Source organism: Cyprinodon tularosa, unplaced genomic scaffold (assembly GCF_016077235.1).
Source record: "Cyprinodon tularosa strain WSP-4 unplaced genomic scaffold, ASM1607723v1 ctg125, whole genome shotgun sequence".
Lineage (NCBI taxonomy): Eukaryota > Metazoa > Chordata > Actinopteri > Cyprinodontiformes > Cyprinodontidae > Cyprinodon > Cyprinodon tularosa.
Window position 1 is genome coordinate 235,557 of NW_024038059.1, and position 72,089 is coordinate 307,645.

The 72,089-nt window shown below is 37.4% G+C and overlaps 3 protein-coding genes across 3 annotated transcripts in view; 2 read left to right on the forward strand and 1 right to left on the reverse strand.

Moving 5' to 3' along the window:
• Positions 1–14,289: 14,289 nt before the first annotated feature.
• LOC119777580 (G-protein coupled receptor family C group 6 member A-like) lies at positions 14,290–22,636 on the reverse strand. The gene is made up of 7 exons (XM_038276512.1): positions 22,376–22,636; positions 22,131–22,297; positions 20,076–20,197; positions 18,776–19,549; positions 18,022–18,234; positions 17,004–17,127; positions 14,290–16,863 (listed from the first exon to the last, which is right to left on the reverse strand). Exons 1-7 carry the CDS (start codon positions 22,546–22,548, stop codon positions 15,755–15,757), a joined length of 2,682 nt encoding a protein of 893 aa, XP_038132440.1. The 5' UTR covers positions 22,549–22,636; the 3' UTR covers positions 14,290–15,754.
• Positions 22,637–26,588: 3,952 nt separating this feature from the next.
• tmem63a (transmembrane protein 63A) lies at positions 26,589–49,796 on the forward strand. Its single transcript, XM_038276513.1, has 23 exons — positions 26,589–26,791; positions 31,554–31,719; positions 31,912–31,991; positions 32,130–32,208; positions 32,356–32,393; positions 32,511–32,653; positions 34,906–34,957; positions 35,285–35,393; positions 35,481–35,551; positions 35,655–35,735; positions 36,416–36,533; positions 38,740–38,873; positions 39,934–40,077; positions 41,128–41,281; positions 41,370–41,476; positions 41,573–41,659; positions 43,635–43,700; positions 43,950–44,112; positions 44,312–44,417; positions 44,515–44,682; positions 46,645–46,760; positions 46,855–46,905; positions 48,712–49,796. The coding sequence occupies exons 1-23, from the start codon at positions 26,604–26,606 to the stop codon at positions 48,844–48,846; spliced, it is 2,556 nt and encodes an 851-aa protein (XP_038132441.1). The 5' UTR covers positions 26,589–26,603; the 3' UTR covers positions 48,847–49,796.
• An 18,583-nt stretch (positions 49,797–68,379) lies between these two features.
• rsph9 (radial spoke head component 9) overlaps positions 68,380–72,089 on the forward strand; it is a 4,575-nt gene continuing 865 nt past the window's right edge. The window contains exons 1-4 of the mRNA XM_038276514.1: positions 68,380–68,741; positions 68,822–68,984; positions 70,005–70,134; positions 70,351–70,497. Coding sequence (XP_038132442.1) covers positions 68,515–68,741; positions 68,822–68,984; positions 70,005–70,134; positions 70,351–70,497 — 667 coding nt within the window. The 5' untranslated portion in view covers positions 68,380–68,514. The remainder of the gene's footprint in view (positions 68,742–68,821; positions 68,985–70,004; positions 70,135–70,350; positions 70,498–72,089) is intronic.

Below are 72,089 nucleotides of genomic sequence, written 5' to 3' on the forward strand. Positions count from 1 at the left end.
GATAGTGCAAAAACTGAGTGTTGAAACGTTTAATACAGGTCGATTATTGATACTGTGTGGTTTGTACTTATAATGAGAATATTCAAACCACCGGCAGACCCAAAGCAGTTAAACAAGAGATTGCTTTCTAGGTCCATTAGCCTACATTAAAAATAACACAGAAAGGAAAACTAAAAAAAAATAAAAAAATAAATAGTAACCACAAATGTTTTCTCGTATTTTAATTGATAATTTGTAACCAGAGATACATTCACATTAAAAGCAGATTTTGCTTCCTGTTACTGTATTTTTGTGTTGGTTTTTTTTGTTCCAAAAAAATGTTGCATCTATATTTTTGAAATAAGAAAGAAATCTAACCATTTAAGATAGGGAGATCTTTGAAGTCTATTTTAGGCCCATAGTAGGCCTAAGAACAGAACCTCTATTGTGTGAAAAATGACTGGGTTCAGGAACAATTATTAGCAGATCAAGTATAAATACTTTTTAATTGTATTGTTCATTATTAGTTGTTATAGATGAGCCTGTTTCTTGCTCCAATTTTATTTAATTATCATTTTACTAAAAGAATTACATTGCAATGGAAATCTTTCTATAGATGAGGAATTGGCTTGTAGCATGAAGTATTAAATTGTACCAAATTATGACATGAAATACTGTTTTTGTTTCTGTTTGCGGCAGAAAATGAAAATTTGAAAATAAATATAAAATATGAAAAAAGTACTATAAATTGTGCTTTTCTTCTAGAAAATTGCATTACAGGAATAATATGGAAATAATGTATTTTTTTTTGTTTGTTTGTTTAGAACACTTTAACTTTTTCACACAGAATGGGTTTGGCAAGTATAAAAAATGAATAGCTTAAAAAGAGTCCTTAGATTTAAATAAAATAAAAAAAGAGAATTGTTCTGACAATAGCATAATTTTTACGTTGTTTGATATAGAAATACCTATCTTTGATTTGAAGAATCAAAATGCATCCGTCCAACTTATTAACTATTAATAAATGCACATTAAATAAAAATGCAAAGAACTGACCACTTTCAGGTCCTAGATCCTTTAAGATTAGGGATTTAACCTAAACATGTCATTACATAACTTAGTATGATTTACTGTAGATGTCAAAGGAAGCAGTGGCAGTTCAATTTTCACATAAAAAAAAAACATGAAGGAAAAACAAATCACAAGCTCTCATTTGATGAGTGTTTATTTAATGCAGGAAAAAAAAATCCTCCATAGATTTCACGCGCAAAAGTGTGATAAACTGTAAAATGCAGCCAAGTGAAATTTATCCAGATGCCAGAAAATGCTATTTATTATACCTAACCTGAACTGTATTGTATTATTATTACTTAGGGATGTAATAAACTATATATTGGTCAGTTTTTAACTCAATCATTTGAAATGGTCTAATATATACTAGATGCTGAGGAAAGAGTCGGGGGGTAAAAAAAAGGAAAACTGGTCTCCGAGCTTCTTGTTCTAACCGTCTTTCTCCCTCAATTCTCTCTGGTTGTCACTGTTTTCCTAGTTGCTCTTTTTCAAAGCGACTGTGATTGACAGCTTGGCTATATCCATGCAATATCACCCAGCGCACGTTCCTATTCCCTCCTGGAGCCTTCATCCGCCGGTCAAATTAACCTTCCGTGCCAATGGGAGGGGGGCCCCGGGTGGGCCAATCAGCAGGTGATTAGGCCGGGGGTGGGAGGGGTGAGGGGTCACAGCGATGGGGCCATCGCAAGCCTGATTGGTTTCAATCAGCGGCCAGCCGCAAGGACAGCTGGGAGCTGAGCCGCTGTGAGCACTAATCAACGCATCCCACAGTGAGGCATGAACAGTCACCACACAGTCACACACATACAAACAAATAAGAAGCCGATTGATGTTTGTATACACACACCCTGAAATCACTTACCGCTCTGCATGCGCACACTCTGAAACAAGTTGCACACAAACCCACACAGCGGGACACTGGAAATAGAAATGAAAAGCACAGCTGATAAACAGAAAATCCCATAATGAAGCGAAGAGAAGTCAGTAAACGATAGATGCAGTTTGAGGAAGCAGAATCTTGCGGGCTAATCGCATTGGATTTGTTAATTTGACCAATGATGGATCTGGCTGAGATTCATGACGCTGGTGTGAACAAAACATGTCATGTGATCAGCCAAGTAATATAAAAACAACTCTGATTTTCTATGCTTAATGTTCTGCCAATTATTGCTGAAATGCCACTGAAGTAGAGTACTGACCAAACTGTAAAAAAGTTAAAATGAGAGAAAGTTTATCATGTCTGTCGACTAAAGTGTGATAATATGGATTTCAGAGAACTATAGTGGACTTAAAATATGTGCCTCACATGCAATGCCCAGTGACTGAGTGGACAAGTAGAAAATGGAGAAGGACACAAACTGTAAAAAGTGGGATCAGAAATAAGGTCTGCTTATAGAGACATTATTCAATGCCCTTCATTTTCCAAAACTGCTATAAGAGGTGCAGAAATACAGAAATCATGTTCTGGATCATTAGGTAATCATGCTCTCAGATTTTACCACAGGTCCTCAGTTACTTTCCTCTTTACATAGACAAAGTTTAGTTCACAAAAAAATCAAAAAATAAATTTTATGAGTTTGTTATTTTTATTTTTTTTTTTCAAAGGGTTAGTTTATGACACTGAAAAAAAATAGTTGTGATAAAACAGATAGTGGGTACACAGGAGGTGTGGAGATGCTACATTAGTGTAGCTTTAAGGTCCTGAATGTGGGAGGCAGAGAGGCAGTGTCAGTGTCACAGGGGTCTCTGGGCCTTGCTGATAAGTCTGGTAGCGGATGGGTAGAAACTGTTCTTGTGGTGTGAGGTTTTGGTTCTGATGGACCGCAGCCTCTTGCCAGAGGGAAGCGTCAGAAATAGTATGTGGCTGGGATGCCAGGGATCAGCCACAAATTTACCAGCACGCCTGGCATAGGTACCTGAGGAATCCAGGTGCTGAAGAATGCAGTGAAGGGCCAAGTTGACAGCATCCCCTGCAGACCTGTTGGCTCGGTAGGCAAACTGTAGGGGGTCCAGGAGGGGGTCAGTGATCTCTTTCAGGTGTGAAAGCACAAGGCACTAAAAATAATCCATAACCACAGAGATCAGGGCAAAGGGTCTAAAGTTATTAATTCCTGTGGTCCTTGGATGTTGCCCTGTCCCTTGGGAACAGTTATATTAGTGGAGGATTTGCAGCTGGTTGGCATTTGACATGTTTCTGGTGAGGTGTTGAAATGACTGTGAACACTGGAGACAGCTGATCAGCACAGTGCTTCAAGGTGGATGGAGAGACAGAATCTGGTCCAGCAGCTTTTCAGGAGTTCTGTTTATTAACATCTGTCTAGTTTATGGAAAGAATTGTCACTGAGGTGGGTGGATGGGAGGAGGGGTGGGTCTTTAATGTGGGTATTGTAAGAGGTGCCCAGACCCCTGCTGAGGTGGGGGAGGTGTCATTGGGGGTGGTTGCAGGACTGTCCCTTTGTCTGTCTTTAAAGAAAGGCTAATAGTAAACAGGCGGCAGTTATGTTTGCTGCCATTTCATTCAGGTATGGCATGTTCCTGAGGTTTTCTTGGAGGTAAGACACTAAGAAAACTTGATATAATGTGTATAACTCAGCTGGTACTGTAAGGTGACCAGATTTTTGCAATCTAATCTGGGGACCTTTCCAGCTCGTAGATGAAAATAAATACATATCATGAAAATTAAAATAGGAAACGGGGACAGTGATGCTTTTAATCAATTTAACATATGTATTCATATTTAAACAACAAAAATCAAGTCTAAAAAGACTGCCAAACAAATTATAACTTTACCTAAAATAACTAACTACCTGATGATATAAACTAAACATCAAAGATCAGTTCTAAATACATATTTAGGCAAACCCATATTGATACTTGAAGAACCACAATACCAGATTAGCACCTTACTGTCAGGAATCCAGTCTTTGTGAGTTGTTTCTGTGTTTCCTTTTTTCCTCCACCAGATGGTGCCCCGTCCTCATTGGGCCTCCCTGCACACCTGCAGCTCGTCGCTGCTGACTGCCACTACCTCGTTGCCAGAGTGTTTGCCAGTTTGGGGTACTCTAGTCATGCTTAGTTTAGCAGTCTAACCTGAGTTTTTGTTTTGCCAGTTTTGGGTACTCTAGCCAAGCTGAGTTTTGCTGAGTCAAACTGAGTTCTTGTCAACCTGAGTCTTAATCTTGTTTTTTGTCTTTGCCTCTCGGCAGGAAGTCATCCTGCATCCTTCTCTCCCTGGAAGGATCATCTGAGCTTCAAACTGAGATGAGGATTTAAACTGGAGGTTTGAATCTACTTTTTCCCCCAAGAGATCGTTTGAGCTTCACACTGAGCAAGGGATTCATCTCCACTACGACCCGTTCAAGTACCGCAGGAAATCTGAGTGGCAGTCAACTTCTCCGTTCACCTACAAACAACCACATTCTGGGTAAACCCTGTCCGCCCTCCACCGAATCAGACCAACACTGAAACAACAGCACACAGACTGGAGTCAAAGAGTCAACAACTTCTCTGGAAACGTGAGTCGGCAACCAAATCCTCCTCTTCAAGTTCACGAATCAAATTTCCTACTGAGCCTGAACTAACCACTGTGTCTTCCCCTCACCTTCCAGTTCCGGTTTGACAGTGTTCAGAGCAGCACTGTACGCTTCTCATTATTCTAAATAAACCTGTTAAACTTTACCCTGGTCTCTCTGTTTGGTCTTCTGCATCTGAAAACTCCTTGTAAGGGTCAGATCTTTAGTTACACTAAAGATCTGACCCTTACAAGGAGTTTTCAGTCATTATGTTTAATCTTATCTGAGTCTATTTCCTCAGAGCAGCTGCAGCAATGTTCTGTCTTATTTTTTTGTTGATAAGCTTGGTTTATGTTATATTTCCGGTCCTCATCTGTAGTAAAACAAAACACACCAAAGCCTGTTTTTATTAACCTGGGCATGAACCAAATATTTATCACAAAGCCCTATTCAAATGTATGAACTCACTCACCATAACACAAGTCAGCTGTGACCAGTTGTGATAAAGAACTTCTGTGTCTTCCTCGTCTGTTTTAAAGGTGCTGCGCTCTGCTCCTCATCTATACGTTAACAGCTGCCAATCAGCTAGCAGCTGTTTCTGTGTGCACTATGCTCACACGCTCTTTCTATCGTAATAATAGTCTACGCACAACATTTTCCCCTTCATTCATAAAATTGTCAAATCTGGGACATTTCTGAGGACAGCTTTAGCCGGGGACAGGTGGTCCAAAATGGGGACTGTCCCCAGAAATCGGGGATGTCTGGTCACCGTATGGTATTGTAGCTAACTTTTGTAAAAATGCACTTTATTTTCTAAACGTACCATAATTATGTGAAATTCTTTGATCACGGGTACGGAAGCTATTATCCATAGCAGTTTATTTTGACTTTCTTACCTTTTTCTCTCTGTTTTTTTAATCACCAATCCAACTTCTTTGTATTTGGTATAACTGTTCAGTTAGAAAACCGTGTTTAAGTCTAAACCATATTGTCATCAATTTAAGATTAACTTTAGATAATAATTGTTTCAGTCGCTTGGTGTAATGCACCAGTAACACCCTCAGCATGATGCATCCACCACTCTGCATAAAAGGAAGCATAGTGCCTTTTGTTCTATTTAAAAGTAACTATACTTTTCTTTTTCCTATAGCTTCTAACCTTATTCACTACTAAGTTATTTTTTAACATTTTAAGTATTTTTTCCATTAGATTGTGGCAGCAATGCCATAAATATTGATAAGAAGAGAAAGCAGTTGCTTACGGGCCCACAACCTCGTAGGGGCCCCATCACTTACACCTGGTGGGTCCCCTGCGCAGTTGTACACTAGGACGTCTCTTTGCAGATGTAATGGTGTGAAAAATTCCTCTTAAACCCACCTGATACTGAAGTGACTGACCGGACTGTATTTAGATGGCACCAACCGTGTTTATACCGCAGCACATGCCAAATTGCAACATGATGGTGAGCCGTTTAAACACAACACCAATAGCAAAGCAGACAGTGGCACTTTTAATTACTATGTTAATAACTGTGTATAGTTCATTAAAGGGTTGGTAAAAAAATTATACTCATATAATATGTTCCAAACCGCAATAAAGATCTCAAAAGAACAATGTATTTGAGTAATTTATTTTTTAACACTACTACCTGGAATTCCATTCAAGGTGCGCAGTCACTATTTTTCCGTGTGTGAAGTGTGATCATATACTACTGAGAATTGCATAATCATATCTTCTTGGCCGATTTATGGAACTGTCGTGTTGTACTTCATATGGGGCCCACCCAGATAATATTTCTTACGTGCCTATTGTTGTGTCGTTATGCCATTGGGTGGCAGATTGGAAAAACTGGTACACTAACTTTGTTGAATTATGGCAGATCATATGCAGAGCCAGCAAAGTCAATTGTTTTCACACATACTCTACCTTTTCAGTACTGGAGAAGGTGCGTTTCCCAACCTTTCTTTTTTTTTCTGTGAAAGTTTGTTTCTACAGTACAGATCATCGTGCATCACAGGTCAAATTGAGCAATATGCAGGAGACAAATGTCAACTCAGCCCACCCTGTATAGCACTTCTAGTTGTTAGGGTTATCACCAAATAAAGCAACACCTCCAAGTATTGTAGTCAGGACCATACCAGCTGAGACCTTTAGATGCCATGACCAAGACCATATAAGGTCTTGGCCTTGTCTTGATAATCCTTGGTCTTGGTTTATGTGGTCTTTACTAGGAAACTAACACTTCTAAATATGCACTAAAGACAATAGAGGAGGAATATGGACGTGACACCAACAAGTTAGTAAACAACTGGTGTATTCTAGAAGTCTATAAAGAGGATGTCAAAACAAGAGTAAGAGTTATCTCTTTGAGTGGCAAACTTTACAACAGCAACATAGTGTGAGGTGGACACTTTGCAGGCCAGGATACCTTTAGGTTTTCTCCCTCAAAAGGTAGACTGCCTTCCTCCGTACTCACCGGTTTCAGTGCCGGTTTGTTAACTTTACAAGTTAGTGATCTCAGACATTTTTGTTTTATAACTTCCTCTTCCTCCTTAGACAAATTGCCATATAATTTGTTTCATTAAGAACTAAAATTAAAGACTTTGCTAATATTTTATTTTCTCTTACGCCTAGATTTGTTTCTGACTCCCATGTGTTATATCGAATGCAAAATCCTTGAATCTTTAGACTCCTATTTTGTTGGCTTGATCTTCATGTTTGTTAATTTTTTTTATATGTACTGATTTTTACTATCGCAAGTCTGAACACAAAAGAAAAGAAAATGTTTGATATGTGATCATATCTGCCATACCTACACATAGCAAAAAAAAATGATCAATAGTTTAATTTAAACTATGTGTATCATTGATTCAATTGTTTTTTGTTTTTTTTTTAAGTAAAAAACTTTAACAAATGCAGCATCTGGTTTTAATCTTTACCATACCTAACAAATGTCCTGCAGGTTAAGTTGCTACAGATATATGAAATAGTGACTGAATAGTGATCCGAAGTTGTATTTAATTATAAAAACATATGAATGCAGCTTATCACATTTAAACTTCCTAAGGATATAATTATTATGTTTTTTACTTCACCAATAATGCAGTGTCTGTATAAACTACAGAAGGTGATATAGTTTTATCCAAAAATCATGTGAAAGAAAGTGGTCTACTTTTCTAAGAGCATCATCATTAAGTGGGATTATGAAGCTTTTTCAAAATAAAACAAATCTATTTATGTTTCGTAACTAATATGTGCAATATTAACCTTTTAAAATTGGTCAAAATGTTAACCATTTGTTGTTGTACATTTAAAGTGGAAAATAAACTGTGCTCAGAGTTTATCTCATGAAATTTAAAGTGTTGTTCAAATATAATTAACATGAATTAATTCAAATGAAACTTGAGATAAATTGCAACTGATCCTTTTAAGAAATACTATTTTTTGTCCAAACCTGTCAAACCTCAAACTGTTACATAACCCTGAAAGGTTTCAGGTAAATATTACTGTTTGAATCAAAAAGTGTGGCAATAGATATATTTCAGCAAACATGGGAATCTATTCAAATAAAGTTTGAATTGTTGAATAAAAATCAACAAACAAATAAAGTTATAGCAAAGTCTCCAGTTTGAGTCTATAATTAGACCATTGATACGGTAACTTGTCTAATGAGGAAGAGGAAGTTAGGAAAAATGTCTGAGAGCACTAGAGTGGAGAGTTAACAAACTGGAACTTCAACCAGGGATTTTAAAAAGGAAGCCGTGGTGTAAATTTTACTGGAAAACACAGAGGGTAAAAAGGAGGGTAAAACCAATAAGATTAGTAAATGAGCATGCATATGTTAGATTCCAGTGGATTGGAGAGTTGAAACTTAAATTTCAAGTTCAGGAAGCTTGATGGCTTTAGTCACACCTGAGAGAAACGTAAAGATTTTAGAGCTCTCTATTTTGGAGATTCTTACTGTTTTACTATCTTACTCCTAGATTTATATTGAATCCTCATGTTTGATTTATAGTACCTAATGCCACACTCCTTGAATCTTTTGATTCAAAGAGTAATACCCCCTAAAACCTCTCCTGTTGTCATCATTGTGGCATACAAAAGCTGCTGCCCCCAAAAAGTTAAAACTGCAGACTAAAATAATATATATATTTATATATATATTTATATTTAATATATATATTTATATCTGCTGCTGTCAGACCAGAGAGAAACATAAAGCTGAGATTTTAGACCTCCCTAATCGCAAAAGCTTTTTAATGCACTTGGATTACATTATATATATATATATATATATATATATATATATATATATATATATATATATATATATATATATATATATATATATATATATATATATATATATATATATATATATATATATATATATCAAAAAATATCAAAAAATCCTACCAGTGGCTGGAAAAGGCTGGACTGAAGGACAGCACAGAGGCACTAATCATGGCAGCACAAGAACAGGCACTCAGTACAAGATCAATAGAGGCCAGGGTCTACCACACCAGGCAGGACCCCCGGTGAAGACTGTGCAAAGATGCCCCTGAAACAATACAGCACATAACAGCGGGGTGTAAAATGCAGGCAGGAAGTGCATACATGGAACGCCACAACCAGGTAGCTGTCATAGTGTACAGGAACATCTGCCATGAGTATGGGCTGGAAGTCCCAAGGTCAAAATGGAAGACACCTCCTAAGGTAGTTGAGAATGACCGAGCTAAGATCCTATGGGACTTCAAGATCCAGACTGACAAACAGGTGATGGCTAACCAACCAGACATCGTGTTGATCGACAAACAGCAGAAGAAGGCAGTAATGATAGATGTGGCAATCCCAAGCGACAGCAACATCAAGAAGAAAGAACACGAGAAGCTTGAGAAATACCAAGGACTGAAGGAGGAGCTAGAAAAGATGTGGAAAGTAAGAGCAGCAGTGGTGCCAGTGGTAATTGGAGCACTGGGGGCTGTGACCCCCAAACTGGGAGAGTGGCTACAGCAGATTCCAGGTAAAACATCAGAGGTCTCTGTCCAGAAGAGCGCAGTCCTAGGAACAGCTAAGATACTGCGCAGAACCCTCAAACTCCCAGGCCTCTGGTAGAGGACCCGAGCTTGAGGATGACACATACCACCCCACGAGGGGTGAGAAAACAGTTTTTTAAATTTTTTTTTATATATATATAAAATGTAATCCAAGTGCATTAAAAAGCTTTTGCGATTAGGGAGGTCTAAAATCTCAGCTTTATGTTTCTCTCTGGTCTGACAGCAGCAGAGTGAGCTGTCAAACTTCCTGAACTTGAAATACTGTATATGTTTCAACGCTCAAAGCAACTGGAATCTGAAATATGCAAGCAAATGCAAGAATCTTATGTGTTTATTTTTTCTTTTTTACATTCTATATGTTCTGTGTATGATGTTGGATAGAAATATACTGCAAAGCTAAACAAATGAGGAAGCTAACTCCTAGAGTCTGATCCGATTCCTGTTCACACAAAGGGCCGGATTTATCAAGATCCAATTTTGCGTGCAGTAATTTGCGCTCGCAAAGTGGAATTTTGCGCGAGGGGCTGAACCATGGTTTGCGGGTGATTTAACAAGAGCGATTGCGTAACTGGTGGCAGGTGCAAAACTGTTGGAGACGCCCTATTTAAATGATGGTTTTGCGCGTTTTGTGGTTTGCGGCAAAGTAGTTTGTAGTTTGTGCAAACTAGTGCATTAAGAAATTTTAATCTTACAGTGACACCACCCCCTCCAAAAAAAAAGAAATATATATATATATATATATATATATATATATATATATATATATATATATATATATATATATATATATAAACTTTGGCAACCTTTATTCCCTAAGGTGGTATGTGGCTGAATTTCTACTTCACCGCAGTAAGAAAAAAACAAACAAACAAAAAAAAAAACAGGTGTTTTGTATCGGCCTGTAGAAAAATGCACATAACAAATGGCTCACAAGAAGTGACTGTGGATAAGATGACTGCATTGGCATGTTGCTCCACAGGCGCAGGGTGTCGGGGTTCTCCGGTAGGGCGTCAGGGCGACATGGCATTTAGAACGTCGGACAGATTGGGAGATCCCAGCTCTCGCTGCAACCGTACGCTGGAATGACCCAGATGCAAAAAAGTGCAACGTTGCAAGGAGTTTCGTGATATCTGGTATTGCGTGGGTACTCCTTGTGGCTGGCTCCAAATCCATTCGGAGTTCCCCCAACAGCTCCAAAATGGCAATGCTGGATAAACGATATGTTTTGATGATCGTTTCCTCGTTCATTCCAAAAATATTCACACGGAGTGAAAAAATGCGTTCTCTGCGTCTCCTTGCTTCATTTCAATGTCTCCTTCTTGCGGCAATAACCGCTGCCATGTGTGCGCAATTACGCATACAGACCATTTGCACCTTCTTTTGAAACGTGTTAAATATAGAGTCAGATACCGTTAGCAAAATTGCTTTCAGGTTTGATAAATCACTTTGCGAGTGCTAAATTAATATATTTACATGTTCTCCTCCCACAAGACGCACTTTTGCGTGTAAACGCCCTATATTGAATATTCATTGCAGAAAAAGTACTAAATGGATAAGAGACGCTATTTAGCACGTTTTAAAGACCAAATCCTTTTAGCACGCTGTTGATAGATCAGTTTGTACATTTTTTAGCGTGCGCAGTGAAATAGCTCACGTTTTAATACACGCAAACCTTTGATAAATCCGGCCCAAAGAAAATAACTTTCAGGCTAGTGAAATTATTCTACTTGCATTCTTAACATACCTTAAACAATGGTAATCCCCAAAATGCATAACAATGCTTTCCTTAATGGTAAGGAAAGACGAAACACTCCCAGGTTTTACAGTATCTTTAGCGGAAGTGTAAGAACAACCAAAAACAAATGAGAAGTATTTGATCTTTAAATTCACACATTTCTCTCAATAATATATGGTATGTGTTAAACATAACACACCCAAATATAATATCTATACAACTTTGATATGTAAAACAAACAGCTCAGAATTTTAACCTATTTTGAGTAAACAATTTTTCCAGACTACAAATGGTCAGTATCTTATTTTTAATTGGAAATGCTTGATTAAGCTCCTTCTGAACAGGAGCTCTATTGGCTAGAAGAAGTCACCAATTAGAGTGAAGTCAACATAAAAAGCTGATTTCTGCAGGGATTTTAGCTTTAATATAGGGTGTACTTCACTCAAAACTTTTATAACAAAGTTATGCATTAGTCACTAATGGTCGAAGCTGATTATAAATAACAGAGCTGCCGTCAATAAAGTCTCAGTAATAAAAAAAATATTTTGAATTATTGTAAAAATTACAACTCCAAATAACGTATTTTACCTAATCTACACAGCAGCTACTTCATACACTGAAAATAAGAACTCATAAGGTTTACTTAAGAAATATATTGTATCTGCACACCTATTAATTAATTAAGTATCAAATATACTTTACTTTCCATAAACCATAACTGTTGAAAAAACATTATGTAACATTTACTTAATAAGATCAAAGTTATATTTATTAAAAACAATTAAGTAAAAAATTGTTTTCCATAGGCAAAAACATAAGTTTGCACAAAGTGTAAGTGAATTTTAAATCACTGTGGTATTTCCTCTTATAAGAATATTAAGTAGATATTTATTACTTTCTTGCACTTCAAATATTAAGTTACCATGTTGCAATATGTTACACTACTCACTAAAATTAGATAATAATTGCCAATAAATTGATAAATGTCACTAAATAAAGAAAAATATTATATGCGTATATTACATATTAAACTGTTTATTTTTCAAAAGTTCTTTTAAGACATTAATTTACCTTCTCCAACTGAATCCGTCAGGGTCTTGGTGGGATTGGGGAAAAAGTCTGTGGGCGAAAGGCAGGGTACACCCTGGACAGTCCATTACAGGGCAGCACAGAGACACAGACGTACAACCATGCACACACAAAGTCTGTTCAGAGATGCCAGTTAACCTAACAGTCATATTTTTGAACTGTGGGAGGAAGCTGGAGTACCCAGAGAGAACCCACACATTCCTGCATGTACAACAGCAACAAAAAAGTATGTTACTGACAAATAGATGAATCATTCAAAGTGACTATATTATTATAGAATATAAACATAAGAATACCTTTGTTCCTGTGTCCATTTCCTCTTAACTTGAACATTTAAGGGACATAATGTAACTTCTAATGTTTTTTAAGTCACGTATTAGTTGGCCTGAAAAGCAGGTTATATTTTTGATTAATCAGTAATTACACCCATCAACAAACTGAAGTGTTTCGGTAAACTCTAAATTTCCTGTTCATGATAATACATAGACATGTAAATCCATGGAGCTGTCAGCTCTGGTTGAGGTGACTGTTAAAAGTCATTGCAGTGCAGTGGGGTGGAATGGATTGTTACGCTGATGCTGAATTCATGTGCAGTCGGGCAGATCACTGTCGGTAACAAACTAGAAACGCCGGTCAGGTCAACGTATTGTCACATGAAATGTTTTACTGGGGCTTCTGCCAGTAAATGTGTGTTATAAAACCTATACTGTGGTGTTTTTTCCAAGGCGTTCATCAGCTTGTTGATGCTTTGAAAAGCCTTCTTTTGTCTTTTAAACTTGTATGTTTTTTATCCTTTATAGTTTATTATATTTCGGGATCCAGCTCTGGATGTTGTTTTGCACCTAAATCTAACTTCTTCCTTATAGGTTGCTTAAGGGTTGAGGACTGATGGAATCCCAAGAATGAGATCTACAGGTACTTTCTGTAAAAGGCGGAACAGTGAAAAGGAAAGATTCCAGTTATTTCTGCTAATTACAGTACAAGGAAATTTACCAACAGTCGAAACCAAGACTTTGTATTGACGTAAGCTTGTAATCTTCAACCAGATGGTTGATCTGTATAACAATTATAACTGCGACAGTGAACTAAATTATGCAAGCGGGTGTGGTATTTACTTATACTTGCTATATAGTCTTGTTGAAATCATTCTTGCCTAATCTGGCTTAACATGAACTTTATGGTGTAATTCATTAATATTTCTGTGCAGTTATGTGTGAATTTAGTTTCTGTCCATTAGAAGCTTTAAATATCTTTAGTCTCTAAACTTAAGTCTCATTAGTCTTATCTCAGTTATTTAGAGCCTGGACAGTTGGTTACTTGGTATTAAAAAAAACATTTTAAACTGAAATCCAATGCCAGGCACAAGTTTAATCTATCAATGTTGCTGTGTGCATAAGCAGACTGTAGAGCTGATAATGGTGTTCTTTGAGAAACCATTGACTAATGGGAGTGTAAATAGCCATGATTTTTATCAATTACATTTTTTCAAGAGCCATAGCCAAACTAAAAGTACTATTTAACCAAGGTTTTGAAAATAAGTATTTGCTTATAGTCTTTTGATGATAACATAAATTAAGTTAGCTAAAAAAACAGTCTATTGTGTCTTGAAATGTCATTGTCATTGACTCCACAAAAGTCTCTAACACTGAACATGCGTGCAGTGACAGTGGAGAGGAAAATCTCCCTTTTAACAGGAATAAATGTCCAGCAGATCCAGGCTCAGTGTGGGCGGCCTTCTGCCGAGGCCAACTGGGGTTCAAGGAGAAAAAGAAGCAGATCTGCAAGAGGATCATAGAAGTACTGATCCATAAATATGTTCAATATCACTCTGATCTCAGTCCAATAGAAAAGGTGAGCAAAAGGCACAACAATTTTATTTGTATAGCAGAGTGCATTTTAAAGACAATTCAAAGTGTTTTACATGAGTTGAAACCAAAAAAGGTGTGTGGCCTAAGAAGCTGACTTATGCTGCCTTCATCTGGGGTCGTAATTATGGCAAATACCAAAAACCGATATGTCCACTCATGTCGTAACTTCCAATGGCAAGTTGGAAACATTTTATGATACCAGAGTTGCTGAGTTTTGCTGAGCAGCAAAACTATTCTTTATGGTGAATACTGCATAGTTAAACATCCTCTCCAGTTGTGTTTGTTGCTTACACAATGCTATGACGTACATTTAAAAAAAATCGCTGTTATCATTTAATGTTATCAGATGATTGCTAGAGGTCAGTCGATACATTTGATAAATTAGGAAGTCCATTACTGTCTTGCCCAAGTAGCAGGACAGGACAGGTTTTTCTACAATCATGACAAAAGCTCTTGAATGCAATGTGATGGAACAAATCAACGTTACCATACCACAAGGCAGCATTAGCTGCAGCAGATCTGACAGTATGAATAGGCTAAATTGATAAAAGAAACAAAACTTGTAAAGGATAATTGCAGTGTTTAAAGTATATGAAACTTCGTACAGTATTTCATGCAATGTAAACAAGAAAATAAAAAGCTAAACTTCCAAACTCGTGGGAGGTATTAAGACAATTTTTACCAAATAAATATAATTTGTAATCCTCACTGATTCCAAACAGGAAATAAAAAAATAAATAAAAAGAAAAACAGAAAATTAGTTCAAAGTGTATTTTGCTGCCACCCTTTTTTATATTTTTACTTAAAAGATAATCACAATCTTTTCTTCAACAGATGTCTTTAACAGATTTCTTTCTTTAAATAATTATACATACATTAAGCCTTTGGTAAAGCTACAGCAGCTGTTTATCAGAGTAACAGTAAGATATAATCAGTAATCATTTTTGAGGTCTATAGTGTATTGTAAAGGGTTAATTATGGAAGATTATCTCTCAATGAAACATTAATGTGCCTTGTAAACTTTTCACAATTCCTTAAAAATATAACATAGCAATATATTCAAATAGATTTATTGGCCACATTGTTCATGTCATTGTGGAGAAAATTGAATGTTTTTGATACTAGATTGCTCAACACTTACATGTTAAATGCTCTCACCTACAATGCGCTGTACAAAGCGATTTTCATCATCAAAGATTCTACTTTAGTTAACAGTTGAGGAAGTCACTTTACATTCTCTTAGAAATTAAGGTGAATAAAGTATTCATTGAGATTATGTGTCATCAGTCATTGACAAGGAACATATTTTGTCCAATATTTGATCATGAAAATTTAGCAAACATGGTTATCACGTAATTCTCAAATAAATGTCCAACACAATTTGCTTTAGTTGTACAATTTTCCATATCATTTCTATGCCCAAGCTGAAAAGCTTTTATATCACTAAGGGTTATAATCTAGCAAGGATGGCTGAGAATCTTGGAGGGGATCATCGTAGGATGGTTTCATAATGGAGTTTATCGACTCTCGCCGATCTTCCACAGGATTCAATGGTTCTGGGCTTGGCAGCGACTCCAATGATAGGCCTTCATTAAAGATTCCACTGGAATCTTTTGGCCATTTTTTGTCCAGAATTGAATCTTTTCCCATGGCAAATTTCGTAACATCCGCACGAAACGACTTTGTTGTATTTTCACTCCGTCTGCATAGGATGATGTAGCATTTTGTTAAGAACAGGCAGAATAAGATGCCGTAGGCTGAGATGAGGATGACGGTCATTTCAATAGCAGAATGGTACCTGCCTGTGATATTCTTATAAACTGGACCAAAGATGATCCAGGCAATAAGATAAATCAGCATGGAAAAGGTGATGAATTTAGCTTCATTGTAACTCTCAGGCAACTTTCTCCCTTTAAAAGCAATAATAAAGCAGATGATTGCTAAAAGGCCAATGTAAGCCAACATGGCCCCGAACGCTGGAAATAACCTCTCATTACATTTCAAGACAACTGTTTTTGGAATATTATAAGCCTCCATTGGTATTGGGGGCATATAGACCAGCCAAACTGTGCAGATCACCACCTGACCTAACATGCAAAATGGAATAATGAGGTAAGGCTTGTAGAGCTTATCCAGTCTGTCTTGTATTACTGGGTCAAACTCAAAGGCCAAGATGATTTTAAATGACTTGACCAAGATGCAGGAGACGGACAAAGTAAAACTTAAACCAAACAACACCTGTCGAGTTTTGCACTGCCAGTCATTGGGTTTGCCACCAAATATTACCACACTTCCAAATGTCAGCAGAATTGAAAAGAGGAGGAGGAGGGCAATGGGGCCAACAGATGAGCGAACAACTGGTGTATTCCAGGAGGCTAGGAAAATGATGCCAACCACAAGGGTGAGCACAACTCCGAGTGCAGCAGAAGCCAGAAGCACAATATGGTATATATCTTTCCACTCTAGGAAGACAGTTTCTTTCACTTTACAGCTTTGACTACCCTCTTCTGAGTAGTGGGTGGTGTTATCACATTGCAAGCAAAGAAAAGCATCTGCAAACAAAGCAAAAAAATGTGTGTTATACATAGAACTTTGGGCTTTTAGACCAATAGTTACACAAAAAAACAGGTTTTATGATTTGTTTAGTTTTGATCTGACTTTTTAAAAAATCAAACTTCAATGTGATACAAACCTGTAACATTTGAATAGTGGTTTTCAGGGCACTTTTTACATTCAAAGCAACAAACTGGTTGGCCTTGCTGTCTGATCTTCCACTCGCCTGGATTGCATCTTGAACACACTGAGCTTACACCTTTCTAGAAGGAAGAAAGCATTTTTTAAAACAGTGTCAGATATTTCTTTTACAGCATCAACAAATTCAAAATAAACCATAATTTTTTTTTTTATTTTGGGTGGCAAAATTAAATCACCTGTTGTATGGAATTACATTATAAGTTGTAGGGAGTTTAGGCAGCTTTTAAACAGTTGCTTTATGCATTAGAAATAAAATGCATTAGACAGTGAAAGCTATTAAAGGTGGCTGGCCTGCTATATGACAGAACCAAGGGCACAATTACTTAATAATGGAGATTTGTTGTGTCAGTTTTGACATACAATACTTTCAGGTGGATATTTATTGAAATGTTGCTTATACAAAAACAGCAGTATGGTTCATATTATCCTTCACTATTTTTTTATCACAAGAAAAAAACTGTGTACAAAATAATTTACCCTTCACTTGTTTAAAATCAGGGGCAGAGTGGTGAGATTATATAAATCAAAAGAGCAAACAGTTTTGTTCCCTTCCTATTCTCATTTAAAGGCTCAATAATTACTTTAAATGAGCAAAAACATATGAAGGGATGCTTTCTCAGTTGTCAAAATGAAAAGAAATATGTATTAAAATAAGAGAATCTAATAGAGGGTGATGACATCTGTAAACATATATCATTCACAACATTATTAAATGGAAAGTATTATTTAATTTGAAATTATTTCTAGTCATTTTCATTACCATATTCATTTAACATCAAAATCATTTAAAAGATTTATAAAGAGCCATTTATTTATTTTAATACTGCAAGTTAATGTGATTAAGTGATGAAAAAGGGGAATGCACATTGCTATGCAGTGAATTTGAAATATTTCACACCAATAAAAGAGAAAAATATAAAGAGAATATAACCCATGAAAAGAAGGGAATTACTTACAGTCTGATGAAACAAACTTTCGATGTTCGGGTCAAACATCAGTTTCTCCTGTTGTATGTCATAATGGGCTACTTTGTAGTTCATATCCACAGTTCTTGGTGAGGTGTACCTCCACAGGATAATATCATACCCCGAGTCAACATCGCAGTCTTTATTGAATGAATATTTTTTGCCATCTATGGAGAACTCTGTACTTCCCAAAGCGTCTCTTAACTGAAATGATAAAGGATAAAAAGCTATGACTAAGTAGCAAGCAAGTTTCAAATTTTTCAATGAGACCTGTCCGACCTGCTCTACATAAGTTCTGGAAAATGTTTTCATATATATGGAAGCACAAATTTGTATGTTTTGTATTTATATTTTAACTGATCAAGAAAAAGTAGAGGGTTATTGAAAAGTAAAAGAAAATTAACTGTATTTTCAAGTGATTTGAAATTTGGAAAAATGCACTGTTCAATCCTGGAAGAATACCTTTTTAAAAAAAGGAAAGACGTAAAGATGTAGATATAGTAAAAACCGGTGCCACTAAAGAGTGATTCAGGAAATAGAATAGAACTGAAAGCCTCACTTATAAAATTTTCCTTTTTTTCTTTTTCCTTCCACTACTTTCATTTTTTTACATCTAATTTGACAAAATGTGAAAGAGTTTAAGAGTCATCAATATATAAAGCTCCCTATACTATTATAGTAGCATACATACAAACATTGTGCACTCATGTTGTGTCACATTATGTGTGTGTGTTTACGTGCATACCTGTCTGGGTTTCAGTTGGGATGCACAGGTCCTGTTGTTGTTGCAGAGGTTTTTAACAGCCTGAGCGATTGCATTGACTGCCAGCTCAATACTGAACACAGCATATGGATATGTCATGTGGATTAGCCGTTGTATTTGTCTAGACATATTTGAGCCACTGACATGGTCATCAGTCATACTTAAATATGCAGTCAAAAATGAATTGTTCTGGTACATATCCGGGTTTTTGTCAATATTCCTGAGAAACCTTTCAAACCTGGATGTGTTTCCAGATTTCAGGGTTATCCCAAAGACGGTTCCAACATCTCTCAAACTCCATCTTGTTGTATTTAGACAGCTAACTGACTGGGACCAGTTATCACTGGCTATCCAGATTTTCTTTTTACCTCTTTGATGCCTGAGAACATTGTTGAAAATATACATCATGTGGTCGGGTTTTGCGAATGACACGATGACTGAGACATTTTTGTTTTCAACAATGCTTTTGACTGTTTCACCGATGCTTTCTTTGAGGTCTTTGTCCACAAGAAACTCTGGTAAAAAATGAATGTATGCAAAGCAGATGTCATGACTGGCTGCGTGATGTTGGAGACGTTCGACTGCGTAGCGACCATATTCGCTGTCGGTTGCTACAATTCCAACCCAGTTCCAGTTGTGTTCCATCAGAATTTCAATGATGGCATGAGCTTGGTGATCGTCCTGTGGTACGGTCCTCAGAAAACTTGGGAAGCGAGTTTTATCACTTAAGAAACCAGATGTCGAACCGTAGCTTATCTGTGCAAACAAATCAAAAACCTGTTTTACTATGACAATAAGGACAACAAAAAAACAGTGCCTTCGCCTGCTTTTGTTTTAAAATTTGCAAGAAAATCAAGCAATTTATATTTCCATCAGTGCCTGCAAGTTGCTTCAGACGACTAAACCACTGATGGACTTTCAGAAAGACATTCTATTGCAGCAACGCTCTTAATTTTACACTAGAGAAAAACTGAATTCAAACCTCAACAAAATTTCTATTTTTGTATTTTCTGTCCACTTGATATTTTCCCCTAATATTGGACAACATCACAATTTTTCCAGATTAATGTAAAAAGGGTTTGTCTTATTTTTAAGAAACATTGATTCCCTAAACTCTCCCATGGATGCTCTTTTGCCAAGAAAACTAAGTATTAAGTCAGAAAATTCACTGATGTAGAGTATAGTCAGCAAGATTAAACTCAACTTTTGTTTTTTTCCCAAAGATATGCTTCCTTACAGTATTTTCCAGAATAATTGAGGGAATTGACAGTTTTTAGCATACCTGGGGGATTTCCTCCAAGTTCAGTTGCCGTGTGACTGCTATAGAAATCTCTGAGTAGTAATCACCTATGACGGCCTTCACTGGTGGGCTTAACTGTTGTTTCTTATCTGTGTTTGAACTTTCTGTGGGGGAAAAACATGAAAAGAAGGTCAGTCTCTGTCTCAAACAGCATACTGGAATATTTTTTGACTCTAGAATTTATTGGGAAAATAAACTAGGTTCTCCACAGTAGTAATGTGCTCACTTCTCCGGTCTGCAACAATAAAGAAAGAGCTGACTCAAAAAAGGAAGCTCCTGATTTTCTGGTCTGTCCACATTTCAAACCCAAGCTTTATGTGGTCATGAGATATGGATCATAAGAGAGAAGATAGAAGCTGCTGATATCCTCTATGAGATGTCTGAACAGGATGCCACCTCATGGGCACCTCCCTTTTCATGTTTTCAGGGCACATGCCACTAGGAGGCCATGCCAGGGAAAACTTAGATCTTTCTGATAAGACCGAATTTCCCTTCTGAAATAGGAACTCCATTAGATCCCAGATCTTACTGCTCGAGAAGGTGAGGATATACACTATATTGCCAAAAGTATTTGCTCACCCATCCAAATTATTGGAATCAGGTGTTCCAATCACTTCCATGGCCACAGGTGTATAAATTCAAGCACCTAGGCATGCAGACTGTTTTTACAAACATTTGTGAAAGAATGGGTCGCTCTCAGGAGCTCAGTGAATTCCAGCGTGGAACTGTGATAGGATGCCACCTGTGCAACAAATCCAGTCGTGAAATTTCCTCGCTCCTAAATATTCCACAGTCAACTGTCAGCTGTATTATAAGAAAATGGAAGTGTTTGGGAACGACAGCAACTCAGCCACGAAGTGGTAGGCCACGTAAACTGACGGAGCGGGGTCAGCGGATGCTGACGCGCATAGTGCGAAGAGGTCGCCAACTTTCTGCAGAGTCAATCACTACAGACCTCCAAACTTAATGTGGCCTTCAGATTAGCTCAAGAACAGTGCGCAGAGAGCTTCATGGAATGGGTTTCCATGGTCGAGCAGCTGCATCCAAGCCATACATCACCAAGTGCAATGCAAAGCGTCGGATGCGGTGGTGTAAAGCACGCCGCCACTGGACTCTAGAGCAGTGGAGACGCGTTCTCTGGAGTGACGAATCGCGCTTCTCCATCTGGCAATCTGATGGACGGGTCTGGGTTTGGCGGTTGCCAGGAGAACGGTACTTGTCTGACTGCATTGTGCCAAGTGTAAAGTTTGGTGGAGGGGGGATTATGGTGTGGGGTTGTTTTTCAGGAGCTGGGCTTGGCCCCTTAGTTCCAGTGAAAGGAACTCTGAATGCTTCAGCATACCAAGACATTTTGGACAATTCCATGCTCCCAACTTTGTGGGAACAGTTTGGAGCTGGCCCCTTCCTCTTCCAACATGACTGTGCACCAGTGCACAAAGCAAGGTCCATAAAGACATGGATGACAGAGTCTGGTGTGGATGAACTTGACTGGCCTGCACAGAGTCCTGACCTCAACCCGATAGAACACCTTTGGGATGAATTAGAGCGGAGACTGAGAGCCAGGCCTTCTCGTCCAACATCAGTGTGCAACCTCACAAATGCGCTTCTGGAAGAATGGTCAAAAATTCCCATAAACACACTCCTAAACCTTGTGGACAGCCTTCCCAGAAGAGTTGAAGCTGTTCTAGCTGCAAAGGGTGGACCGATGTCATATTGAACCCTATGGATTAGGAACGGGATGTCACTTAAGCTCATATGTGAGTCAAGGCAGGTGAGCAAATACTTTTGGCAATATAGTGTATATGGGTTTTCTTCATGGGCCTATCACTTCTTTGATAAGTGGAGGAAAGTCGGTATATGCAACATAAATAGCAGTTACATCTTTGGTATACAATCAAAATCATCAACCGGAGACATTATGTCATGTGCTTTGTAGTGCATAATTAAGCTAATTTGTAAATGACTGCAAATAATCAGTAATTAAAATGACTGTTTTTGTAATTTAAGTATGTTCAGTCTGGTGTCAAGAGAACTCACTGTTAAGCTGCATGAAGTGGAGAGAGTTTTTTAAAGCTGTGGTGACATCAGCGCAGGAGTCCAATATGTGATATCCCAGTTTGATATCCCCTAACTCCTTCTTCTGGTTTATCTGCTCTATTGCATGCACCATCATCAGAGACTGAGCCAGCCGGCCGACACTGAACCTGATGAAAAAATGCATTTACAGTGTTTACAAATCTGTAATGATACAGCAGTATTGTTTAAGAGAAGTAAAGAATTACCTGTTACATTGTCCCATAGCATTTACGCTTTCATGAATTGGGAATAATCCACCAATAATGATGTCCGCTGAGCCTGACTTCGCCTCTTGTATGGATTCACTGCAGGAAAACTGAAGTAAAAGAACAGCAAAAGATAAATAAAAGCAAAAACAAAGCTCCATCTTCTTCTGCATTTAGTATTCCTGTCTTCCTTAAAATGTCTCTTCAGCAAAGCAATGAGGTCTAACTCTCATGCCCCTCCGCTTAAGAGTGAAGCCTCAAACATCCTGATCTTGAAGACAACCTGAAACCTATATTTAGCTTTTATGTCATCACACATTGTTATCCATGTCTCTGGAATGCTATAGAAATGCTGGTTCTCTTCCGTATTTCATAGAGATGTTTGGTTCTCTTCCTTGTTTTCATAAAACACTTCCTTGTTTTATTAAATACTTTTCCTTTTTTAGTATGTTCCCTGCCCCCTTTCTATCTTACACAAGCACCTTTTCAATTTTATTTAATCTCCCAAACATAATGCTATTGAGCATGTTAGGCTTAATCAGAGCTGGATTCTTTGATCATGACTTTTTTTAGACTAATTTAGGGATATTGCTTGCATCATTTTTCTGATTTTTAATAAGAGATGATTAGTTGAGTGTTAAGTATAAAAGGTGGTTTAATTTAGTAAAATGTACCTTACAAAGTCTCTCAAAAGACAACGTTGGTGTTGACAGGTTTTGATGTAAAATGTTAATATGCTCCGATATATAAAATGTATCCTTAATTGTATATAAATGCAGGACAATTAATCAAGAAAGTCAATCTGTAATGGGAAAAAGTCTGATTAAAAATGAAAAAAATGAGCTGATTAAATAAATGTTTGACACTTAGTTAGAGTCTATCAGCTCAGTAAAAGTTCACAAAATCTGCCAGATAGTGCTAGCTTATCTGCAGCCCTGCCCTGCAGACATCTCAGATATACTGGCAAGATCACTATAATAGCGTCCTTTTCCTCTAATGAAAACGTTCTTTTGTGGATTTGCATGTCCACATATACTGTAAATCTCTCTTTTGTTTTAAAGTACACTCATGAAGGGCTGGTTCACAACTGGCAAAATTTATTAGGACTGTTCACAATTCCACCCACAAAATGGGAAAGAAAACATCCAAGAACAGGTGAGATTTATTCTAGATTGATCAGGTTGCATATACTCTGCATAGGGTGTTTTCAAAAGATATAGGATCTATTCAAACTTATGTTAAAGGATAAATAAATAAATAAATAAATACATAAATAAATAAATAAATAAATAAATAAATAAATAAATAAATAAATAAATAAATAAATAAATGCTAGGTTTTGGTCAGGATCACCACATTCTAGTATTTTTGTCATTTGGGGTTTGACATACGTTTTGTTGGTTTATTTTTTGCCAGGTCTTTTCTTTTTTGTGTATTGTTTTTTCTATTACTTAATTACTTGAATCTTCTTTCATGGTAGGTTTCTGCTCATTTTTTTTTCCCCTGTTTGCTCCAATTTCTCCTCTGGTAATAATAGGTACCATATGCCATGCTTCTTGTTTTTTGGGGGGTTTTTCTTGCCTACACTATCTCTTTTGAAACCTTTCATTTTACTATCTTTATTCTTATAAGTCATTTTATTTCATTAAATATTTGAAAAACTCATCCTGTGTCCTGACAGCGGTCTGCGTTCTTGTCGAGAAACGCAAAGGCGGACAGAATTTTCACCACCTAAAATATTTGATCCTTCATCTGAAATGTGTAAATGTGTTTATTACTGTAGTACTAAAAAAGTGCTCTTAAAAAATGTTTATATACATGAGCATGTGTCATCTCTTGCTGCAAATATTAAGATTAGTGTACCCTCCTCCCTGCTGCGTGATGTCAGCCATTCTGGCTCAGATTCCCCATATTCAGCCATTTCAGGGTATGCAGATGTCAGAAAAAGCTCATTTAGCAAGTGGAGCATGTCTGGGGTCATGGCCATGTTTTCAGGGAGAGTCAGAACTGATGATTTTAAAATGGTGTGCAGATGGTGATAGTGGCTTGATTGCAGTATAGGGGAATTCAGAGTCCTACCCACTCTTGTTGTCCAGATACCTTACGTGCAGCTGCCTGCATCTCTCTCTCAGCTTATTCTTTCTACTACAGCCTCAAGTGATGAAATAGCATGAAACTGCTGTTTTATAAATATACCTCATTCAAATCTGCTTTAAGCTATTTTAAAAGATTCCTGGGTGTTTCTTTTCAGCTTCTGAGCAAACATTCATAACCCTTTTCTAGCTCAAACACATCTAACTACAAACACATATTCACATGCCGATAATGGTCCCTGAAAAATTATTTACACTTTGTTAGCTTCTAGACATTTAAGAGATAAAAATAAACCAAAATAGCGTGTTATTATGGAGTAGAAGGATGGACAGTTTCCCAAGTAAAATTCTGCATTGCTGCATGAAGGTTCCGGGCTTTCTTCATCCAGTCCAAAAACATGACTGTTAGGTCCATTGACATCTCTAAATTGTCTTTTGGGGTGAGTGTGTGTGTGTGTGTGTGTGCATGGTTGTTTGTCTTTGTGTTTCTGTGGGTAACCCTGTGACAGACTGGGGACCTGTCCAGGGTTTATCCTGCCTCTTGCCCATGGACTTAAAGAAACAAAATGCAGGAAACAGGCAAAATGAAACTCCAGCAAAAGAAAACCTGTGAAGGTTTCCACTTTTGATCTTTAGGTTCAGCTCCAAATAACCACCTCAAAATGTATATACACTAGGGTTGTCACGATACTAAACTTTTCAACTCGATACCGATTCTAAGTAAAATATTCGGTACTCGATACCCTTTTCGATACCACAAGAATAAAAACAAAGACTCTAAAATTCAACAGAAATATTTTCATTACTAAAAAAATACAAGAAATAAATAAAAAAACAATAAGAATAATATTTTGAGGATGCATGCTGTGCACAATATTAAGCAAGCTTGATAAAAAACTTACAAAATTAAAATTAAGTGTTCCTTCCTTGGCTATGTTTTGCACACATAACAATGACACTAGCCAAACCAGTTAAACAAAAATAATTCTGAGCAGCTGCACCTGTTACAAAAAAAGTCTGAAACTGAAAAATGCACAGAATTATTCAATCACACAGTGTTCAGAAAATGCATTTTCCACTATTCTGCACTTTAGATGGCTGTATCGATACTTTTGAAAATTAGTATTGTATCCGGATACAACGTTTCAGTATCGATACTTTTTTGAGTATCGATACTTTTGAAAACCCTAATATACACACACCAATGGCGTAACGACACAATAATAGGCCCGTAAGCAACATTATCTGGCTGGGCCCCATATAAAGTACAACAAAGTCAGTCCCCAAAGTCAGTCCTTGAGGGCCGCTGTCCTGCAGATCTCAGAGGTTTGTCTGCTTTAGCACAGCTGATTCTGATGATTGCATTTTAGCAAAAGTCTGTTAATCACCTTTCAGTGTAAAACAGCCGTGCTAGAGTGGCGAAACCTCTAAAACCTGCAGGACAGCGGCCCTCGAGGACCGACTTTGGGGATGCCTATCCTGGTCCCCAATTGCATAGGGGACCTATCAGGAGTTAGTGACAGGGCACCTTACAGGTCAGGGAGCCCTAAAAGGGCTTAACTGATATTTACGCCATTGACACACACACACACACACACACACACACACACACACACACACACACACACACACACACACACACACACACACACACACAGACACACAAATAACAGCAAAAAAAACAAAAAAACTTAAGATGATGCAACACAAGACTTTCCAATTCAGATGCAGATTCTGTATTTTGCTAAAGTAACTACTGCCCTCATCTGAACATTCAGTGTTATCACACATTGGGCAACATCTCTATCTATCTATCTATCTATCTATCTATCTATCTATCTATCTATCTATCTATCTATCTATCTATCTATCTATCTATAAGAAATGCCTGTGGTGATGATTTCTCTTCTTCTTTTCTAAATAAAATGCACTCCTGTGCTCCTTTATCTATCTCAGTGGTTCTTTCTTGTCGGTGTCATATTTTTACAACTTTGTAAATTCCATTTACAGCAGTGAAAACAGTAACTTGTGCACACAGCTCTTTCAAGTACCACCTTGTCAGGTCAATCTAGGGCGGCTCGAGGAGGGGCGAGCAGCGAGCACGAGACTGATTAGTAAGTTCGCTGCATCTGCGCATGTGCGGAACAGCGAAGGAAGGAGTCCCGCACACTTCGGTTATTTACGGTAACAGGAAATATACTTTCCATAGAAATAGAGGCTGTAAAACATGGGCTTTTCCCTGTGATTTAATCGGCTGGCGTTTAAAGAAATTGAGTTTCATCCTTGGCTTTAATCCTGAATTTGACGTGCGGCGTTTTTGGAGGTAAGTAAATGGATTATTTGTCTAAATAGAAAACTTCTTGGGGAACTTCCGTTAGTGTGTTTCTAATTTAGTTTGTTAAATAACCCACTGTTTTAGGAGTTTAAGTGACTACTAGCGCGGTTATTGTTAATACTTTGACATCTTTAACGGTCGTTCAGTGACGTGTCAGAGAGTACTTAACAGCTGTTGATTGACACTCTTCCCCATGCTTTGAGACGGGAGTCGAACCTGTAAGTTAAAATGATTATCAGATGTGATTAAGAAATGCTGGTTTGTTGTTCTTCACCACTGGCAAGTCTTGTTTCCTCATGACTTCGTCTATTTTGGAGAAAAGAAGGGCGTGTCTGTGGTTGATTACTTGCAGAACCAGTACAATTAACTTGACGTTGAGTACACAAGCTGCTCTGTCCCTGAGTGTCAGCAGGATGTTTGATCTGTAAGGTTATCTACTTCTCAACGATCCGCAGCTCGAATTGATGCTGCACATGAATGCAATTTAAAATAAACGAATAATCCGCAAACTTGCCTATAGAAATCCTTATCTGCAGCAGGGGCGGAGCTAGATGGGGGCCAGGGGTGGCCATGGTCACCCTTATCCAATCATTGGCCTCACCTGTGGAAAACAAACCCCTACCCTTTATTTTCCTCTAATACAGATGGTGGCAGCAGTAATACTCTCAAGTAGAATATTCAAAACATTTCTTATATATTAACAATTACTTTACACATAAAAAAAATCCCTGTGGTTATTCTACACATCAATATATTAACATTAAAGATTATAAGTACAGAATGCATGCTCTTCAGAAATAGATTTTGTTTTATGGGGTAAAATGAAAATGTCTCTGCAAGTAACTTAGAAGTGTTCAGTGAAATCATAGATAAATAGCTGTTTTAATAAAAACATATTAAATAATCAATTTATCTAGATATTAGTATTTTTAAGTAACAGTTTTATGTGGAATGATTACTGATAAAAGTAGGTAAGCAATGTTCGGCCAAAACTCAAACCTGAAAGTATATTATCCACTATACCTTTTATATAGAAAGCATGGATGTTTGAACATATTTGTCTATGTGTTAGAAAAGGCTGTTGGAAAGTATAGTTTGTCTTTATTAATTTTTTTAAAATATGGATTTTTGCTTGTTAATTTTCCTGTTCGAACAGTGTAGATTGACTGTGAGGTTTTGGTGCCTATCTGCTTTCGGCCACCCCTCAGTGTACATTAGTTATTGCCTGGCCACCCTTATAAAATGTTCTGGCTACACCTCTGGTCTGCAGTATGAAAGCTCTATGCATGCAAGGATTAAGAATTTAACAGCTGTACATATTAGTTTGTAAAAACGAACATGTTGAATGTTACACATGGATTATCACAGTTGATGTTACATTCCGTATTTATTATTTGAACGAATGGACTCAAGCAAAAAATTGAAAATTAGAATGGAAAATCCCTTTATTGTCCCACAGTGGAAAAGTTGTGGTGTTACAGCAGCAGCCAAACATAAGTTGTCACAATGTCACAATGTGGACCTTATAAAAATAACAGAAAAAGTGAGTTAAGAAAATAAACAAATGAAATACTGTACTTAACAGGGTTTTTACAATATAAATACTTTGTATCTGGAGAATAAATAATCAATAAACAGCTGTAAACAATTTTACAGTAATGGATATGTGAAAATAGTAGCAATACAAGAGATGTGCAAAAAAAAAAAAAAAGCAGCATGTTACTGAGACAGAAACAGCAAAAATTAGTACGAATGTGAAAACGTCTTGAGGTTGTTGGGAACAGTGATGGTTATAGAGTCTTACAGCTGCTGGGAGTAAGAATCTGTGATAACGCTCCCTGGTGCATTTAGGGTGCAGCAATGGCTTCATGCATGGTGTTGGAGAAACCCTGCTTCAGTAAGTTGTTTTCAAGCACAATGGAGAAGAATATAATGACACAAACACACACACACACACACACACACACATATATATATATATAAGCACAATGGAGAAGAATATAATGACACACACACACACACACACACACACACACACACACACATATATATATATATATATATATATATATATATATATATATATATATATATATATATATATATATATATATATATATATAAATAATACTTAGTAGTATAAATAGGTAGTATTAGCTGTTTCATTAGTGTTCCCATGCGCTCTGACCCTGTAGTTTTGGTTAACAGATGTAGCTTACCAACTGCAGTTTCAAAATAGGAGCGATTAAGAGCAGGATAATGTCTACATAGTAATATTTGTTTGTGCTTTAAGCAAAGTAAACTATCGTAACCCTGGGAGCTTGAGAAAACAGCAGTAGTTCCAGGACTTATCTTGAAATCTCTATAGGCATGGTTTAGGTTCATAGAGTTTCTGAATCCATTACTTTTTTGGGCCTTGAACTACCACAGTGTTATTAACCAAGCCATTTCTAGAACCTGAATTAAAGGATTAAACAATGTTGAAAAACAGGAAACTCTAGAGTGTTTTTCATCTTAGCAATATCTGGGGCAAACTGCTGCTGAAAATTGTAAGCCTAAAGACAACTTTATAAAGTTCATTATGCAAGAGTCTAAATGTGGTTAAATGTGGGCATACAACAGTCGGATTGATAGCCTTCAGCTCAAGATAAAAATGTCTTTCATCGCAAGCAAGCCACAATGACAGATGCACTGCAGGAATAAAATATGCTGAGCAAAACAAAATGCACAAATTAAAAAATTCTTTATCAAAAAATGTGAAGGTGAATAAGAAACAACAGCAACATCTAGGTCCTTAGTAACATCCTCCAACTATTGTTTCTGTTTAGAGTACACTATCGGTGGTAAGGTTTTCATTAATTATTTAATGATTGCTTAAAATGTTTGACTTATGAAACTTAAATCCTACAGCCATTGCAAGAACTGTTGGAAAGCTTAGTTCAGTTAACCTCAAAGGTTTCTTAACACTTGCATTGTGTTAAAGGTAAACGTTTAACTATCACTAGTTGTTAACAGGGCCTGAAGTTAAGTTTCTTGGTCAGTATCCATCGCAACAGTGCTTTATTTACCAGCCAAAATTTTGTTGAGCCTAAAATAAGAATGAGAGACTCAGAAAATGCTTTAGAATGGTTTTCTCATTAAAGTGCTGTTGGGTTATTATCTAACTTAATCTCATTTATAGCTAGATCTAGATCATGAAAACTGTATCTGACCTGGTATGACTAGAATCTAAACTAGAAAATGAGATAAATAATGCATGAAGATCTAATTACATGTTTAACTGATTTTTTTGGGTCATTTTTTTGCATCAAGGTTCAACTCTATTCTTGTTTTTTTATTTTTACATTACATAAATTTAAAATGTTTTTTTTTTACATTTGTACATATTAATATTTTTATTTTCAAGACAAGTCTAATATCTATAACATTTAGATAAATAATCATAACAACAATAACGGAATTGATAGAATCCATACCCATATTTCCAGGGCCATAGCCATCATCTCAGAAATAAAGACACATTTTTCAGAATAATTTATCAGTCTCTTGCATTCAAGTTTAGTTTCCTGTAATATATCTGTGAAAATCTTTTCCTAATACGTGCCTGGTTTCTCTCTGCAATAGATATTCTCAGAAAGTTATTGTTTCTCCTTATCTGTAAAGACACTACATCGTTCTCCCGGTTGCTGGCCTATCGTCCATCTCCTCCCTGATTCTGCTCTTTATGCTATGTTAGTAAATATTAGAGACAAAATGGAAAACAACTTTTTGAAATAGCATTAGGAAGAGTAAAAAATGCAGTGGAATTTAGCTGATACTATTAAGCCATGGATCTGATTTCTTCTCAGCTGCTATTATTCTTTATTCACCTTCCCTCTGCTCCTTGGATTATGGTAATAAAAATTTGAAAAATGTAAAAAGCAAAATTTTGAGATAGAATTAGGAAGAGAAGCAATAAAATTTGCTGCAGCATCTCAGTCTCAAGTCACTTTTATGCAATAGATATTTTTCTCTTTTTGCTGACCCTCCTCTCTCTATTGTGACCATTTCAGACTAATAACACTGAGAGCAATTGTGAGCACATAGTCTGCTTAGAAAGTAAAGAGGAGTGGGTTTATTCCTAGAATAAACTAACTAACTAATGTCACAGACGTAGCAACCTTTTAAATTATTGCTAACTGACTTAATATATTGATATAATGTATGGGCATGTCTGATTTGTAATCAGTGTTACCCAACTTAAACCCATCCATCCATCCATCCATCCATCCATCCATCCATCCATCCATCCATCCATCCATCCATCCATCCATCCATCCATCCATCCATCCATCCATCCATTTTGATTCTTGACAGCTGCACACTAATAATGGGTTTAACTTTTCTAACAGTTAAAAAAAAAAGCCTTGTTTTTGCCACATTTTCTAAGTAATTAAAGAGAAAAGCAGGTCCTGCTTAATAAACCATATGTTACCTAATTGGACAACAACTCAACCCTTGCTTTGTATTTTGTTGTTTTTGGTTAGCCGCTAACATTCAGGTAGGTTGACAGTTTCACCAATTTCATGCCCTGGTTTTTAGTATGGTGTTGAAAAATGTATGTTTTCCCTAAATTGTGAAGGATAATGAAGCACTGATTCCCAGAAATCTACATCTACAGTTGTTTTTTTTTATTATTTTCATTTTCATTATACCTCTTTGAGATTAATTAATTAATTAGTTGTTGTTTTTTTTCTTTTATTCTCTACAGATATACAGCTGGCCTTGCTCCAGCGATGTCTTCTTTGTGGCCATTGGTGGTCTCTAATAGTACTTCTACTTTAAGCTGCTTCAACTCCAACCAGAGCACTGTTCTCACAGGACTGGATTTCGGTGGCGTTCCAGTTGTCCTGCTGCTTGACTTCTGCGTTTTCATTGTATGTGTCCATCTGTCATTGTGTTGCATAACTGATATATTTAGCATTACAAAGCATGTGACTAGAAATATTTTTCTTCATGACTTGGTCTTAAAAACACAACTCAGTACATGTTTTCTTTGTTCTTATTCATTCATCTTATTCATTCTCTACAAAGCTGTCATACCTAGCCTAAATTTGCCTTTTTTTCAGTGTTTGCTGTTCCTCTTCACTGTCATCAGAAAGACATTCTGGAACTACGGTCGTTTAGCCCTGGTTGCAGACAATGAAGGGTTGGTTAATAGCTTAGCATGCATGTTTTACGGCTGTTAGAACTTGAAGTTGTGGCAAACTCCAAGAATATAAACATGACAATAAATTAAAAGGAAAAAAAAAATTAAAAAAATTAAACAGTGAACTTTTTATTATAGATTTAGTGAAACACAACATCGCCGTTATGGACGTATGCCATCCACCGCATCCAATGCTGAGAACCCTGAATATGAGTCGGTAAGAAAAAAATCTTTATTATTAAACATAATAAAAAAGCAAACTCAGTTTCATTCACACAACTTTATGATTAAAGTTGATTCTGAACTGAAAAGAAGTCGCCGCCATTTTTATTCTTTGCAATACTGTATTTCTGTTTCTGTGCAGGGAGTTTGCTCTTGGCTGCCCTACATCCTGACAATGGAGTGAGTGTCGTGAGCTGTTTGTAATCGCCTTGGATTTTATTTCGTTTATATTTGTTTTCTCATCACATGCTTAAAATCATGTATTGTTTTTGTTTGATTTCTCCTTATATGTTTCAGTGATGAAAAAATAAAAGAGAAATGTGGCATGGATGCTGTTCACTACCTGTCCTTCCAGCGACATTTGATAATCCTGCTGGCGGTCCTCACTATTACCTCCCTGGCAATCATTCTGCCCGTAAACATGACCGGGAAACTTTTCCGTAAGTTTAACAAGTCACGCCCAACCCCGTCTCCTAGAAACTCAAGTTCATAGGCATGAAAGTCCATAATGGCACGCAAGCATAGGGCTGGGCGATAATTCAATAACGATATATATCGATCGATAGACGTGTGGCGCAATAGAAAAAAAGAGGGTCGATAAAAGTTCGATAAAAAAGAAACGCAGTTTTCCTTCCTTCTCATTGTAGCCTAGCATGTAGGTTTATGCTAGTCACTGCTTCCTCCCAACCAATCACAATCGCGGACCCAGGCACGCCGTCACCAAGCGCCGCCCTCTCAAACCACAACACAGAGCACATGAAGATGCAGCAAGGAGAGGCGGAGGAAACTGTTTTAAAGAAAGGTTTTTGTAGTTCGGCAGTCTGGCAGTATTTCGGTCATGGCAAGTCGGACCAAAAACAAACCACAGTCATCTGGAAAATGTGTCGGGAACCAGTGAAAACCAGTCTGATAACGAAACCAACTTTTTTTTTATCATCTCAGCCGCTCACACCCGCAGGAGTACGAGCTGAGTAGGCCCCGACGCGGCTCTCCTCCGAGGAATCTTCGGAAAATATATATATATTTTCAGTTCTGGCTAGTTTCGCACGTAGTTCTAACAATTGAGATAAAAATGCTGAGGGGCCAGAAACTTCAAAGTAATAACTCAGGTTAAAGCAGGAAACGGGGGCGGCGGTGGGGGGGCATTTATTTATTTGTTATATTTATTTTGGTCACCTTTCTGGTCACTTTAGTTTATTCTTTGTCAGTATTCAATAACATAACTCGGGTCTCTTAAGTTATTTTTCTTTAAAACAATTCTGTTATGGTTAAAAAAGTTGGTTAAATAAAGATTTAATTCGAAGTCGAAGTGTTTTTTATTAAAATTCAATCATTTAGCAATATTATAAAAAAGTCCAGGCAGAGCTGCACATAAAATATGGTTTCAAATCTTTTCAATAATTATCGATATCGATCAATATGCATTTTTTTTTATCGATAAGCTTTTTTTCTATATCGCCCAGCCCTACGCAAGCATACTGTTATGCACAGCAAATGTGTAAATAGGAGGAATGCTAACCTGTAGAGCACTGCAATGAAGCAGAACTGAAAAAAGGAAGAGATCAAACACAATTGCATGTCTGGCATAGGAGTTTTTTTTCTTCCTCTAACCTTTCAAAATATTTGCTGTTATTCATGCTTTAGTTTACACATGACAGATCATGGCTTAAAATAGTTCTCATTCATCTACTGCTATTCCTTTCTTTTAAGAAAATGTTTGTGACAAATTAATAATATCCACTCTTGGCTTCTTTGGTTTATCACCAGTCATATTTTGTAAAAAACAAAACAAAAAAAAACCTACTGATCACATGGGTTTAGAGTTATAAATACTGTAAAACGGTTTTAATAAGAAATGGACAATAATGTGTGAGTAAACAGAGATTTAAACATTTTCATAATTATTCATCTTTATAATTTCTCAATACAACTAAACACAAACAGAAATACATTTTTTTAAGTAAATCTGTGCAGAATGGAACTAAAGGCTAATGTGGATGTTTTATGGTGGTTCACATAAGCAAAAGCTTAAACCGATGGAGCGTGATGCATCTGCTTGAAAGATGCACATCAAAGATTTAAAAAAAGAAAATAAATCTCATAAAAAATATGAGATTCTTTTCTATAAAACTAAAACATTTAAACAAATTAGAATAAAACAGAAAAACTTGTTATTGTCCCACCGTGGGGAAATTTAAGTGTGACGTTGCAAAGCAGAGAGACAAAGAAAGCATACAGATACACACAAGAATATAAAAAAGGGAATACTCAGATCTAACGGAAAATGTTCAAAAATGAAATAAAAACAGCAGCTCCTTTCAAAAGAATAGAACTGCAAATAATAGGATGGGGGTAGAAAACACTCAAGAAGCATATAAAAATGCAAATAAAGGCATTGGTGTACAAAAGCACTTAGTGTGCAGATATAAACTGTGCATGTAACTGCATTGGTGTAAAAAATTATTGGGCTTGTTGGAACCAAGTGAAAAAAAACAGCTTAGATGAAAAATTTGTGGTATTACTCCTCTGTGTTACTCCCTGAGTTTTTGCTTTTTGTAAAGCATTTGAAAATATAAAATGGAAAGAAATACTCAAAAAACAAGATTCCTTTTCTTTATTAGGGTAAAGCTAGACACTCAACATATTTGTGTTTGTCTAATGTTGTTTGACAAAATAAACTTCTTTCTTTTAGGAAACGATGCTCATAGTTTTGGAAGGACGACTATTGCGAATCTCTCTACCCAGTAAGTGTGATTAGAAATTTCAAAGAAAAACAACAACATTTTGGTATATTCTAGAGATTGACTGATACATCAGCAGGTTGATGTTTTTGGCTGATATTTGCTTTTTTCCCCCCATGTATTGGTATATATATTGCATTTATTCAACTATCATATAACTGGAAGAAGAGAAAGCAGCACATACCAGGGATTGATTAAACTGATATCTAGATATCAGCATCGGCCTTAAAAAAGCTGTATGAGTCAATCTCTGGCATATTATCTCAAAGTAAATTGGAACACGGGGCAGTTATCACTTTTCTCAATGGTCACTACCAATTTTGATTCCAGAAACAATTTCTTATGGCTCCACACTGTGTTTGCGATTGTCTACCTGTTCCTGACGGTTTTGTTGCTGCGGTTACACACATCCAAAATGAAAGGCATGCGCAGAGAAAAAGTGAGTCTCTAATTGAATGTATTTATCACACTAAACAACTGATGTGAAGTTTTTGGTCACACGTCTTTGGTCTCATTCTTTTTGTAGGCTAGAAACACCCTGTTTGTGTGTGCAATTCCTAAAAGAACAACCGAGGAACAAGTAAAAACCCACTTTACGTATGTAGGATGAATTTATGTTATGTGACTTTTTGTTATGAAACAACCATATTAATAGTTCATATCTTTTAAACTCCTCATCTGCTGCCATGTTTGTCCATAGGGAGGCGTATCCTTCTTGCAAAGTGTGTGCAGTGACATTGGGCTACGATGTGGCCAAACTCATGTACCTTGATAAGGAAAGGTGAGATTTTAGAAGTAGCTGCTTTTAGAATCTCATGATTATTTTTATCGAAAAACAAACTTATTACACCCTAATTTAACAGCTTTACTAATTTTATTTTTTGTACTCGCATATTGTTGTATGTCCTCTATACTCTAACCCATAATTTTAGTGCAAGTTTCAGCCATCCTATCACATATAATCATCTCCAGATTAGAGAATTTCACATGTAGCATAAAAGTTAGGTTCTCATGAAGGGGTGAATTGTCTGTCTGTAAAACAAAACAGTATTATGCGGCTAGCTTTGTGTAGAGAAAATAGCAAACTTACACTCTCATATATCTCATTACATCCTCCTAACCCTCTTTTATCCACATGACAATCAGCTGACAGGTTATTATGTCTCTTATAAGTGGAATATTCACTTTTACTGCTCTGTAAGTGCTAAAGATGCAGCGTATGAACGGTCAGCAGAAGGGAGTGGTTGTGTTTCTGTGTTACGTTTAGAGGCAGTAATAAGTCCTGTTTTTTTAAGTCTGAGAAAAGCATTGTATATGAATATATATATATGTACTACATCTACTTATATGAGTAGATGTAGTCTGCTCATAAAGCAGTTTATAGATGGTTTGCTTTTTTTTTTTAACTTTTTATTAAAAATCAACTGTCTCTGTTTATATATTTCTGTTTTTCCAACCCAGGGTTCGGGCTGGCAAAAACCTGCGATATTATGAGCGTGTCCTGGAGAAAACAGGGGAGCGTGAACTGATCAGCCCTCGTGTATGTGGCCACCTATGCTGCTGCTCCAGCTGTGAAAAGGTGAGTCTCACTCTGTAATCAAGGCGTTGTTCATATTAAGGATAAAAGGAATCAGGATTTTTTTTTTTCCACGTGCTTTAGCAATCTAACTTATCTAAGATCAAATGTTTCAAATGTTTCTCAAGACTCAAATGTTTTTCAAGACTTAATCTCAATCCAGATTTATTTCATCAAACCCAATGAAATGGATGTAGTTCTTAAGTATAACTGAAAACCCATTTGTATTAAATGAACTAAATTAGTTGTGTGATTGTGCTGCGCTGATCCCATTCACTAGTGACACTCCCTACTTACCTACTAAGCATGCACTTCAATTACATACACTATATTGCCAAAAGTATTTGCTCACCCATCCAAATTATTGGAATCAGGTGTTCCAATCACTTCCATGGCCACAGGTGTATAAATTCAAGCACCTAGGCATGCAGACTGTTTTTACAAACATTTGTGAAAGAATGGGTCGCTCTCAGGAGCTCAGTGAATTCCAGCGTGGAACTGTGATAGGATGCCACCTGTGCAACAAATCCAGTCGTGAAATTTCCTCGCTCCTAAATATTCCACAGTCAACTGTCAGCTGTATTATAAGAAAATGGAAGTGTTTGGGAACGACAGCAACTCAGCCACGAAGTGGTAGGCCACGTAAACTGACGGAGCGGGGTCAGCGGATGCTGACGCGCATAGTGCGAAGAGGTCGCCAACTTTCTGCAGAGTCAATCACTACAGACCTCCAAACTTAATGTGGCCTTCAGATTAGCTCAAGAACAGTGCGCAGAGAGCTTCATGGAATGGGTTTCCATGGTCGAGCAGCTGCATCCAAGCCATACATCACCAAGTGCAATGCAAAGCGTCGGATGCGGTGGTGTAAAGCACGCCGCCACTGGACTCTAGAGCAGTGGAGACGCGTTCTCTGGAGTGACGAATCGCGCTTCTCCATCTGGCAATCTGATGGACGGGTCTGGGTTTGGCGGTTGCCAGGAGAACGGTACTTGTCTGACTGCATTGTGCCAAGTGTAAAGTTTGGTGGAGGGGGGATTATGGTGTGGGGTTGTTTTTCAGGAGCTGGGCTTGGCCCCTTAGTTCCAGTGAAAGGAACTCTGAATGCTTCAGCATACCAAGACATTTTGGACAATTCCATGCTCCCAACTTTGTGGGAACAGTTTGGAGCTGGCCCCTTCCTCTTCCAACATGACTGTGCACCAGTGCACAAAGCAAGGTCCATAAAGACATGGATGACAGAGTCTGGTGTGGATGAACTTGACTGGCCTGCACAGAGTCCTGACCTCAACCCGATAGAACACCTTTGGGATGAATTAGAGCGGAGACTGAGAGCCAGGCCTTCTCGTCCAACATCAGTGTGCAACCTCACAAATGCGCTTCTGGAAGAATGGTCAAAAATTCCCATAAACACACTCCTAAACCTTGTGGACAGCCTTCCCAGAAGAGTTGAAGCTGTTCTAGCTGCAAAGGGTGGACCGATGTCATATTGAACCCTATGGATTAGGAACGGGATGTCACTTAAGCTCATATGTGAGTCAAGGCAGGTGAGCAAATACTTTTGGCAATATAGTGTATCAGGGAAATAACCTTTCAGTCTGTTTTTGCACTTACAAACGTTTGAAATTGATGATTGAATGGACCTGTTACCCTTAAAAGATATTCATTTAAAATACCAAACAGAACATAGACATTTTTTTTTATTTGACAGAACCTAAGGCATCATTGTTCAGAAACAGTATTTAAAAAAATTTACATTTAGAGTTGCATCCTATTTACAACCTACAGGTATTCAAATCTTGATACTACTTTGTGATTAGATTGATGTTTATCCACATTATATATCAGAATCTCTGTAAAATTCAAAAACATAGGATGATATTTTGAAATAGAAATGTAATTGAAACCCTGTTATTTTGATAGTGTTGCAATCAGAGCAGGTTGTGTAACACTGACAGCTTGGAAACCTCAGTCACACTTTAATTGCAAATGTAAGTAAAATTGGGGAAAATCTCTTTAGATATTGAGGGAAAACCATAACTTATGACAAAAGCAACATGGTGTACTCAGCTTTGAACTTAAAAGTAGGCTGTGATATTTTAAGAAGAAAAGACTCCGACAATCATTTAGAAAAACTAAAGGAAAATTTTATGGACAGGGAGTATTTTATTATAAAGCGAATGACTAACAATCTGTATGTGTTTTCACTTAGGTCGATGCCATATCATATTACAAGTATAAAGAAAAGCTGTTGCTGGAAGAAATGAGACAGCAAGCAGAGGAAGTCCCACGGGATCCGCTGGGTATGGCTTTTGTCACATTAGAGAACGAGGCTATGGCAAAGTAGTGAGTATTGGTTCTTCTTTCTGTGTTTACAAAAGAAGAAGTTGCATTACATTGAAAAGGAATTCTGCCATTCTAGAACCACAACATTGATTTTTATTGTAAAGTGAGATCAGAAGTGAGATCAGATTATGGTCTAGATTTATACATACACTTTAATATGAGGCATTCTTTTGCACCTCTTGCTATAGGTTTCGGGACATTGTCCTACTGGAAGTTAAACTTCCCTTCCAGTCTCTTCTTGTAGCATCGCACTAGTTTTCTTTCTTGCTTTAAACTCTCTGTCTTTCAACATTCTCTCACAAATGTACTTATCTCTGGTCTATAAAGAGATCCCACAGCATAAAGCTGTTACCACCATGTCTAACCGAGAACATTAATAATTTTCCACTTAACACAGTAGATATCTTGTGGGCTAAATATTTTAACTTAAACCTCTTCTTCCACAAGTTCTCTTTATTTCTGTGGAAAAAATAGGAGTTGAATCCTTTTCTGTAAACATGGATTCCTTTGTGCCTCCCATTGAGAGCACAGCAAATAGATTTAATTAGAATCTCCTGCTTAACTCTGGATCTCTGCAGCTTTTCTCATTGGCCAGCCTATCAGTGAGACTTAAAGTTTCAGCATATTTTGTTTATAAACTAGGCCTGCTTTAATCCTCCCTACAACTTTATCTGTGATCTGTCTGTGTTCACTGCTCTATCTATGTTCTCTAACAACCATCTAAGGCCTTCACAGAACAGCTGGGTTTATTCTGATATAAACTCAAAACAACTTGTGAAATAATTAGGTTAGACTGGAATTCATGAAGAGCTCTCAAAGGAACAAGGCTGTACACAAACACATGGCACAGTGTTCAGATATTCCTTTAAAAAAGAAGAAGTAAAGTAGGTTTTACGTCAAATTCAACAAAAAAAATATATTGAAGATATTCTAAGTATAGGGATATTTCTTTAATGCAGTCTCTGACATAAAATGTATATTAAATGATTAAATCATTTTGGACACATTTATGTCAATAGTATTTCTATAATATCCCTAACTGCTGCGTAAATCCCTGCAGCATTCTAAAAGACTTCAATGCGATCAAGAGTGGAGGGCGAAACTGCTGCTGTGGGAAGAGGCCTCAGCCTTCGTCTGTCAGCAGAGATCTAAATGTAAACGAATGGATGGTCAGCTTTGCTCCACATCCCAAAAGTATTTACTGGTAAGATCAGAACCAGCAACCCGCCATACAGCAGGTGTTCCCTGTATATCATAATGAGGAACTAAAAAGACCAGGGCTGTGTCCGAATGTCCACCCTAGCCCCTAACCCCGCAATCAGTATATAGAGCAGGGACTATGTAGTGGACTTTATAGTGAAGTCAGTTAACTAATCGTTTAGACAGATGATCACTACTTTTCGCTCTCCGTTGGACATGTAACTCCGCCTCCTTTTTTTTTTTCTCCCCCAAAATAAATCCCATGATGCTTTGCAAAAAAGAAACAATATAAAAGAATGAGAAAGAAAATTAATATATAAAAAAAAGCTTTAGCTAAAGTATATTGCTATCAAGTCTGAAAACTTAAAGGCCTTGTTGTTCTTCAGTAACTTAATCGAGGCATGAAAACTTTTAATATCATTTTGGAATGCTTGAAAATTTTGAGAAACTTTAAATAATCTGCACTTGTGAATAAAGAATTTTCCCATAATGAAAATAATATTACATAAAAATTCAAAATTTTTATCATGAAAAGTAATGCCTAATTTAACTCCTTTATATTTAGAATTAGGAATCACATTTTTCGTTTATAACCAATCATAAATCTTGTCCCAAGAGGACTTAACCTCACAACAATTTTGGATGCAAACTACTTTTCAAGGTGCTTTTTTGAGTCCACTACATTTTCATCCACTAGACATTTGGAAACTCATTTAAAATGGTGTAACCCCCACATAGTGCCCTATGTAGGGGTTAGGGTGGACATTCTGACAGCCAAGTATAACGGGAAAAGAAGCTATATTTTCTCTAAATGATATTTAGTAAAACCATCTGTTTATTTATATACACATTTATAGTATATATTTGTAAGAAATTAACCCAAACTGTACGCAGTTTGTGCGCATATACTTAGCTGTTTTAAACAATAATTTCTATTATAACCAAATACACTCGGTTGTTTGATCACCTTAAAGTTTGAAAAGATTCCCATATTTAAGTTACACACTATAATCTTTGGTTATTTGTGCTTTTACTTACTTTCCATGACCATCAGGGAGAACCTTTCAGTGGGCGGCTTCTGCTGGTTGATCCGCTGTGTGGGAATAAACCTCCTTCTGTTTATCCTTCTCACCTTCCTGACGACTCCCACCATTATCATTAACGTCATCGACAAGTTCAACGTGACACAGCCAATCCACTCCCTTAATGTGAGTTCTGAACTTAAAAAAAATATATATCATGGTTTTGTTTTCAATAGGTATTAATCATTAGGATACTGTTATTTTCTTTATCCAGAGCCCCATCATTAGCCAGTTCTTCCCAACTCTTCTGCTTTGGTCTTTCTCTGCATTGCTGCCTACAATAGTGTACTACTCTACTCTAGGAGAGGCCCACTGGACCAGGTATTAAGATCACATTACTCACTGGTGGAGAAAACATGGTAAACTTTCTGCTGACGGGGCTACATTTTCCTAATTTCACTACAATCTGGATTCCAGGTCCAGCGAGCAGCTGAGCATGATGCGCAAATTGTATTTCTTTCTGCTCTTCATGGTCCTTATTCTTCCCTCGCTAGGACTCACCAGGTAATTCTGAACAAGCACTGACATTATATAGAAGGAGGTTACAGTGGCGCAATCAGGTTATTGTTTTTATTAGTTGTTTTTTTGTGGTTGGGAAAAATTAACCTGATTTTTATTTCTGTTCACTTTATATGCATCTGCTAATATTGAATTAAAACATGCTTATTCCTCAGAGCCATAAAAGTGTCCAGACCACTTTTGACTTTTTCATCCTTTAGTGGATTATAGTTATTCAATAAGATGATCCAATATTGTAAAGTTGAATAAATAGTGCAAATAGTTTTTAATTTGATAAAAATCAAACCATAAAGTTGTGTGTGCAGTGTTGCACATTTCTTTACCAATGTGAAGCATGGAAGTGGCAACACATTGGTGTGGGATTGTGGGATTAAAAGTATAGACTTTAGATTTTGTCAGTTATATTTTGTATTATATATAGTAGCAATGAAAAAAGGAATACTAAACGTATTTTTTTAAAAGTGTTTTAATGCAATAGATTTGGAACTGCATGCAGACAATGGCTCAACAAAAACATGATACATATACTAAAAAAAAAAAAAGAAAAAAAATCTCATATCTTTACTCCAGCTGCAGCAAATCTCTAAAAATGTAGAAGAGCAGCACACATGGGTTGAAGTCAGTCATATGATCAGTTTTTTGGGGTTTAAAAACATAATTAATTAGAGATTGTCTTTGTTGCTAAAAATCTCAATATTTTATCTTTATCTAAAGGTAGATTGTACTCCATTCCTAGACAGGATCTTTGTCAATGAAGACAAGGGGAGATCTAATGCTACTTTGATACCTATTAGAGACTAAAAGATGAGCCCAGAGGTCCATCTTCAAGCAGAACAGTGACCCTGAACTATAATCCAGTAAACTGAAATGTTTTACAAATGGCTTATCATTTATGGCTTTGGTCCAGTCAAAGTCCAGACCTTATCCAATAGACCATCAGAGGCAAGACTTCAATTCTTGTTCTCAGATTCTTTTTATCTAATCCACCTTAGACTGAGGTATTTTAATCTCGTAATACGTTAAAGTAGTAGAGAGAGGCCCTAAAATGTTTGCCTATACAAAGTATTAACGTAGAGCTGAATATAATCATACTTATTGAATAATGATTTGCAAAAAGCTACGAAGTATAATTTTCTTTTGGCTTCACAAAAACTACGTTCAGTTTGTTGTATTAAATATTTGCGGTTACAGCGTTTCAAAATGTAAAAAAGGCACTACATATACTGCAAAATGTCCATATTGGTTATTTATTCTCCAGGTGCACAGTATTTATATTGTCAAAACACTTACCAGCACAGTATTTTATTTTTTAACTCTTCACTATTATGTTATTCTTATACACTTTTCTAAGGTCCACATATGTGTGACAATATTTTCTATAATATTTTTGCGGTAAACACCAGAATTTCCCCATTGTGTTACAATAGAGGGAGAAGTTAGTCGAGAAGCACTAACTTTAAAGCAATAACCTATTGTTAATTCAGAGAGCTCTTTGCACTTTGGAGAAATCCTCATTAACTCCTCATATTCAATTCAAGAATGTTCATTTAGTTTTAGATGTTAGTAGCTGTAGGCAGAGGTCTGCCTTGAACCAAATCTGGAGTCTAACTGAAAACACTGTTGGTGTAAAACAATCTTCTGCAGAAGATGATTACTGTTGTTGACAGTGTTCTTCATTTTATGAAGAATCTTCTGAGGTTTTAGAGCAAATGACAAATGTTTCTTTGGCATTTACTCGATGGCCTTACCCCAGCAGAGGATGGCAGAACAGATCAAACTCTCCACAACAGACTAATAGAAGATACAGTCACCTCTTAGTCTGCAAATCCTCTTGATTTTTTCAGAAGATTCCTTATAAATTAATGACCACTTTCTTTTTGCATACTTGTATTAATCAACTGTCAGAGGAGACTGCTTTCTAATTCCAAGCTTTAAGTAATTTTTTGTTTGTCTTTTTTAGCCTTGCCTGGTTTTTCCGCTGGCTGTTTGATAAAAAGTTCATAGTTGATGGGAAAACAAGATTTGAGTGAGTATTTGGTTGGATCGGTTATATTTTGGCTAATTCACTGCATATACAAATTAAATCAAACCAGAGGTTTTGATTGGTTTCTGGTGAAAGTATTTGGAAGTTGTGTAAATTTGTCTCAACCAATCACTTTCTTAATCTAGTTTAATAATTTTTATGCTGCTGTAGATATTTTTATTTATTCACAAGTTAGCGTTTGTCACGCCTTCATGGTTTTAACGGTTCTCTTGATTTAAATCGATCCACCAGATGTGTGTTTCTACCGGATCAAGGGGCGTTCTTCGTAAACTACGTGATCGCGGCCGCCCTGGTGGGCTCTGGGATGGAGCTGTTGCGGTTGCCAGGGTTACTGCTCTACGCAATACGTTTGATGCTTGCACGCTCTGCTGCAGAAAGGAAATATGTCCAGCAGGTTTGTAAGGTTATTTCATGCTTTGTTTCTTCCTTTTCATCATGTTAATTCTTAATAAAAGGATGCAGGAGGAACTTTTGACCTTTATTTCTCATTCTAGGCTTGTTCTATACCATATATATAAGCCACATTTTGTGTGGAAAGAATATATCCACTGCTTAAATGAACAGTAAATTTCATTTTTATTTTTTTTTTACAGCACCAAGCATATGAGTTTGAATATGGAGCCATGTACGGCTGGACTCTGTGTGTTTTCAGTGTCATCTTGGCTTACAGCATCATTTGCCCCATCATTATGCCATTTGGTAAGGAGTTTAATAGTTGGTATTCAGCATCATGGTTAGTCTAATGTAAAGTATAATGAGCAGTTTTGTAATTTGTGACTTTGTTTAATTCAATCAGGTCTTCTTTACATATTGCTCAAACACCTGGTGGACAGACACAACCTGTTCTTTGCATACCTACCTACTCGCCTTGACCGCCAAGTCCACCAAGGAGCTGTTGATCTGGCTTTAACAGCACCAATCCTCTCCCTGATATGGCTCTACTTCCTCACCGTCCTTAGAGCAGGTTAGAAATAAGTGTTTTAACATTTAATGCAACCATGAAATCCATTGTTTTTATTCAGACCCAAAAAGTTTAACAAGTTGCCAATTTTAAAGAGTAAGAAATGGAGCTGAACAATTTTGCCAAAAACAAAATTTGCAATTATTTTAAACTAATATTGCGATTTTATTTTGATTTTTCTTTGCACTTCCTTTCCACAATCATATAAATGTTTTACTACAGGATTTAACATTTTTCATGACCTTAGGAGCTGGTGTTTCCAGAGTAGGGCAGGACTTTACTGAAATTATTCTGTAAAAAAGTGCTAACTTCTATTTGCAGGCTAGCTGCATCTCTGTTTTTTCTGTTGGGTTGAAAACCCACTTTAAGCATATTCCTGCCACCTAATGTTAAATGTAGTATGACACAAATTAAGCACCTCTGCAATCTGAAAACTGCATTTTGTTTTATTGCAAATGCAATTAATTGCCCAGCCCTAGTAAGAAACATTAAGTTAAATTATTTTTTTTGCATTTCTAAATCTAAAGTGTTTCCTACATTTTACTGCTAAATTAACAATTTGAAGAACCCAGTTCAGCTATAATCACCGATGAGATATGTCTCTACCAGCATTGCACATCTACAAACTGACAAGTGGCCCATTCTTGTTGAATAGCTGAGGCTCAATCAGATTAGATGGATGTCATGTGCTATTATGCTCCAGTCAGGAGATTTTAACTACAGATTTCACAACCGTCCCCAAAGCAAACAATTCATATAAATATGTGCATTTTTAAATAGCACTCACTATTCTACAAGTAGAAGTCATAAATCTCCTACCCCATTTGTGCTCACTATATTAGGATGTGTCATTAGCTTCGATTAACAGTATGTTTTGTGATGTGGTGTTGCTTTTATCCTAGGTAGGGTTTGTTTTTTTTTTTACACTGGGTTTAGTCAATATTTCTGCTTAAGTGCTAATATTTTAAAGTGAACTTTTAAGAAAGAAAAACAAAGTAGATAACGTGTCCCTCAGCAGTCAAAGTTCACAAAAAAGAATTCCTCTTTGTGAAGTATAACCAAATTTAAAGATTAGTAAACAAAACTAGCTGCTCCTTAGCAGATTAAATGTGTTCCAGTACTGCATGTCTCTGACAAGCTAAGGTGACAAAAAGCAGCGACTCTAGAGGGTGTTTGAAATAGGAGTCGGAGGTTCTTAGGCTGTGGGAAAACAACCAGGTCTGAGTGGTTTCTAATCTTTTTAAGATGCCTCAACGTGCTAATTAAAGTTTTACGTCCAAAGTACAAGATGGTAAAACTGAAATTATTGGAAGTTCATAAAATAAAAATCATGCCTTTATAATGTCTTTTGGGGAGGGGGTGGGGGGGGAGAAACAACCCTCCAGGAAGTGTCTACTCCTATAGTGACGGTAAAAAAAAATATTTACAGACTACCGTGTTGAGATTCCATGCATACCGCTGTGTTAGGCAACCTATCATTTAACTTCAATAAGGATATTCCTTTTTGACAGCTCACCTGTCTGGCCTGAAGGAAAATTACCCAATGTAATTTACTCTGATATACTGAAAAACCATCAACAAAAAACTGAATTAAAGATTGAATTAAAGATTTACAGCAAACGTGAGACGACTGCAGGCATATATTGTGGTTTAATAAAAGCTAGAATGCTGCAAGTCTTTATAACAAACAAGCGATTGTATTTTGTAATCAGCTGTGAGCAGCAAACGCAGCCAGAGTGAGCATAACCTGTTCTGTTCTCAATAAGATGTCAGTTATATGCCAGGATATAGTTGTTTGATTTCATCCACCCTGTTTTCTTTTGGGTTTTTGTGCTCTTAGCAATACGTCATCTTAATTATTTTAAACATGGTACCATGTCAAACTTGTAGATCATCATATACTCTCCCTCATTGTGTGTGTTTTAACTGTAGTCCACGGTGTAAAAATATTTATTTTGTTTTCAGGTTTCATGACTGGTGTATCTCTATTCACCTTAGTGGTTTTGTGTTTCACTGTCTTCATCTGTGTGGGCTTCACCTGCTTCGGCCAGTTTAAGCACCTTAGTCCGCATAACTATGCAGTAAGTCGCAACCCCCCCCAACCCAAGTGAGCGTAATGTTGCCATGCCGTCACCCTTCATGCTGAGCATTCATTTGGATTGTTTTCCTTTTTAGGTCAAAGAGGAGGACGAGACTACAGTAGAGGGAGTGGAAGAAAGTGCTAAGGTGGTGTACTGATTAGTGTTCTCTAAAAAAGTAAAACAACGATTATGCATGTTGGGAAAATGCTTTGCGTTGAACTGAAACTGACTTCACTTTGTTTGCTGAGCTTGTGTTAAGGTTTCTGGTGTTAGTTATTAACTAAGAAATCACTAAAATCATGTCTGAACATATCTGGATTGTAAGGCAGAACAACAACAAAGGAGACTAAAGGTGGAATGTTCACAAAGAGGACTGTTCAAAGTTCTTTAACATCAGGATTAGGATCAGATTTTTTTCAGTTTTCCCCCCTTGATCAAAATCTGTGAAAAGCTGTAGGTACATATTACATTATATGATATTGCTGGAGCATTATCGCATACATAAATCAAGAAAAAGCTTGTTTTAAACTTTCTAATAATTGTTTTAACCAAAATATGGACAAATAGACATTTTAAGGTGTGATTGCTGTGACAGTTTTTCTTTCCTATTTTGAAGTGTTGCTCTATTATATATATATATATATATATATATATATATATATATATATATATGTGTACTCCAAAGCAGCTTGAAGTTATCGACTAGAACAATAATTTTATCAAATCCCTAGATCATCTAAATTTGATAGGAAATGTTACAAGTAGAGAACATAATTGCTATAGTCTGTAAGAAAAAAAATTTCTCAATTTATGTTTTTCACACTAAATAAATATAATTGTTGGATTTTTTCTATATTTTTTATTCACTGATTATGCTAATCAGCCCTGGCATGATATCAAAACGAGTTATATGTTCTGACCCCTTCTTTAAGACTGACTTAGTTAAAAAGTTTTTTTTGTTGTTTTTTTTTTTTGCTAAGTTCACAGTCACTGTATGAGCTGACTCTCATTCATTTGTCAATACTTTTTCAAAACGATACTATGCAGATCCTTACACCATGACTCAATTAGTATATTTATTATTTTAGCAGCTAACAGTTTCAATCGGACCTTTGCCATTTCTAACATATGTTTTATCTGCTGCGATGGACTGGCAACATGTCCAGGGTGTACCCCGCCTCTCGCCCGTAGACCGCTTGGAATAAGCATGAAAAAAAAATGGATGGATGTTATATCTGCTTTTTTTCCATTAACTTTCAAATTGCATAGGTTTTCGTCATTACAAAAAGGAATTTGTCTAATGGAAACATGACCGATTTAGAAAAAGTTTTGTAATTATGATTGGGTGGTTTTTTCGGACATATTGAAAACGTTTGCAAATCTGCATTGTAGACACACATGTTCATATATGACTCAAGTGGTCCACAGCCAGATTATACTTGTCTACCCAAACAGTTGCTAACAAACTTATGTGTGATTTAAAAGGCATTGATGGAAACACCTCAATTGCAAAATAATTTTTTTGCATTAGTGTCACTTAACAAATGGGTGCATATTTGTAATGGAAAACACTATTGTCCTATATTTTGCTCTCTTAAACTCTTTGTTGTTCAGGGCAACTTTTGATAAAACTGCTCTCATTGTTTTTTTTCAAGTTTAAATAATTTTAGTTGTCAAAAAGTAAAACAAGCAACATTTTCACACAATGATTACTTTTTTAATCACAGCACTTGGAGGTTTTCCTCTTTAAAATAAAGGAAAATAGCACCCTGAATGGCAAAATTGTGGGAAAAAAATGCTATTATTAACCAGATGATGATTAATCAAATTTTAAAACAGTTTAAAATAGCATACATTTATTTTAGATTGTTAAAAAAATGTTTTCAAATTATAATGGACATTACTTTATATGTTTACACTTATCCCTCTCTTCTTAACTGCATATTTGCAGGTTTACCTTCCCAGAGTGCTTGATAGCCAATCACCTGCCAGCACCATGAAGGAGGCTAAAAACCAACAGTCTTATGGCTCCTTAGAAGACAGCCCACCTGAGAACTTCAGCGGGGTGGATAGCACAGATGCATAATGCCATGAACTCTACAATGTCACACCTTTGAGCAAAGATGCCCTCAAATCATTCTGCAACTCTCCTAGATCTATTCACAGACTGTTCCAGCATGTCCTGTTCAGACTTCCAATGCACAAAGAACAATCTAATCTTACAATCTCCTGTGATAAAGTGCATCTAAAGGGTGTAAGGTTTAAAATGCTTGTTTATAGGAAGGAAATTTTATTTTTTTAGGAATTTTATTAGGTATTAAACTTATCATTGTGGACCCAAGATGCCTAGCTAGAGCACAGCATTGAGACCTTTTTAAAAAAAGCACCAAGTAACATTTATTCAACAGAAACTGCCATTCAGAACAAGCCAAAAGTAAAGAATGCCTTGTTTGCTACTTGCAAAAAAACTTACAAAATAGTACCAAAGAGCTGGGTAACCACAGGTTAATATTTCCTATTCTCAGGGGAAGGATTGTAAAATGCACCTTTTACTTCTTTTATGTTAACTACATGATTATTATTTTGGTTTGAATTATTAAACCAAAACTACAAGTAGCGCTATTGACAAATATAAATAATATAAATGAGAAAAGGAAACACTTTCTTAATTTACAAGTAAGGCTTGGGGTTTGCATCTGCTAGTTCATTTTCCTTCAGTCAAGGGATCATTTTTTTTTTATTTAAAAATCCATATTTTAATTTTAAAGAATTCATAAATCCTTTTACCAGAGCAATTTTAGTTGTATTGAACCTGATTTTTATGGTCTTTTTATATGCATTTGTTAGAAGGAGCTCTTCAGACTTATGTTTACATTTGGTGAAGGAGTTCAGTGTTGATATTTTCCGTTATTTTAAACTGAATGAAGAATCGCGTCTATATGTGCTTGTATTGTCACCGGGGGGCGCTGTTGCACTGCAGTGATGATGTGTATCCTCTGAAATATTCATAAAGCTGTAACAAAAAGGTCAAACACACAATGTTGCATTGAGTCTTTCTAACCTATTCTGACACTGGTATGAACCAGCTTACTGAACCACGGTGCTGCCAGCTCCACCTCCTCACCTGATCCTTAACTATTGTTTCCTTTTCTGTTCCCTTTCCTTTTTCCTCTCCTCTCTTTCTTCTGGCCTTTCACCTTTCTCACCACAGTACCTGCCTCTGCAGGGAAACACCAGTGTTGTTAAATAAAGAGCTGTTTTGAAGGGGCTGCAGTGATTAGCACAGTGGCTTGAATCGGGTAATGAAGAGCTACACTATATTGGCAAGGTTGGTCGCCGTGGTGAAAGGAGACGTTTGGATGAGGCTCGCTGTAATCTAATGGAGCCTTGCAGTAGCTAGGAGAACAAATGCTAGTTCAGAAGCAGGTTTTAAGTTTCTGAGAGAAAAACGACTTTGCTTGTTCGTTCTCTGCAATGTTAATGTCGACACATTCCTTTAGAGCCCTTTCAGACGACAGAAAGATATTAACAGAAGTCTGGTAATTAAACTGATGATTGCTTTTCATTCCAAAGCACGCTTAAACTTTGGCTGGATAAAGTTTACAAGGTTATATTTTTAGGACTTATTTATTTAGATCTGAAAGCCCACTTTGCATTCTTTTACCCCTGATGTTAACTTCCACTTGTTTACCCTTTAAGGTGCCATGATGCGTTTTTATATGTACAATTATGGCTCACCGCTAAATGAGCCATTAAATCTGGGGATACCTAAAAAAAACAAAAAACGGAAAGAAAAAAAAGGGTACCATCCCTGTCCTGTAGGATTACTGTTGGGTTTTTTGGGGGAGAGGGGGATTGTTTTTGTTCATAGCATGTGCAGTAAAACCAGGGATCTGATTTATGGCTTAATTTCCTGTCTCAAAAGAGTCATTTTAGCTCAAAAGTTACCCACAGTGATCAATCTTTAAACTAATTATTCTGCACAGAATTTAAAACGATCAATTAAAACGATTTAGATATGAATAGAAGCTCAAACTTTAAATTTGATATTTAAAATATTAGAATGTAAAGAAAACATTTTTTTTCCCATTCATGAAAAACAGATGATGGGTAAACTATTTGAAGCTGACCTAGGAAGCCATTCATGAAGGATTGTAACTGCTCAGGCATGAAGCTGGTAAGTAGGATTTTACTGTTATGTTTTCCATTAAAGTCCTAATTATAAAACTCCATATGTCTCACAGTTGTTAACCCATAACGACCTTTAAAAAAAAAATAGGTCAGGGCTACAATAAAGAGGCCATCTTCAAGCCAGTCACCTACCAAATCTGTTCAGAAGCAGGGGAATTGGGCAACCTATGACTCAGATATTCTTGTACCCTTCCAAAGATGGTGAGTTTGATGTTGGACACCTGAAATATTATCTCTACTTGAGTATATAACATCCGAACCTTCCTGTGTGGAGCAGAAATAATAAAGATATAACGACTGAGGGCCCCAGGAAGCTGCTACATCCAGCAGTTAGAGCTACATGGAGCGGCTTCCCAAATCCACATCATCAGACTTAAATCTGGCCAAGAGTTAGACACACCACAATTCACTGGCTCCACTTCAGCCCACATGGTTCAGGACTTATTCTCATGGGTGTGTGAAAGTTTTGATCCAGTTGCATGCAAACTGGGCGTGGCAGGCATCAAATAAAGAAATGTGTAGCTTTAACCCCCATCCCCCCACCACCCCCTTACACTCATACAATTCAACAATCTGTTGAATCTGTTTGTTTGGTGCACTGCCGGCTTATTCTTTTCAAAAAAGCCAAAAGCTCAGTCAGATGAGATGGAGAACATATGCAGTGTTCATCAATCATTTCTTGCAACAGATTCTCAATTGGATTAAGGTCAGGATCTTGGCTGGTCCCTCAAAGTAGGAAAATACTTGTAGCTATGTCTCTATGTTTAGGGCCCTTATCCAGTTGGCCCTCCATCCATTAATCCATCTTCCGCTTATCCAGGGTCGGGTCGTGGGAGTAGCAGCTTCAGTAGGGAGGCCCAGACACCCCTCTCCTTAGCCACTTGGGCCAACTCTTCCGGGGGAATCCCAAGGCGCTCCCAGGCCAGCCGAGAAACATAGTCCCTCCAGCGTGTCCTGGGTCTACCCCTGGGCCTCCTCCCGGTGGGGCGGGCCTGGAACACCTCACCAGGGAGACGCCCAGGAGGCATCCTTACCAGATGCCCAAGCCACCTCAACTGGCTCCTCTCGATGTGGAGGAGCAGCGGCTCTACTCGGAGTCCCCCCCCCAGATGACTGAGCTTCTCACCCTATCTCTAAGGGAGAGCCCAGACACACTACGGAGAAAACTGTTTTCAGCCGTTTGTATCTGGGATCTCATTCTTTCGGTCATGACCAAAGCTCATGACTATTGATGAGGGTAGGAGAGTAGTTGATCGACTGGTAAATCGAGAGCTTCGATTTTTTGCTCAGTTTTCTCTTCACCACAGCAGACGCCGCACCAATCCGTCCAGCAATCTCCCGCTCCATCTTCCCCTCATTCTTGAACAAGACTCCAAGATACTTAAAATCCTCCACTAGAGGCAGTATATCCTCCCCAACCTGGAGAAGGCACTCTACCCTTTTCCAGCTCAAGACCATGGTCCCAGATTTGGAGGTACTGATCTTCATCCCGCTTCAAACTCAGCTGTGAACCGCTCCAGTGAGAGCTGTAGATCATACCCTGATAAAACCAATAGAACCACATGATCTGCGAATAACAGAAATGCAATCCTAAGGCCACCAAAACTGGCTGCGCCTAGATATTCTGTCCATAAAATTTATGAACAGAATCGGTGACAAAGTGCGACTTGCTGCCAGGAATGTGGACCTGGCTCTGTCACTGGTCATACAGAACCCTAACAGCCCCTATTAAAGGGCCCGGTACTCCAAACTCCCAGAGTACCCCCCACAGGACCCTCCAAACGACATGATCGAATGCCTCCTCAAGATCCACAAATCACAAGTAGACTGGTTGGGCGAACTCCCATGCAACCTCCAAAATTCAGTTTGCCCTCCAATCCAGTTTTAAAACTTTTGCAGCCTCTAAAATAACTGTTTGCTCACTGGGCTGTATTGAGGGTCATCCACCCTTCTTTTACCCTCTGACCAGTGTCCCTAAAACAATACGCCCCATGAGTTCCAGTCTGCATAGGTTTATGAGAGTAATGTACAGAAGTACCCTACATATTTGTTTCTTAGGATATAGGATGTTGTTTCATAAGCTGACACTTTTTTAAAGCTTGTTAACATCTTAATTGTTGTTCTGTTTTCATTATTGGGACCGAAAATATCAATTCATACCACAGTTTTTAACAGTTTTTGTTTGGTTGAAAAATTATATATTTCCCCCAGAACTACCACTCTGCCACAGAGAGTTTCCAAAATAATATGAATCTGTATCTTGAGTTATATGACTGTATATCCAAACAATAAAAACTAAAGTTATTATCTTATGTAAAAAAAAAAAAAAAAAAGACCTTTACAATGATGTTGTTGTTGAGGGAATCATTTGGAAATAGTACAAAGAAAGTTAGGTGTGGAAATAAATGTCATTTAAGCACATCAGCCAAAAAAGAGAAAAAAAATTTCTGGATCATAATATTTCATTGCTTGATGATCCGGATAGCAGATGAATGTACAAGAGTTACAATTGAAAGCAGACACTGTGTTGGTTGGCAGACATGGTGGTTATTACTGCAGGGGCTTAGCAGCTTCTCTGAATCAAAGTTTATCTTCCCTTTCACACATGTAATTAAAATGCCACCATACAAAGTTTAAAAAAAATAAATAGTAATACATGAAAGCTCTACAAATGCCACCAGCTTGTCTGGGCATGAGTTTAATTAAGATGGACAGGGTTCAAGTCAAGTTGAGGAGTCTGACATGGCTATGTTGTGGAAATCACTGCAGGGGCTCTATAGTCTTTCTGCAAACTGTTGTCACCGAACACAGCTTGTCTCTGCTCCCTTGAAAGCAATTAAAACGCCACCATAGAGGGAAAGGCAAAACACAGCCCTGCGAATTCCACCGGCCTGTCTGGGCCTGAGTTTGATTAAACTAGTCTGAGAAGAAATCATTAGCCCAGCCTCTAGCCTAATGAAATAAATTTCAAATAGTTTAAAAAAAATGCAGGAATGGGAGGTAGCTGATGACTTGACCGAGCTGACATTCTATTAGTAAATAGATTAAGTTGGTAGAGAAGTGCAGAAGAACTGTGGGTACTCCGGCTTCCTCCAACAGTCCAAAAACATGACTGTTAGGTTAATTAGCTTCTCTACATTCTCCTTAGGTGTGAGTGTGTGTGTGAATGTTTGTTTGTCCTGTTTGTCTCTGTGTTGCCCTGCGTTGAACTGGCGACCTGTCCAGGGTGTACTCCGCCTCTCGCCCATTGACTGTTGGAGATAGGCACCAGCACCCCTCGTGACCCCACTTGGCATTAAGCGTGTTAGAAAATGGATGGACCTACCAAATACAACATAATTCCAAAGTAGATTGAAATGAAAACATCAAAAATCGGAAGTGGGACATACATTTAATGCAACCCAGTTATATTGATTAATAATGAAGAAAATCAGCTGCCAATAAATGTGTGCAATTAAAATGACCAGTAATTATAAATCCTGCTGTTCTGTGAAGGTGCTTGTTAGAGAACTCTAGGAGAAAAGTCATCACGAGAACCTAGGAATGCAGATAACAGTGGTGGAGAAGCTTTAAGCACCTCTTATTCTGTCCATAATCTGAACTGAAAAGCCAGGAGAGAAGGACAATAATTTGAAGCAGCCAGGGGCTTACCCGGGAGGAGTTGCAGAGATTTACAGATCAGGTGGGGTAACCTGTTAAATGGCCTTTGGTGTGGACAGGAGAAATCCTTAATAAGAACATGTTGTGAGACCACAGTAAAAGATTTTAACCAGAACACTGCACATCAGTCTAAACTTGTCACGTTTTGTATGTTTAGAGGACCCAAATGCAGAGGCAGAGAGGCTGAGGTGAATTCTTGTAGTTTGTAATGATGAAAATGGTTAACAAAGGCAGGAATCCAAAAATCCAACAAAAGATGTAACAGACCAGAACCACGGAGACATCAAGGGAAAACACGCACAAGGAGCCAGGGAGAGACGAGGTGAGAGGACAACGGCCACGACAGGACCAGCATCAACAAGGAACCAACAAGGAGTGACTGCAGAGGAAGAGTATATGTAGCTGACAGACAATGGCAGGGCTAACGAGCTGACAAGGAGCAGGTGTGAGGAGACAACGAGGGAGCCAAGGGGAAAGGGAACACACACAAGAGGGCAACAGAGGACCACAGAAAAACCTGAGAACTAACATAAATCTAGAAACTACAACAGAATAGGAATTAAACCAATAAAACTAGAAAACAAGGAGCAAAGTAAAGCACAACATAACCAAAACCATGACAAAACTGTGAAATTGTTGTTTCAACAGTGAAGGGGAATTAGAAAGAGGAATGGAACAGATGGAGCTACATATGGGGTTATAAATAGTTCAAAATTAGCATTATCTATAGTATGTCCATCTAGAACATTTTTGTAACTATAAATTATCAAGGAATATATATATATTTCTCATTTGAGGTTGCAATAATAGAAGAAAAAGTTATCATTTAATTCAATTGTTTTTAAACAGTGGATTGTTCTGATCGGGGCTGATAAGATCGCAGAGCTGTTTGACTATTGTGAGTATAAACACCATACATCCTTCTCTTAATCCAAAGCCCCTGTGTGGAGGTGTGGCAGCCGCTGAACTCTGTGCCCTAGCTGCATTCGTTATTGTTCTGATCTGGCCGTTTGTATACAAAATACTCTATTATTTAGTCACCTTCCTCCCTTATCCCCAGTGTTCACTTAATTCCTCACTCCCAAGCTGGCAATGTTGAGAGAGAACCACTGTTTGTGTGTATGTGTGTGTATCAAGTAAGGATTAAACCTATTTAGAGTTCTGAGGTTTTAGGGTCAGATTTCCTTCTTGTCACCAATAAGATCGATGGATGTGACCTTTGACCAATCTGCACCGATTTGTTTATAAACACAGTGGCGGCCAATCACAGTGTTGCGTGGGCTTGTGCCAACCAATGAGCAGGCCTCTGACAGAATCATGCTCTTTGGCACTCCCATCTTTTGTCCGTCTGGATTAGTGCCATGGCAACGCTGGCCGCCAGGGAGCTGAATTTCCCAGAGCAGCAGGACGAGGACAGAAACAGACCGCCTTAGTCCAAGTCTAACTTCCTTCCTGGTGGGGCAATAGAGAACAGGACTGAGGTGGTGTGTGTGTGAGTCCAAAACTTCCTTGAGGAGTGCCAACTCTAATGAGTTGCCATCTTGAGCCACAAGCCAAAGTTAGTTTGTCTGTGTGGATGAGTAGGTAGGTGTGTGAGGGGCCGTTCCTCTGTGTTCTGTTCTCTATGGGGTAAAGTCACACCACTCTCCCTCCTATTTGCTCAATGGACTACATTAACAAGAAAGGCAGTGGGCCAGGCAGCTGAACTCACCACTGCTGACGAAGCATGTGACTTCAGACCGAGGCCTCTTTGTTTGGACAATTACAGCCAACACACAGAGCCCTGGAAATGTTGTGTGATGGTGGGGTGGGGGGGGGGGGGGGGGGGGGGGGTGGGGGGTTGTGATGAGAATGAATGGACCTCAGGGATAAATGAAACCTCAATATCTACATTGTGACATCCGCTGGAAGAATTTGGGGGCTTAAAAAGTTTAGAACTTCAAATTTTTCCAACCAACTTCTCATGCCATTATGTGACATGTGTTTGCAATTTGCCATCTATCTTCAGTTAGAAAAACAAGGATTAACATTGATTCAAAGCAGGGAATGCATGAATTCAATAGACCTTTGATTTAGCTTGTCAAAACAGGGTACAAAGAAACTGATATCAAATTGCAAACTTCCACTTTCCTTCTTAAGCTGTAGAGCATGCAAGGTGAGCAGATTAAATAATGTACTTTCCTAAGAGTTAATAATCACTACTCTGATTCAGGAATTATCAGCAAACTGCAATACAATGAGTGGCAGAAACATTAATAATGTTCTCAAGAAATCTCTTTCATTTAATAGCAGTGCCATTTATAGTATTTTCACAAAAATTTGAAGCAGATGACAATTTGCTTTTTTACTGTTGGACATATTACCTCCTCCACTGGATTGAATTTATAACTGTTGGCAATTCTTGTTAGCACTTCATTTTCACAATAAAGGCACAGTAAACTAACTTGGTCTAAAATGTTCTTTGGTTTGCTTTTTTACTGTTAACCTCATCAAACACTGACTGGTGTGTTGGTTGTAGTGTCATTTTAATGCTGTGAGGACAACCTAACCTTGCACTGAATCTCTGGCAGCACTCAAATTAATTTACTGTAACACTGTTTCCATTCCTATTTATGATGCACTTACATGAAAAACTGGAATATTAATAACTGATTAGCAAATACCCATACTTATATTGTCATGATCTGGCCTGTTTGCTCTCCCTTAATTAGTAATTCCTTTCACCTGTTGTTTTTCCCTCCCTGCCTCAATTATAATTTATTCCCCTCACCTGTTTCCTCTTGATTATATTCAGTTCAGCCTGAGCATTCAGTGCCAGATCATTACTTGTCTTTCTGTTAGCCTGTCTGTTAGTTTTATTCCTTGGTTCGTGTCCTGGATCCTTGCAGCCAGTGGAAAGAGGGTTTTGTGTTTGTCTCGTCTCCTGATCGTCCACTGTTACTCCCCCGCTGAGTCCTCTGGGTTTTTGGCTCAATTTATGGGGAGGTTCTGTTTTTATCCAAGTAAGCCTGGCTCCAGGGAGGAGACCATTTTAAAGGTCCTGCATCAAGTTCTGGTTCCACGTCCTTTCTCGGCTACCCTCTGCCACTGAGCCAGCCCGTCTGCACCTGATCCTGTCTGCTCCTGTGCGTGACCACCTGGTCACGCTTTCAGACCCTGTCAGACTCTGAACCCTCCTGGGAGACAGTGGATGCCTGGAAGTCTGGATCCTGCCACCTGTTCTGTTCCTGCCTGATCTGGATCCTGTTTCTGTTTGTTCCTGTCTGTTCTGGATCCCTGACCAGGATCGGCTTCCAGCATGTCCTCTGGGAGTGCGCTCTTGGGGACATTCTAAGACTGGACTGTTAAACCAGGTAAGTGGCCAACTCAGATAATCATCTTCTGTCAGATGATCGTGGTCACTTACCTGTGTTTCTCCTGCAGAGTCCTGTGATTGGGCAGTGCCCTGCTCCCCATCCTGCAGTGTCTGCGAGCCACAGCTCCACTTTAGTTTTTGTTAATTTAATAAACCTTTTTGAACTTTCCTACTGACTGTCTCTCCTTGAATACTGGGTCCATCTGTCCCCGTTTCATGACATATATTAGATATGTTCCTCGAGTTCCTTTCGACATTGTGAAAAAACAACCATATCTTCAGTTAATCACCCCACATTCCTATGTTGCATCACTATAGATTGTGCGAATACCCATATGGTTAAACCCACAGAAATTACAACAAGAAAGAAATAAACATCGGCCCAGTGTTACATATTGGACTGAAGTCAACGTTTCAGAAGCTGACGAATAGCAAAATACCAACGTTATTTGCCAACATCTGTGCACACCAAATGTAATAAGGCAATTGCTGCAGTGCTTTTAAAATAACTAAACAAAAGGGTTGACAGCCTCATGAACAGCTCAGTGTAATAAGCGAAAAACAGATTTTAAACTTTGTGCAATTATCTCAGGCTAAACAGTGATGCAGTGGGTAGCACTGCTGCCTTGCAGCAAGACGGTTTCTGTGCTCGATTTCCAGCCTGGGGTCTTTCTACATGGAGTTTGCATGTTCTCCCTGAGCATGCTTGGGTTCTCTCCGGGTACTCTGGCTTCCCCCCTCAGTCCAAAAACATGACTGTTAGGTTAAATGACTGTCCTAAAATTCTCCTTTAGATGTGAGTGTGTGCGTGAATGGTTGTTTGTCCTGTTTGTCTCTGTGTTGCGCTGCGATGGACTGAAGACCTGTCGAGGGTGGACCCTGCCTCTCGCCCATAGACAGCTAAGATAGGCACCAGCAACCCTCATGACCCTGCTTGGGATGAGCGTGACAGAAAATGTTAGGATAGATGGAGGGTTGCATTTATCTCCTGATTGCCAATTGCCGAGATATCCCCAAGGTGCTCTGGAGACTACGATCACAACATGCTTCACAGTGTGTGGTACTCAAAAGGAACTATCTTATCCCTTACATTTTTTCATGTGTATATTAAACTGATGAAAGTTATTATGTTGCTTCCTACTACACAGACTGAAACTGATAAGAAAGGTGCGGAAATCTCCCATAAGCATTGCAAGGGAAAGTCTGAAGATTGTGAGAAAAAAGATCCCATTGTTGATGTGGCATCTATGAGGATACTATTGTTCAGTAAATTGGCAAGGAAAACATGTAGAGCACTGTAACATCATAAATCCACACTTTTCTTTAAATAAGAAAACCTGTAGGTTATGGGCTGATCTTAAAGCAGTGTGAAGGTGACCTTAGACATTACTGTGTACAAATGTGAAATCATACAGTTTGATCAGTGGCCTAACTGCCTCAATGTCTGCAGCTCACATTTCATTGTTTGTGAAGGTATTTCTAAAACAAAATCAGTTACTTCCTGTGCTTAGAGTTATTTCAATATTTTTATTCCAAATTGTGGATTTTATTGTAGCAATATCAGACTGGTTACTTGACCATAGAATACATAATTGGGTTTAATACTTAAGAAAACAAGGACCATAATATACAAGAAAGAATTCAAAATAAAGGTCCTAGATGATATTGTATGTTGTTCTGTCTACATCGGAAGTCTTTAAGCCATGCAGTTTTACATAGGGGTGTGTAGGTCATAGGGCACAAATGAAAAAGGGTGGAATGCTCCAATGTCAGGCATGTTATAATAGTATTATTATGGCTAAAATCATTCCAGTAATAGTAGGAAGTTCCAAAAACATTTGTGGGATAGTAACCAGTTGTATATTTTCGAGTGTAACTAAAGCCAACTTCATGCTGGTTCTCCTTAAAAAGATAGTTGGCCTGGAGCCATGATAAACTCCCTGTCTCCTGCTTTAGAGAAACAAGCAACTCAACCAGAGGTTTTGCAATGCTGATACTTTTCAGTAAAAGACCTCAACTGGTAATAAGAAGAAAAACAAAAAATGTTAAGAAGCTGCATTTTCAAATCAAAACACAGCTAAACCAAGAAAGATTGGGTTTTGTTAGGCTTCTAGAAAAATCTGAATTACTACAGGAATTTATATGACAAAGCAGAGACTGCAAAAATAATAATGACATGCTGGAAATGTTGGGAAAGGTTTAATAACATGGTTTTTCCTACATAAAATGGGCAAAAAAAACCCATCAGGGTGAGAGTCAGGGTGACGAAGTGACCACTGGAAATTTCCAGAAAATGGTCATCCTTACGGCACATAACCTAATAACATCATCCGTGCGATTTCAAAATCTCACCCAGTGAACAGTAATTTTGACAAAAGAAGAGCAAAACAGAATAATTTTCTGCATCTTGAAGCAGAAAACTGCCTGTAACATCATAACCACCAACAAGCTTTGTTCTGCTCCTTATTGCAGTACAAATCTGTTTGAACTGTAAACTTTAAAAAGACATCGGGAAACACCCAGAGCTGATTTACAAGAACTGTTCACCAATGCACCATTCAGTCATTTCCCAGGAATTCTGGCTCCTGTTCCTTCTGCTTAGCCTAATTAATCTCACTAAATCTTGGTAAGAATAGCCAGTAACAGAACAGACTTGCGTTTGGCCTTTTCTTTTTCTCTCTAAGCCTCGATCCTAATGAGGCTTGTAGGAGAGAGAATAATTTCTGATGTGTGTGATGGAGAGATTTTAGCAGAGATCAGCAATACTTTTCCTGGTTGAAAAAAAAAAGGATATTAATTTCCATGTCATACTGGATTAATGTAGGTATAATGGCATAAAGAAAATTAATGAGGGGTCAGAGACGAGTGATTGTGAGTAATAAGAGTTCAGGGATTTCTAAATGTTGAGGTTCTCATCAATAAAGAAACTGGAATTCCTTTAACTCATGCATTTCCTCTTGTTGCATAAAAAACAGCACCATTTTTTTGGAAGATCGCAAGATCTAAAGTAGCGCCATGTGTCAGGAGGATGTCCTCCACTGCTTTGGCTGTTTTTTGGTTTGCAGTATCAGGCCGCTGTTACGAAGCCTGTTCCAGTGCCACAGATACAAGATCCATTTGGGATGTGCAAAGATTGGGCTGTAAGCCCTTGGTTATCCTCCCAGAACATTTCTTAAGAGTTTTTTTGAAGTGTGTTCCAGTCCATTGTCCTTAAGTTTAAGGCCTCCACAGCAGAGGATAGGCCACTCCAGGTCAGTAGGAATATTCAATGGGATGAAAGTGTAGAAAGATATTCCCACAGAAATGTCATTACAAAGTATCAAAGCTTACTATTGTTTTTTTACAATACATGTTTCCACTAATACTTGGAAGAGTGTTCAAACTCGTTTCAAGCTGCACCAACTTCTATTTTTTATTTATTAGTAGTTGTCAAATCATCCTAAGGTTTGAATTCTTGCCCCAGCTGGGTTTGTCTCTGTATATCAAGTTGGGTAATAAAGGATAACACTCTCCTGTTTCTCTTAGACAGCATATCCTTCTCTTTTAAAATACAGAGAACATAGAGCGGTGACAGAAGACTCCATGTCTGCGGTTGAATGCTGAGGTTCAAAGGTTGAGTCCATAATGTTTGTGCAAAAGGACACAGTAGAGAATTATGAGGCCCTAACCCTCTTCATGACCGTACTCAATTTAGTAGAAGTGCAATAGCGGGGTTTTAAAAGACTTAACTTATTGGATTTAGAAAACAAAACACTGTGTCTTTAGCTATAGTGTTTTACGTAATATGTAGTCACTTTTATTTGTTTACACCATTGCGCTTTTGGACGTTTAGAATTATTAATGAAAATATTTTTGAATGGAAGTTATTTTGTGTTAAATTATCTCTATCACATGACTTTGACATGGTAGAAAATATTTGACACAACTGTTAACACCAAGATATTCGAATTTAAATCACACAGGTGATTAATGGAGATCCATGGTAAGTCTTGAAGAGCTGCAGAGATCAATGGCTCAGATGTCAGAATCTGCTGGGGGGATTGTGAACTCCACAAATTTGCAACAAGTACAAGAGAATCAAAAATTATAAGGCAAATTTAGTCATAAAGCATGTTGAATTAGAGAGAAAATTCAAAGTGTTGTATATGGAAAAACAGAAGCATAGTAGGAAAGCTGAGAGAAGAGGACATTGTAGTGGCATAAAGGTAAGTACAAAAATAATGAAAATTAATAATTACAGAGAATAAAGAGGAATAAGAAAAATTATAATATTACTACAAAAACTTAAGCAAATAACAGCCACTATTCAGCACTTTAGCCAGAAGATCTGAGTGGTTTGGGCAGTTGATACACTGACAAGAAGTTTGGAATTATTTTGGTGCTAAGAAATTCAGTGATTTATACCCAAGCAGAAATATTTTAAAGTTTTTCTCTCTAAATTAAGGGGAGTCACTGTAAGAACTGGGGTGATGTACTCCACTTTCTAAATTTAGGTGAGGATGCATGCAGCAGCATTCTGAATCAACAACAGCCGTCTAATCTACTTTTTGGGCACACCTTGGAAGACATTGTTGCAGTAGTCAATTCTATTAAACATAGGAATTATGTTTTAATAATAATAATAATAATGACGATGATGACGACAACAACAACGATAATATAATAATAATAATAATAATAATAATAAAGAAAAAAAAATAATAATAATAATAATACCGTATTTTCACGACTATAAGGCGCACCTAAACGTCTTTTTTTCCCCTCAAAATGTGGGGTGCGCCCTATGGTGCGGTGCGCCCTATCTGCGGACGTTGTTGAGACCACCATGAGTATGTGAGAACCTTAAAGGGGGAAGTGTGGGCGTGGCTTGTGTATAAAAGAACAGGTATGTGCTTTATGCAGAACATTGTTGTCTTAACAACCCTGGAAAGAGACACGCCTATGAAGCCCAGTTTAAACTGAAGGCTATCAGCTACGCAGAGGAACATGGAAATCGAGCAGCTGCGAGAGAATCCAATATAAATGAATCGATGGTTCGCAAGTGGAGGAAGCTGGAAAATGAACTCCGACTGGTGAAGAAGACGCAGCTGAGTTTCCGCGGACATAAGGCGAGGTGGCCCGAGTTGGAGGAAAGACTCGAGCGGTGGATCGTGGAGCAAAGAACGAGTGGGGCCAGCGTTTCAACGGTCACTGTTCGACTAAAAGCAGTAAAGCTGGCGGAAGAAATGAAAATTTAAAATTTTCAAGGAGGTCCATCGTGGTGCTTCCGTTTTATGAAACGGTGCAATTTTTCCATCCGGACCAGGACTACAGTTGCTCAGCGACGTCCGGCGGATTATGATGAAAAGCTGGCGAGCTTCCACTCCTTCTGCAGCAAACACATCGCTGACAAAGTCATCCAGCCAAGCCACATCACCAACATGGACGAGGTGCCGCTCACTTTCGACATCCCGGTGAATCACACCGTGGAGAAGAAGGGGACCAGCACTGTAGCGATACACACAACGGGGTATGAAAAGGCGTCGTTTACTGTTGTGCTTGGCTGGGAAACTGGCATGTCGGATTTAGCGCAGCTGTTTAATTCAGAAACAGAGGATGAGGACTTTGAGGGGTTTGATTACTACTCTGTAATAAATACTTGAATAAAGCACAATCATACTCAGTTTTGCTCCCGCTCTATTTTTCTACCTGAAAACTTAATTCAACAGCAGCCTCTGGGCCGCGGCGAATCCGGGCTCATCTCGGCAGGTGTTTTTTCATCTAAATAATCTACCGTAAATCTTTTTTAAGTGAGAAAGTCCACCTGAAAATTTAATCATTGCAGTCAGTTCATCCAGATTATTATCCTGCCTATGTTTTAAGTTAATTTATGCATCAATAAACTGTATCAGAGGAGTAATCACAGCCCTGTGTCATCAGCGATGTGTCTCTCACGGCCGGTTCCCAGGTTTGAATAATACTTTGTAATAAATACACCTTGCAGCTATATTTGCTGTGATCAGTGGGAATAAAGTAGTTTTAATATGTTTTTAAGTGGGAAAATCCACATGAGAGGACATGTACCTGTATATAAAAAACGCGCCCTATAGTCCGGTGCGCCTTATGTGTGTGTTAAATACAGAAATGGCACACATAACTGAGACTGCGCCTTTTAGTCCGGTGCGCCTTATGGTCGTGAAAATACGGTAATAATAATAATAATAATAATAATTGAACGTTATTGATCTCACACTGGAGAAGCTAACCTCTGCATTTAACCCATCCCTGTGGGGAGCAGTGGGCTGCCATTGTGTGGCACCTGGGGAGCAATCAGGGGTTAAGGGTCTTGCTCAGGGTACTTCCAACCGTCTCAGAGCACAAGCACAGTGCTCTAACCACTAGGCCAACACTCCCCTTCAACACTCTTTTTGACATAAGTCCAGTTTTTTCTTTTATTTAATTAATTTTTTTTTTTTTTGGATTGAAACAACATTTTGGGAATTGAATGATTAAGACACAAATGTCCTACCCATGTATGGCCCAAACACAAACTAGATCCCTTCAACCAAAGAGAACATTCTCAATAATAAAAAAGTTTCAAATATTTTATTTGTATTCAAAAACTATTTTCTATGATTGAAAACGTTTATCTTTTTATTGAAGTTACTTTTTTTTATTGATTCTGTTGTTTGTTTGTTTGAAGCAGCTTTTTTAAAATTTTGATTGAATAATAAAGACACTTATGTCCTACCCATTATATTGTCAAATCAAAAAACAATATTACTTCAATTAAAAAGTTGCTTTAACCAAAAAAGACTGGACTTCTATCAAATAAAACATTTTCAATCAAAGAAAAGCAGTGTTCAAATGTATTTTTTAAGTTTCAAATATATTTTTGCATTTAAATACTTTTTTCTTTGATTGAGAAGGTTTTTGTTCATTGAGGTGAAGTTTTCTTTTATTTGAAAATATATTTTTTGATTGAAGCAACATTTTTTATTTTATTTTTAGTGATTGATTGAATGATAAAGAGACAAATCTACCTTGAGAGACAGGAAGACAAAGAAGCAGCTGGTCATTGTTAGGAAGGTGTTTAACTGTTAAAACACATCTTTTCAATAATTCTGGTGATGAACAGGAGATTGCTGGGTAAAAACACGTGGTTAAAACATCAAAGCGTAGGGGGGGGGGGTCGGGGGGGTTGGTTATTATGCAATTTCTTCCAGATTTTTCTAGTTTATGTGGTAAAATTGGGTAATTTTGTAAAAGTAAGTTGGAGACAACTTTGGTTCTGGCATAATATGGATGCAGCAACTGCTACTCTAACCATTTGGGTTTTTTTCAATGAAGATGTTGGCAAATTCATTGAAGGACCTGGTGGAGTGGAATTAAGCTGCTGCAGTCATTGGAGGGTTTGTTAACCTGTTGATGATAAGGAGTATTTATTATGTTTTTGCGGGTGATCTCAGAGATTTTTTCACATTTTTATGTTGTGATTTTTATCTGTACAATCTCTTTTTATATATCTGACAGTGAACCTGGAGTCTAAGCTTTTCACTAGCTGCGTTCAGCTATATGAACACTGCCTTTTTCCATTTCTGTCTGGTGGAGCACTTATCCACAGATACTTTTTCTTCCCAGAAATGACCTTACCTTCAGTCAGAGCATTGGAATCAATGATGTATGAAAGTTATCTACCACCTCATCTACAGTCACAGGGTGAAGTGAAGGTAGAGCAACTCTGGTGAAAGTTTTAGTTGCATCATCCTTAAAGATGTGTTTTCTTATCATCTCTGTTTGGCTAACTGAATCATTGAAAATCATGACTTTATTGTTACAGAGAAGGGGGTCAGATAGAGTAGCAACAGTTACAGAAGCTTTGGAAATGTGTCGTACATTAGTCGAATCCATAATATGTCCCTGTTTACATAGCACGACTGTCTTCAGTATGTGAATGTCCCCCACAATAATTAAACAGTCAAAAACAAACACACATCACATATAAACTACCATTAAAATAACTGAAAAGATTTTTTGAGCATGAGGCCTTAACATGTTCAAGAACATGATTTAAACCAGGATCTTTACCAACATTCGAAGAGGCCAAATTTGTTCAGAAATACTCTTTTTTTCACTTATTATATGGCCTGCATGTAAAACCTTTTGTTTGACGTTATATTTTTAAGGGTGTATCCCTACTGGTAGTGCTAGCAGTATTGTTTTATAGCAGATATAGAAAAGACTGTAAGAGTTGATGTGAAAATGGATAGTGCTAATGTAGGACAATCGTAGAAGAAAAGCAAAACCTGCAAAAGGCTTGACAAGACATTCATTACTTTCAAGCTTTGCCCCCTCTACAGCAGTTGTGTCAAAAGTACACACATTTGTTACTTAGAAGTATAGATACTGCATTGTAAAAACACTCTGGTAAAAGTTGAAGCATCAACTTGTCCTCTTTACTCAAGTAAAACTGAAAAAGTATGTGCTCCAAAAACTACTTAAAGTATAAATGTATAAAGTAACCTTTAAAAAAAAACAGCCAGATGCCACTATATGAATTGAAAGCTCAATTTTTCGACTATTTCAAAAAAATTCTGTTGTATTCAGGGGCCAGAGAAACCTTTTACAATTTTAAATTATCCAGTTTGTTCCTAGTTAATCTTTTAACAGTTTATTTCGAACTGTTTATGGTTCGAACTGCCTGTAGGTGATCTTGGATATTTAGGGAAGTAGTTGTTAGAAGCCCCCAATCCTGCAATTCAAATTATTTTCAGAGTAATTAAGTACGCTATCCTATTTGCAACTGAATACTGTCCACAAAACGCTGTTTTTTTGTTGTTTTTTTTTTTTCAAAACTGGCTTGTTTATTTAAAGAAATATGTTGAACAGATTTTGAAAAGAGCATCCAATAGTGTAGTAACAATTGTAGAAATAGCTAACTTTATTCTAAATAGATAAAAATACACAAATTAGACGGATTGGACTTTTGAAAGTAGCACCTCATTATTCCAAATAAATCAGTAGGGTTCCATCAGTGGTGTCAAAAGTACACACATTTGTTACTTAAGTAGAACTATAGATACTGCAGTTTAAAAAACCTCTTTACTCAAGTAAAAGTGAAAAAGTATGTGCTCCAAAAACTACTTAAAGTATAAAAGTATAAAGTAAACTTTAAAAAAAAAACGCCAGATGCCACTATATGAATTGAAAGCTCAATATGTTGACTATTTTAAGAAATTCTTTGAGATATGGCCAAGAATGAGGGAGGTCTTGTTGGTCTCCGTCTCCATCTACCGATAAGCTCTCACCTGTTTCCGACCTTTCAGACGTTTCAACATCTTTTTCTGAATCCAACATTGTAGCATGGCATAGACAATTCACGTTTGCAGTTTGAAGAACACCTGCTTGATTCTGATGATTTCCTTTAGCTAACCAATGAGTGTTTGCGTTATATGACTCATCCAATTACACTAGTTTTCTCTAGATGTGGTTGGCGCCAATGATCTGCATTGGATGGAGCATATGATGTGAAACAAATATTTAGAAACATTAAACCGAAGCCGCAACTAACGTGTTTTAAAAATGTAAGGAATAGAAAGTACAGATAGTTGTGTGAAAATGTAATGAGTAGAAGTAATGGAGTAAAGTATAGATACCTAAATAGTGTACTTAAGTACAGTAACAAAGTATTTGTACGTTGTTACTTGACATCTCTGCTCTTCAGTTAGAATAAGTAGTCAATTTAATCTTTGTTGCTATGCCAAAAGAGTAAAAGTGACTACAATTATGTTCCAGTGACTTTAGTTTCCGGGATATGATTCAGGCTAAATCATTACATTAATCACAAGCACAGTCATTGGATCTTACATCAGGACTAATTCACAGAGTGTGGGAGGCCCTGCCTGCGTCAGGGTCTACGCATGATCCCGTGGGAAATGACGTCAGACGCTGGTCTCCAGGCTGGGAGATCCCTAATTTAAAACATAACCGTAGCTTTACCCAATATAGGAAAAAATAAATTAATCTCCACACTCCACAACATTATTGTTAAATTCACGTACGTTTTTGATAAAAAAAAATGCGATAGATGAGTTGAACATCATCATTATTATTATTTATTTATTTTTTATCTTTTCCCCCTTGTTATTGGATTCTCTCTGTCCGCTTTTCTCCCTCTGAATCTTTACTGAATCAAACACTTTACTAAGTTAAGCTGTGCCTTATTTTTTTCGATTGTCGTTTTTTTTTTTTTGTCTTTATATCTTGGATATAGGTTATTATCTTAATACAGCCGTAATTTTCAATCGCATTTGTAGATAATAAAAAAAATTGTTCGTTGTAATATTATTTTCTAATGCGTGTGGTCGTGTAAACGTAGAGATATAATTTTAACCAACCAAAATAAAGTATGAAGACCGGTCACTATAGCAACGATGTTTTGTTGTCAGTAGCAACCAAAATAACGCCCGGAGAGTGTCCGTTTTAACTAGCTTGTATGCTGGTTTGGTTCATTTTATTTAAGATTTTTTTTTATAAAGTCCAGGTGCCGCTGTGCGCAGCAGTGGGTCAATGGATTCTTGTTCTCTCTACTATTCTCTGGACCTCGTTGCCAGCAGCGGACATGTTCTAACTGTTGAGCAGAGAATCGCTCTTCAAACGTCCCTGTTGATCCTGAAGAAAAAGTACAAGTTCCAACGGGTCATGTTATGGGGCAAAATATTGGGAATACAGGAGAACTACTTCATAGCTCAAGGGAGAGGTGAATCTGAAATAAAGGATCGGAAATATCTGTACAGGTAGGAACACAAAGTTCCCCTAATTATTTTAACTTTTCCCTGGTTTTCATTATTTGTTGTTTTTGATCTGTCTCTTTAAGCCTCGACTGCATGGAATGGTTCCTTCTTCCCATGGTCACTGAGTCTATGATTGAAGAAGTGTCCAAAGCGGTCAGGGGTCATTTCATAGGAGAACCCTCTTTTGTGTATGAACAGATCCACAGCCATGGAGGTGGAGAAGAGGCTGCAGAGGGGGAGGAGGTGGTAGGTTTGTCTCAATGCCCTAGGAGTCATTTAGATGGGAAAGTTTGAGCTTTTTTTAATTTACAGAATATAAACTATTTGATAATTTCTCATTCAAAATAAGAAATACAGCAAATCTGAACTTGAATGTCCTACACCAGAGGCGTAGCCAGAAGATTTTTATCAGGGTGGCCAGACAATAACCAATGTACACTGACGGTGGCCGGAAGTGGATTGGCACAAGAACCTCACGGTCAATCTACACAGTTCCAACAGGAAAATTAAGGGGCAAAACATCCATATTTTCTAAATAAAGACAAACTATATTTTCCCACAGACTTTACTAACAAATAGACTAATATATTTAAACATCTGTAATTTCTAGATAAAAGGTATAGCGGATAAAATTCTTTCAGTTTTGAGTTCTGGGGCGTAAATCTTTTCCATTATCATTACTTACCTACTTGTATCAATAAACATTCTGCATAAAATTTATATTTACAAGCACTTATATCTACATAGATTGATTATTTGATAAGTTTTTATTAAAACTGTTATTTACCTTTGATTTCACTGAAGACTCCTAGATGACTTGCAGACACATAATTTTCTCTATACCCCATAAAACACAAAATCTAGTTCTGAAAAGAGAATTAATTCTGTACTTATCATCTTTGATGTTAGTATATTGATGTGCATAATTAACCACAAAAAATCAAAATGTTTTCACTATTCCACTCGAGATTATTACTGCTGCCACCATCTGTATTAGAGGGAAAAAATGCTAGGGGTGGCCATGGCCACCTCTGGCCCCCAATCTAGCTCTTTCCCTGTCCTACACTGGGCAGATATTCATTCAATTATTTAAAACCAAATGCTTTGATGCCCTAACAAATACTAACAGGTTTTGGCTCTCTAAACGACCAAAGTTAGATATTTTCTTGCATTGTCTGTTAGCTTTTCCTTTCTCGTTTTAAAACAAGTCTGAGTGGTTTTCTAATTGTGAAATAAAATAGTTGCATTCCTCCATGTTGGTTCCAGATCAGGGTGAATGAGGAGAAGAGGCTGGCAGTGACTGTTCATCTTATTGATGAAGACGTGTCTGTGGTACCCAGAGGCGCCTTCATCAGAAATCCACTTGGTCATGTCCAGATGAACCGCAGCTTTGAAGGTAAATGTGCTGTAAATTGTGGTACAGATTCCTCCGTCTTATTCATCATCATGGAAATGACATCCTCTGTTTTAGAGCCTTTGAGTCACAACTGTTTGAAGTGGGTTTACATATTTCAAGGATACATCATCTTTGCAATATCTAGGCAGGTTTGTGTATAGAGCTACATCCTTGTTTTGTTTTAGTTACATTTAAAAGTTTTGTGTTTATTCTTAGGTCTTTCTGAATCAGAAGCGAGGAGGCTTGAGAATTATCTACACTTCCGTGAATGGAAGACGGGAAACAAGAAATCCATCACAGATATGTGGGAATGGAGTCCAGCCATCGATTTTCTGGATGCCCTCAGTGATGACATTCCTAAAGGTAAAGATGCATTTTTCTTACCACAGATTATTGTATATCGGATGAAAAAAAAAACACAGGAGTTGTTGCAATTACTTTTTCACCTTTTAAAAGAGTACCTAGGTCAGATCTGACAAAAATATACTGTAATCTGACTTGCAGAGGCTAACATTCATATATGCCTTTTGGATTTTGTTTCTATTCTATAACATTTGGAACTCTGATTTCAATCCCTATTATTGGGATTATTAATAATTTGCTAAGAAATTCAGCATATAGTCGTGAAGTGATAGTAGAAATTGATACCTGGTATAAAACTTTTTAAATAACATTTTAAAAGTTATTACAAGTTATTACATTGTCTATGGTTTCTGTTTTAACCCATTGTTCCACCTGAACTGTGGATTTTTGTAGCTCCTCAAGTCACTATTGGCTTTATAGTCCTCTATGATGTTTGCTCTTATTCCCTAGCCTGCCTGGTCCAGGTTGATGACCATATATTTTTGATTTTTTAAGTTGTGCCATGGTCTTTCTTAGGATATATATATATTTTTTCCACCTAACCCTGCTTTAAACTTCTTCAAAATTTAATGCATGATCTGTTACTAACTGGAGTAATACAAGTACATTATATTCTTCTCATATTTCTATGCAAAAAAATATAAAGAACTAAATTTCTGCTTAAAATCAGACTACATTGTGTTGTTCTATCAGATACATTCCTAATGTAATACAATTTTGCAAGGCAAAACTTATCCAGGATATCAGTGTGGCTTTACAGATTTTTGTTAATTATTACTAGTAAGATTGTTCCATTCAGGGATTTAACTGATGAGTTTCACTCCAAGCTTTTGCAGCTTTTTAGAGACTTTCTAGAATTATTTTACGATTCTTTGTTTAGCAAATTTATATTCAATAGTCAAGGATTCAGACTAATTTTTTAAATCTAAATTCTTAAGACCTCTACTCTTGAATTCACTTTGTAAAAGCCTGAAATAAACCAGAAATATTCCTCTGAGTATGAAAACTGTAGCTGTAAAGAGATGGATAGCTGCATTTAATAGGATCAGTTTAATGCTGACAGCACATTCTGGCCCTCAGAAAGTTCCATGTAATGGAAAGAGCGGCTAAATCCAGAAGGCAAATATTAAACCGCAAATACTGTACAGGCAGTCATGCGATTTTGGTTATGCAAAGTCATGTCGACATGACAGTAAGGTTTGTCGCTGGATCCCATCCAGCCCAGAGCGACCATGCATAGCGAAGCCCTGGGTGTGAAATATGTGGATGTCAGACGACTTGAAGAAATGTTTAGCACCCGCAAGTAAACATATAGCAGATGTTCGCTTCAAGAGAGCTTCCACATGTGCATTTGTTTATGCGAGCAGCGCATCACTACAGCAGACAGCACGCAGCTGCTTCAGTGCAAATAAAACAGACTGAGAAAGATGGAGAGGGCATATTTGGAAACGATCCCAAAATCGCTTGGGGGGAGGAGAGAGAGATCTGTTCCAACAACCTCTGCTCCCTTGCCTTTCACATCTTCATTTACTATGAATCTCACAAAATGAAGAAACCTAAATTGCAATTTTACTTGGAGTTGCATCATGTTT

Bases quoted from the DNA above. Each gene is read 5' to 3' on its own strand.
- LOC119777580 (XM_038276512.1), bottom strand. From the start codon at position 22,548: ATGCAGAAGAAGATGGAGCTTTGTTTTTGCTTTTATTTATCTTTTGCT. The intron at 22,298-22,375 runs GTAATTCTTTAC...TTTTTTCATCAG, and splicing joins GCTATGGGACAATGTAACAG to GTTCAGTGTCGGCCGGCTGG. The intron at 19,550-20,075 runs GTATGCTAAAAA...TTGTTTGCACAG, and splicing joins ACTTGGAGGAAATCCCCCAG to ATAAGCTACGGTTCGACATC.
- tmem63a (XM_038276513.1), top strand. From the start codon at position 26,604: ATGTGCGGAACAGCGAAGGAAGGAGTCCCGCACACTTCGGTTATTTAC. The intron at 44,113-44,311 runs GTTTGTAAGGTT...TTTTTTTTACAG, and splicing joins AAAGGAAATATGTCCAGCAG to CACCAAGCATATGAGTTTGA. The intron at 46,906-48,711 runs GTGGTGTACTGA...GCATATTTGCAG, and splicing joins GAGTGGAAGAAAGTGCTAAG to GTTTACCTTCCCAGAGTGCT.